Source organism: Tinamus guttatus, unplaced genomic scaffold, assembly GCF_059628265.1.
Source record: "Tinamus guttatus ecotype Peru unplaced genomic scaffold, ASM5962826v1 Tinamus_guttatus_pri_ptg001087l, whole genome shotgun sequence".
In the NCBI taxonomy this organism is placed as follows: domain Eukaryota; kingdom Metazoa; phylum Chordata; class Aves; order Tinamiformes; family Tinamidae; genus Tinamus; species Tinamus guttatus.
Genome location: NW_028289621.1, coordinates 1,893,229 through 1,957,975, shown reverse-complemented (window position 1 = coordinate 1,957,975; position 64,747 = coordinate 1,893,229). Strand labels below are relative to the sequence as shown.

Here is a 64,747-nt window from a genome sequence, read left to right as displayed (position 1 = left end):
CCGTGTGGCTGGACCGCAAGGCCAGGCTCCTGCACCTTGGAGCTGCAGCGTGAGGTTTTGTGCTCTGCCTTTAGGCCAGCCAGAAGAAGATGATGATCCAGAAGGGTCTGCTGGACAAGCACGGGAAGCCCAATGAGAACACGCCGGATTCGTGGAAGAAGGAGTACGTGGATTACAGGTGAGCAGAGGGTGATGGGCTCGGAGCGACGTGTCGAGGGGAGGCTCCATGTGGCAAGTGCTGTCCTGGGTGCTGCTGTTTGTGCTTAGGCCGTGGTGGTCCTGGCAGGGTGTCTGGGCTGCCTGGCCCTGCGGGATGCCCTCGCGTTGGGGCATGGCAGGAGCAGACGGTTATCCCGCGGCAGCCTGTGCCGTGGCTGCAGAGGGAGTCAGTCTGCTAAAGGAAGCAGGGGAGGCCCTGCCCTTGTCCGGCCCGGCCGGGCGCCGGCGCAGGCTGCGGGGCTGCCCTACACGGAGCATCTGCTCCCGACGCTGGACTCTGAGGAGCTGTTGGGAAGGGGAGGAAGCGGCTTTATGTGGCCCTGTGTGAGGCAGCAACAGGCCTGCCCAGTGTGACATTCCTTCCATTTCAGGGATACTGTCAAGAAAGAGGAAGCAGCAGCGCCCCGGTCTATCTCGGAGCCGGAGAGGGTTCCAAAGGTGAGTATCACCAGGGGTGTTTGGGTGTAATCAGGTCTGTTTTAGGCCTGCTGAAGACTTTTGGGAGGTACCTTAGCCTTGGGTGGTTGGTAGCGAGCTCTGAATGTTTTGCAGCTTGATTGGGTTGTAGTCCTGGAGGGCAGGGCTGGAGCTGGGGGGCCCTGGAGCCCATCTTGTGCGCAGGGCTGAGCATTGGGGTGCTCCGTTTAAGGGCCTCAGCCTCTAGGTGTTTTTCTCCTGGCTGTTGGTACTGTACTGTGACTCATATGTAGCACAGTCAGGAGCCATGAGGAGCTCTGGCTTGAGCTGTACTGCTGAAGCATCCAAGGCAGTCTTGGAGCCACAGCAGAGGAATGTTACTTAAGAGGAGCCTCCTGAAGGCCTTGGGCAGTTTTGGAAGTGTCATTTTACAGAGATGCTGCCTCTGACCTTCCCAGGCAGAGCTTCTGCATGGTGTTGGGGGGCACTGCAGCCTTTCAGGCTCTGGATGAAGTGTAGGGAGCATTGGAAACTGTGGGATACAAGCTGAGAGGGGAATGTTATCCAGTGTATGTTGGAAGGGAACTCTGGCTGTTGGTAGCTTGCTTTCCTGTTCAGAATGGGCTGAGGGGTTGGATTGAGTCTGTCAACACATTTGGGCTTGTATCAGCCATCCTGTCTTCCATCCCTTGTCCCCTTTTGGGAGATGTCCTGTCTGATGATGTATTCCCCTAACAGAGGAAACGAGAGTCGGACAGTGAGAGCGAGGAGTGCGCGGCCCCGCCGTCCCCTGCCACCCCCCCGCCAGACGAGACGAGCAAAAAGGAAAAGAAAAAGAAGAAGAAAGACAAGAAGGTCAAAGAGGCTGCTGAGAGTGGAGAAGAGCCAATGGAAGTGGTACGTAGCTGGGGACACTTCTGGTGTCCTGTAACAGGTCCTGGTGGAGGGTGGCACGAGATCTAGTGTGACGCTGCTTGTGCTTGTAGTAAACATGTTGTGTGGTGCTTGACTGGGGGGAATTGTGGCCATGTGCCAGATGCCCCCTCAGAAACGAGCAGTAAGTGATTCTTTTCTTAACTCCTTCCTGCTCTCTCCAACAGGCCTGTGAGAGCAGCACCAAGAAGAAGAAGAAAAAGAAACAAAAAGTAGAAGAGAGCTCTGAATAAGCGACTGGATGTGTCCAAAACAGGCGACCTCGTCAGTGGGGAGGGAGGAGTCTGAGGCCTTGACAAAAAAGGACTGGCCAGCAAGTTCCAAGCTCCTTTCCAACTGTATATATAAGCGAGAGGATGTATTTGTCTGGGGGTGAGCCCTGTTTAGGTACCTCTCCTCATCCTGTTTTAAGGGTAGCCAGAGGAGAGGGCTGCCTGTCTGACTGCCCCGTGAAGCCGGATCCTTGCTGCCAGTAGAAGTGGTTCTGCAGGGAAGTTGCAGCTCCTGGCTCTTGGTGACTCCATTTTCACTTTGAGAGGGAGGAGTTAACGCTTTCCCCTCTCTTGTCCTGCCTCTTTCTTCCTTCTCTTCCAAGCTCAGAGCTGTTACCCGACAGTCGCAGAATGTGTTGATGTCCAGGATCTTGCCCAGTCGTTGCCCATCTGAATGGCTTTGACACAGGGGTGGTTGAATCGGTTATTTTAAGGGCTCTGATTTTAAAGCTCACCATGTGCTTGGCTTGACCCTCAGCTAGCTGAGATCAAATATTCCACCAAAGGATATTCTTTGGTACTTTTTTAAAAATTTATCATAAAAAGATCAGAACATGAATTTCCTGCTTTTTTGCTTTATGGTGCAGGGCCCTGCTTGTTTTGTGGGCTGCCACAGTGAGGTGCCCTGTGCTCGCCTTTCTGCTCTTCTGTGCCCAATTACCAGAACGAGACTACGGTGCTCTCAGCTGCCTTCCATCTTTTTGGTATCCAATGTGCTCCAGAGGCTGGAAGCAGGCACACTGCTGGGAGCAGAGCAAGGCGCCCAGGACACGGTGGACCCGTTGGCTCTTCCATGGGCCTCAGGACTGGAGGCCTTTGGGGCACTAGGTACGAAGCTCCTGTGGTTTCCAAATGACCTTTCCCAGTTCCCTGGAGCTGTGCTGAATCTGATCAACGTGTACAAATACCTGAGGGGAGAATGTAGGGAGGATGGGGACAAACTCTTCTCGGTGGTGGCCAGTGACAGGACAAGGGGTAATGGGTACAAATTGAAACACAGGCAGTTCCACCTCCATGTGAGGAAGAACTTCTTTGCTGTGAGGCTGCCAGAGCCCTGGCACAGGCTGCCCAGAGAGGCTGTGGAGGCTCCTTCTCTGGAGATCTTCAACCCGCCTGGATGCCGCCCTGTGCTCTGGGTGTCCCTGCTGGAGCAGGGATTGGACTAGTGATCGCTAGAGGTCCCTTCCATCCTCAACCCTCTGTGATTCTGTGGTACTGGGAGCTGGTCTTTATCACAGCAATAGGGTTGAGCTGGGATTTTTGGTGGGGAAGGATCTGGGTTGCCTTGTCCTGAGTTTCTATCTTTGCAGAGACTGTAGTGTTGTCTTAGCACTGCTTTTGCCTAATCCTTTTTCCCAAACTTGACTTTTCTCCCTTCTCGTGCTCCTTGAAACATGTGGCCAGTGGGGCCAGCAGCTGGAGGCAGTCAGGAGCTGAGCAGGATTTTTATTTACTCCCTTTTTACATGAAAAATAAAACAGCCTCTGTTTTTCGGTGGGTGGTTCTTGCTCACCTGCCTCCCAGGATCCAGATACACAGCTTGGTGTGGGGGATTGGCAGACCCTTTTTGCCCCTGACCTGTCTTATCCCAGTGTCCCCAGCTTGGGGAGGTGGGAGCAGAGCTGCCCCTGGGCTGCAAACCACGAGCCACGGCCACGTTTCAGCACACGTTTATTGCTGCTCAGGGATTCCCTGCTGTGGATCCGAACAAAGGTCCCTATTGCACATGAACGGATTTTATTTTTGGCATCCTTAAAAACCTGCACGACTCGTCCCAGCGCCCTTTCCCCTCTCCCATAGCTGAACACGTGGGCGAGATCCTCTCTCCAACACGATGGCCATGGTTTGCCAGGAGCTGCAGTGAAGCCTGGGCAGCGTCACTGTTGGGTCACTCCTGCATCCCAAGGAGTCCCCTTGTGTGGGTGGTTTATGGTCGCATACAGTGTATGAGACACCCTAGATTCTGGAAAACATGCCCGGATGATCATTGTAGAGACACTGTTTCTACTGCATGCAAGGGGTAACTTACTGGCTCTAATTTACTTAATGAACTGTCCCTCCAGGGTTCGGTCTGTGAGACTTAACTCAGCTGCTGCTGAATTTTTCTGTCCAGCCTGTAGCAATTGGAGTTGCACAGTGAGAATTTAAATAGAGGGAATTTTTACAAGTTACAGTTGCACAGGGTGAGTCACAGCCCCAAACTCCTGGGCCCAGGGGGAGCCCTGCCAGGGGACAGTGCACTCCGAGCCTCCCGTGTCGCATCCCGGTCACATCCCCTGCTTTCCGGGCTCGGAGGAGAAGCCCTTGTGCTTGGGAGCGCACAGCCAGGATGTCTTCCAGGGAGCCCCTTGGGCTACAGCTTCCCTAGGGACTGATGCAAAGTCCGGGTTGACAGGAGGTCGCTGCAGGGTTGTGCTTTTTCTGTGCCTGGTGAGGCAGGAGCTGCCCTGGCACCGGCTCTGTGCTGCGCTTCCCAAGGAGAGGAGACCCCAACCCCTGTGCGTGGCAGCCCAAGGAGCCCGTGTCCATGAAATGGAGGCAGGGAGATGTGTGGGGCGCTATGGACGGGGGAGCCGAGGAGGAGGAGGCTGCTCTTCCCCTCGTTCCTGCAGGTTGGCCGGGGGGAAGCGGCTGAGCGCGGGCGCACTCAGTACACCCAGGACACGGGCACCCACTGCGGGGAGCTGCACGCCTGCTCGAAGGCGTCCTGCAGCAGCCGCAGGCTCTCGTCCACGCCGTTGTTGACCAGCGACAGGTCGAAGTAGTGCGCGTAGCGGCTGCGGATGCTCTCCGAGTCCTTGCGGAGCTGCTGCAGGGCCTCCGACTGCAAGGAAGGGGACAGGGCTCAGGACGGCGGCTGTCGCGGGGACGGCAGCAATAAGCAGGTCCCCTGGTCCCTCTTTGGCCCTGTGTTGTCCCCTCGAGTAAGCCGATACCCGAGCCGCGCCGGGCGGCTAAACATAGCACGTCCACCAGCCCTTCCTGCTGCAGCAGGAGCCCATTCCCCTCCCTGGGGCTGCAAGCAGCGCTTGGGCATGGGGCTCTTTGCAACCTCCCAGGGTGGCACCAGCAGTGACAACAGACGGGGCTCCCAGGGACAGGGCTAGGGGTGCCAGCCCCTCACCATGAGCCCCATGTCAGGGCTGGCCGTGTCCCAGGGACAAGGATTGGGTGGGAGCAGGAACTGCGGGGTGCTACAAGCTGCTGGTACCTCCCCTGCCTATTTCTGTCTCCTGAAGGTGCTCTGTTCCCCAAACCAGCGCAGCGGAGGAGGATGCTGAGCCCAGCCCTGGAGCAGGGAGAGCCCAGGGCTGCTGCTCGGGCTTCTCTCCCTGGCTTTAAAACACAGGGACAGGTTGAGGCTGGCAGAGGGGGACACTCACCTGCTCCGCCTTGTCCGTGGGGGCAATGAAGACGATGAACGGGGAGAGCTCGGCCGTGCGCACGATCTTGAGGGTCTGCGGAGAGAGCGGGTGGTGATGCTGGAGTGAGGCCCCTTCGCGGGGCAGGGACGAGCAGGGCCCGCGGGGGACAGCAGCTCGGCCAGGGCCTTCGAGCTTTGCTGGCACTCCACCAAGGACCCCCACCTACCTGGGGCTCGATGTCCAGAATGGCAACTTTGTCCTGCTGGTGGATCTTGTGCACGGTCTCGAACTTGGTGCCAAACATGTTGCCTTGGTAGCTTCCGAACTCCAGGAACTCGTTGGCCGAGATGTCCCGGGTCATCTCCTCCGTGGAGACAAAGTAGTAGTCCTTCCCGTCCACCTCGTTCTTCTTCTGCGGACGCGTGGTGTCTGGGGAGGCAGGGAAAAGCCCAGAGCTCTCAGGGGCTGCTGGTCCCCAGGGGGAACTGGGATTGGGACCGGGACAAGGACCCGCACGGGGGCATCTTTCCCACCTCCCGCCGCATCCGCTGGCCTGTACTTACACGGCGCCGGGTACATGAACTTCTCGGGGTTGTTGCTGAGCAGGGCGTTCTTAATGTGGCTGCGTCCCACGCCGCTGGCCCCTGTGGGGAAGGGGACGGATGGAGGTCCACGGCCCCTCTGCGGCCCCCACGAGCGGCAGAGCCATTTGGCTCTAGCAGAGAGTCACCCCAAGATATTTAGGAGCCAGGGACCCTCCTGACTGGCCACCCATGTGGTCGGTGCTGGCAGGACCTACCTATGAGCACCAGCGTCTTCCTCTTGAAGGCGGGCAGCCTCACCACCTCCTCGTAGGACACCACATCCAGCTGGTCAAAAACTGGCGCCGAGGACAGAGAAGGGGGTCAGAGGACACATGGAGCACGTGTGCACGTGTGTGCACATGTACCAACTGGCAAAACCCAAGGAGAAGCCAGGGCTGGGAGCACGGAGCCAGCTGGCAACCCAGGAGCAGGACCCGGCCTCAGCAAGTGGCTTGCGGAGGAGCAGCCGCGTTGCTGGTCCGAAGGCCGGCGCTTTTCTCCCCCTTATTCCACTGTACAGCCCACAGCGGCGGAGGAGCTCGATTTATCTTGCTGATTTACAGCCTTGTTTGTCAGAGCCTGGAGCTCGGGCTCGGAGCCAGCACGTCCTGAGGCCACCGTCTTGGCTGACCCGGCGCTGGCCCGGGCGGGAACGTCAACACGGGCGCTCACCGCAAGGCCAGGACTTGTCCCGGAGCTCAGCGGGCAGGATGAGCCCTCTGGAGAAGGGACCCTCGCCCGAAAAAAAGGCTCCAGCCCTGGGGTCCCACTGCCAGCGCGGCCGCTCGGGCTAAACCTTCGGGGCAGCCCAGACGCCAGGGTGAGGGCCACCACCCTGCTCACGCTTACTTGAGCTGTGCTTGGCCAGGTATTTATCTTTGCACTTCTTTTTCTTCCCGAAGGGGCTGCAGCTCTGGGCTTCGCTCTGGCTCGACTGGGTGACACTCGCCACGCGCCTGCCGAGAGAGGAGGAACCGGCCATGGGGAGCCCTGCGCATCGCCGGGAGCGGGATTCCCGGCCCGGAACCTACCATTCCTGCAGCTCCGGAGAGGGGATGAGGCCGGCCGCCTCGGTACAGGACCCCTCCACGCGGCCCTGCCACCAGTTGCTGTCGTCCTTGTTGATGATCTGGATGACGTCGCCCGTCTGGAACTTGAGCCCTGCCTCCTTGCAGGGGATCAGGGTGTCCTTCTTGGGGTCGTAGTCGAACTGGGCCCTCATGAACATCTGCAAGAGAAATAGAGACGGGGCCAGGTCAGAGGCACGGGCTCTCCGAGGCCCCAGCAGCGTGTTCGGCCTCTCCACAATCAGCTGCGCTCATGGAGCCAAATGCATTGCATTGTCTGCAAATGCATCGTGGTTTTAGCTGCAAATGCACTGCGGTTTTTGTCTGCAAATGCATCGCCGTTTTGTCTGCAAATGCATTGCGGTTTTAGCCATAAACACATTGCAGTTTTGTCTGCAAATGCATCGCAGGTTTACAAGGGCTGCCCAGGGCTCGCACATGCAGACCTTGTTTTCCAGGAAGGCCGTTCAGGAAGAACCGAGCAGCAGGATGGCCGGGGATCACCTCACCCTGGCTGGGGGACAGGCTGTTTTCTGCACTGCTGCTTGCTTGCGGAACCCAGAGCAGCAGCTTTTTGGCTGAAATGCAGCCGCAGTTACCTCTGGCCTAAGTGCTGGGCAGGATGGGGCCAGAGCAGCAGGACAGGCCAGCTCAGGCCACCAGACCCTGCCAAGAGAGGCAGCCTCAGCAGGGCCACGGGAATGGGGGCCTCCCTTGAGCACCTCCATGGCAAGCTGGTCATCCCGAATTGCAGCACGTCGCAACGCTGCCAGCCCAGCCCGCACAGCCCCTGCTCTCTGCTCTGGGACGGATGACCTGGGTGAGCTTCAGCATCCCCATCCTGGTGCTGAGGTAGCTTTGCCCCTGGTGCCGATCGTAGCTGGGACAAGGACGGGCAGCAGGGAAGGGCAGCCGCAAACCAGTGCTTAATAAACCCAAGCGAGGTGGCAGGAGGTGGCTGAGGGACAGCCTGGTGCGAGGGGGAGGCAGGGGCAGCACTTGGGGACTTAGTGATGGCTGAGAGAAGGAAGGGGAACCGTGGGCTGGCGCATTCCAAGTGCTCTCCCACCGCCCCGGTCCTCATGGAGGGGCTGTGCCTGGGCAGGACAGTGTCCCAGCCCCATAGGGAGACAGGCAAGTCCTCCCCACTGCCCCGAGCCGAGCTCAGGGCAGCTTCTTTGCCCAGAGGAGGGAGCAGCAGCAGGTCCCCGTGCTGCAAACGCAGGCACCCGCCGCGGCAGCGGGTTGGAGGAGCCGCTTCCTCCTCCGCGGCGCCTCCTTCCTCCCCCTCGCGCTGCTCATGCACGGCAGCAGCCACGTCACCGCGACGGCGCAGGAGCCGCGGCCACCGCCGAGCCGGGATGCGGCCTCGGGGCTCTGCGAGGGCAGCAGGACAGTCCCCAAAAGCGGGGGGACCGCAGGGTGTCCCCATGCACGTGGGCTGGACGCAGCCATGGCCAAGCAGTGCACTTAGTTGCAAGGACAAGTCTCTGCAGCAACCCCATGTCCCTCCCTCGTCACAAGGCAGCTCTGGTCCCGCTCCTGGCTCTGCTCCCACGTCACGGCCTGGCCAGCACGCTTGGGCCCTGCACTTACCTGGAGAGCAGGAAGGCGGCTTTGCTGGTTGGGAATGACTTTTATTGAGACCGTCCCCTTGGTTTCTTTCTAGCAAAGAAAGGAAGGGGAGAGAAAGATGTGTTGGAGGAGAGGGACTGCAGCCACCCCACCTGCAGCAACCTGCTCCGGGGAGCCGGTGTCCGCAGGGCTCCCGGTGCTCCCGGCTGTGCCAGGCTGCTGCGGGCACCGGGAGCCCAGGCAGACACGGCTCTGCCGGAGCTGCATTAAATGCAATGTGGCTTAGCTGTCCTGCACTGGTGCCTGTCCCCAGGGGTGACACCAGCCCCCCCAGGTGGGGACCCTGGAACTGCCCCCTAGCAGGGTCAGGCAGCACCCCCATGACCCGAGCGGCAGGGACACGGCACGAGCGGGACCTGCAGGAGGTCTCTGCACCCACACGGTCCCTTCCAGCCCTTCTGGCGCTGGCCCAGGCGGTACCTGCGGCCCCTTCTGCCTTGGTGAGCAGAGATGGTTGCCGAGCAGCCACGCGCGTGGGGACACGGCGCAGCGGGGACCCGGGTGACGCCGCTCTGCAAACAGCCGTGGCTGCTGCTCTCGGGAGGCCCAAAGCAAGCGCCACCCTCGGCACCGCGGCCGGGCGCCCGCAGCGCGCACAACGGCGAGAGGAAAACGGTCCTTCCTCAAGAACGGCCCCGTCACAACCAAATACCTACCAGCATCTTCTGCAGCTGGTCAACCGAGTGGTTGCTCACACTCTGCCCATTGATTTCTATGATTTCATCGCCCACGTGAAGGGAGCCTGTCAGTGATGGGAGAAACAAGCCCGTGAAATGCGGGAGCAGGCACCAAACCCAAGCCCACAGGGTTTAGCAGGGATAAGCTCAAATTTCCCACTTAGACCCAAGGCTGGAAAAGGGCCTCGCACTGTAAGTACAGAGCACCTCATTTCCACACCCCCTTTGCACATATCCACACCAGGAAATGGCACCTAATTATTTCTTTTGGCACCTCCCTTGGGTTTTCAGAGCCATTGCAAGCCTGGCCCATCTAGGCACATTAGGGAGGGAAGAGCTTCCCGCCCAGTCTTGGGGACACAACCCATTTGTACAGAGACCCCAGCATGGGGCAGACAACAGGACGTCTCCGGTCCCATTTTTGGAAGTCCCTTCCCTCATCCCCTCATTTCTCCCTAGAAGCCTTCAAAGCATCAACACGACACCCATGCAGAGAGATCCGGGAGTCCTGGGTTCCTGCAGTATTCCCAATGTAGGAACGGGGCTGACCATGCGATAGGGAAAAGCCGGCAGTGCCGCGGAGCTGCCTTGTCTCTGTGCGGGAGGAAGCCGGGGTGCACCCGGGACCCTGTCCCTTGCCGTTACCTTGCCGGTGGATCATGCCCCCGTGGAAGATCCTGGCCACTGTGCAGCTCTGCTTGTCGTTCAGCTTCAGCGTGATTCCCTGGAAGACAGGAGAATCCCTGACCGCCCGCGCTCCCGGCAAAGTCCTCTTGGCACGAGCACCACCCGCTGACGAGGCTCCCTCCAGATCCCCGGGGAGGAAGCAGCATCCAGGACGCTCTTCCCACGTGCAAGTTCTCCAGGGATCTCCAGGCCCCTGAGCCAACACGGCTGTGCCTGCCCTTCCGTCCCCGTTCAGGGGGTCCTGGGGACCTCGGCAGCCCTCACCATGGGCTCCTCCGTGACCTTCTCGAACTGGACGAGCCGAATCTTCCGCACCTCGCGGCCGTTGGCGTGGGAGGGACTGCCCAGCATGGCCGAACCGTTGGTGTAAATGTCCTCGGTCATGGCGTTGAGGGACTGAGTGACCACGGCCTGTGAGGGCAGAACAGAGACCGGCAGTTAAGGGCCCATCGGGCCGGGCAGACGGAGCTCCCAGGTCCCCGCTGTGGTGCTGAGCTACTCCCGTGCTGGTGTCCCTAGAGCTCCAGCGGGGCACAGAGGGCACTAGAAGAGCAGGCAGACAGAGGAAGAAAAGGAAAAACGAACTTCACCCATGGACACGTGGGCTTCATCAGCAGTTTTCCAGCTTGGGAAGTTGTGGGAGGTACAAAGGCTTTGGAAAAGTAGAGGAACCTGAAGTCAAAAGAGTTCACGGCTGGTTGTTTTCTGCAGCAACGCGTCCCAAGCAGGATTTAGGAGCCACAGCAGCCCTTGGCCCCAGGGTGGCTCGCTGCAGAGCACGAAGCCCAGGACGGCTTCACCGCATGAACGGAGCAGCTCGGGACTCGCCCGGCGGGAACGGGAGCAGCGCGGGGGCCACGCTCCACTCGGGATCGCTTTGCAAGTTCAGCTTTTCCTTATCTAGGCCAACGGGTGAAGTGACTCGGTCCAGAGCCACGTCCACATCTGGAGACATCCAGGAAGCACCAAGCCAGGAATTCCTTCCACAGGCATCTTTCAAGGAGCATTAGCCAAAGCAGATGGAGATCAGACCCCAAAGCCCCTCGCCAGCTGAGGCCACCAGGAGCCCGCGTGGGGACAGCCACCAAGGTTCCCCTCAGCCACAGTCCTGCCCGGGCGGCCTGGCAGCACCTCCTCCAATCCCAGTCTCCCATCGCATCCCTTGTCCTCTCCCGACTCGGCTGCGAGGGCCGGGAGCCGCACACCGGGGCCGTGGGCCAAGGCAGCACGTGCCGTTTATTTATTTCTAAGCGACCCGTTTCCGAAAGAGCCAAACTCCATCCTCCGCAGAGCAAGACGGCAGCGCTCCGGCTGCCAGCGGCTCCAGAGGAGGCGGCTGAACTGCGGCCTGGAGCGATGCCCAGGCCAAGGACGGGGTGGAAGGAGGGGGGACACGCGGACTCCCCCGGACCCGCTCGTCACCCCAGCGGAGGGACCCATCGTGCCGCGCTGGTGCCTGCAGCCACCCCGGCTCTGCTGAGCAAGCAGGAGAGGAGCAGCAGCAGCAGCAGCAGTAGGAGGAGGAGGAGAAGGAGGAGGAGGAGGAGGAAGTCCCGCAGCCTTGCCCTGAGGCCAAAGGGCCCCTGAGGTGACTTGAGTCAGCAGAGCTCCCTTATCGCGCCCTGGGAAGGCACCGCGTGGCCCTGGGCTCAGCAAAGCTCGGCGACCCGGCACGCGGCACCGCCGGCTCCGGCGGCTCCCGCTCGGCCCCGACCTTTGCGTTTTGCTGAGGAACGGACAAAACATGCGGCCCTGCGTGCTGACACAGCAGCGGTGCCACTGGTGCCGTGGGCACAGGGTGCTGGAGGTGGCACGGCACCCATGGCCTGTGCATCTCTGCAGTGGCAACCACTTGCGTCCCAGGGCCAGCTCGAGGGCACCGCGCTCCTCCCGGACACGCCAGCTCTGCCATGTCCACAGGGAGCTCCGGGTGGCTGGAGAGATCCTGATCCGAGACCCCGGCATCCTGTCCCCACAGCGAGGTCAGCACCACCACAGCCCCTCTGGGCTGCAGTCAAACATTAACTGGGCAGCTCATTTACAAGGAGCCGGAGCAGCACTCGGAGAAAGCGGCACCCTGAGCAAAGGGCACACGGGGCAGTTTGGGAGCGCCTGGCTCCGCTCGCTGCTCCGGCCAAGCAAGAGCGGCCTCGATGATGAGCCGGGCACGTGGGCGAAGGAACAGGCAGCGCCGCTCATGCTGAGCCAGGCCCCGACACGCTGCAGGGTTGAGGGATGCCGGGATCCCTCTTGGAATTGCCCCGGATCAGGCGTACAGTGCGGCAGGGAGATGTGCTCCACTGCCCGATGAACCCCGGCGGCCTCCGGAAAGCATCCACAGCACCCACCTGGGGTGCTGCTTCGCTCCCAACAAACAGATTAAATTAGGATAAGGAAGAGCTACGTGGGCAGGCTGGGGGAGAGGGGAGGGTGAAATAGGCTGGGACTCTGCACATCCTTCGCTGGCTCCAGCTGTGGAGGCTGGTGCTGAGACACGGCAGGTTTGCAAGGGAGCTCAGCTACGTTGTGCTGAGGTCCCGTTTTCCTGCCCAGAGGGATCAATGCAGCCAGCCAGGGGTGTCCATGAAAACCGCGGCCTCCACGGGAAAGTCACCGAAACCCAAGGAGGAAACCTGAGGTGCCCCCGTTGCACCATCCCCAATCTTCCAGTGCCACAAAGGGCCTTTCCCCAGCACTATTACAGCCTGCAACTGCAGGAACCAGCCCTATCCACTTCATTTCGGGCCAAAACCACACGTTTTGCTCAATGCCTAACTACTAGTCTTGCCTGCAGTCACGTCGGGACATGCGGACTCCGGGCTCTGCTCCAGAGCAGGAAACGGATCGAAGGGTCAGGAGCATTCCTGCCCGCTCACTCTCCCAATGTCCTCCCAACACTCTCCCAATGCTCTCCCAACACTTTTCCTCCCCGGCTCTCCCCAGGGCAGACCTGATGCCCGCAGTTCAATGGGGTGACTGAGTCACCGCAGATAAGGCAGCTGCCCAAGGTCACACCATCAGCTGGAGCGGAGCAGGGAATAAAGCCCACATCTCGCTGCAAGGCTCTATTTGCAGCCGGGAGATAAGAGGAAGACACCGGTCACGGGTTGGGGCTCAGGAGAAGGGGACAGGCGCCTTTCGAGCAAAGCCACCATGGGAGGGCGCGGGACGGCGCTTCCCAGCGTGGCTCTGCTGGGCAAAAGGGGAAGAGGAACCTCCCATTGGCCCCATTGGAGCCGAGCGGCACGGCAGGCTGGAGCCAGGAGCCTCTCCCCAGAGTGGAGCCCTACGGAGCCACAGCAATTCCAGAAACCTGTTTTTTTTCTTTTAAGAGAACTGTGTAAGGTTGAGCCATAAAAGTGCCTGAAGCACCGGTGGGGTCAGGTCTGAGGGAGCCTCTTTGGGACACTTGGCTGTTCAGCAGGATAGGCCAGGTCCAGTGCTGGGGGAAAATTCCCTCCCCACTCCCAGGGGCACCCGGTAGCAGCAAGGACAGCTCAGCACAAGGCAGGAGGAAAGCTCAGCGCGGTGCAAGGGGGAAGCTCAGCGCAGGGCAAGCGGGAAGGTCAGTAGCCAGCAGGCCTGCTCAGACCACGGCTCATGCAGGGGCTTCTATTCAGAATCAAATGTCTCCCCTGGGAGAAAACCCTGCTCAGCACAGGGAACTGGGGACCCGACCGGCGCGGCAGGGACAGCTGCAGCTCTCCCTCCACCGGCCACAGTGCGTGCCCGGCCCCCGGACCACCCCGGGGACATGAGACAGGCTGGTGACACCCGTGCTGGGACCTGGAGCCTGCTCTGCCGCCCCTGAGCCGCCGCGGGCCTGCGGGTTGCTCAAGGGCCGGCGCAGCTCATGTGACGGCAGTTCCAGCTCAGACCAGCTGCACAACTTTGCAGCAAAAACAAGCGCGCGCTCGTCTCGGCGGCAGGATGCTGCAGCCGTCGCCGCCTGCCACGCTGCCCCCAGGGAGCCCCGCGGCCCCGGGAAAGGGACCTGCTCCCAGGGGGCACGTAGGGAGTGGGGATCAGCGGCGTCACGGATGGGGGACGTACCCAGGCACCCGCTCCTGCTGCCACGGGGGACCTGCCTTCGTGGCCTTGGTGGGTGCAGGAGGGATGGGGTGCAATGGGTGGCTCTGGGCCACTCGGTGTTGGATGTTGGGCGAGGGGCACCGCAGGGCCCAATATGGGCAGGGAGTGCCTGAGGGGTTGGGGGTACCTGGGGGCTGGGGGTGCTGGGGGTGCTGGGGGTCTGGGGAATGGGGCAGGCTGGGGTGCCTGGGGGGCAGGGGGTGCCGGGACCCCCGGGGCTCCGCACCGGGGAAGGGAACCGAGTGTGCAGAGCTGTGACCTCAACCCCCACTCCCGACGGCTCCCCGAGGGCAAGGCCCCCCGGGCCGGGCCATATCGGGCCCGGCCGGGTCCGGCCCGGGCTCACCTCGGGCTTGGGCCGGCTCTGCAGCAGATGCTCCAGGTAGAGGTCGGAGAGCGCCGTCCTCATGCTGCTCACGCTGTCGCTGCGGCCCGACTTGAGGGTCATGTCGCCGTCACCGCGCGGCCACCGCGCCGCCAGCAGCTGCAGCCGAACCCGCTGGCTCCAGCAAAGCGGCCCGGCCCCGCCGCCCGCCTCCGTCCCGGTCCCAGCCCCGGTTCCGGTGGCGGCGCCGGTCCCGCTCCCGGCTCCGGCTCCGGCTGCAGCAGCACCGCGGGCGGCCGCTCGCTCCGCCCGTCGCGCAGCGGGGGAGGCGGCGCCGGCAGGCGGAGCTGCGGACGGGCCCCCCCCGGCCCGGCCCCGCTGCCCGGGTCTTTCCGGGTTCCCCCGCGGCTCCCCCCGGCTCGGGGTGCCCCGTTCTCTGCCGGCGGAGCCGCCCCCATCCTCCGCTCCCGGCCGCGGTGACCGGCGGGGGGACACAGGCCCTTTTGGTCGCATCTGCAGGAGATGGGGGTGTCCCCTCCCCAGGACCCGTCTGGCTCCCGCATTGGCGTCACCCCAAGCATCGGGCTGCTTTGAGAGCCAAGCGGTGGGAGCAGGGGAGGGAATCTCCCCCGCTCCATTCCTCACACCCCATCCAACCCCTTCCCTCCTTGCCAGGGGCTCTGCATCCCTCTTTGGCCTGCAATTTCTGTCTTGAGCCAGTTTCTCTCCCAAAAAAAAATGGATGGAAGAGCTGGACACCGGGGCTCGGTGGCCAGAAGCCTGATCCAGGGCTGCCACCGTCACTGCCTGGCGGCTCCCAGCAGCTCCCTGTGCTCGAGGGTGGTAGCTGAGGCTGGAAAACTCATGACAGAACCTGACTCCCCTCTGCAAGGACCCCCCCGCATGGGCCTGCTGGGGTCCCTCCACAGAGGAGAGGTGTCCAAGGGTTCTGGGCTCCAGCACCCATCAGGAGGGGCACTGCACAACAGGGTGTTAACATCGGCAGCTGATGGAGGGTGCTAATTAATTTAGAGGCCTGACCAGAGCCACACGAGTGCTGAGTGAGCGGCTGCAGGAGGGACATCTGTGCTCTGCAAGCGCTGGCCGTGTGGCCTGTTCCAGGCTTTTCCATCCCACAGGACATCGGGCATCGTGTCGTGCCCATGCGTTTCTTGTGGTCATGGGTGGGCTGGTGAGTGCCCGCATCCCTGTGTGCCAAAGAGGGGCTGCTTTAGGATCTCGGCATGAGTCATATTGACACCAGATGCATCTTATTTGGGGATGGGAATATTCATTCAGGGTGGGGGGATATTTGCTTCTTTGGAACAGGAAAAGATCAGTGCTTTGGCTTTTGGTCTCTCCAGCACCTCTGGGCACCGAGTGCTTCTGAGGAGGCCTCAGGGCACTGGCCCTGAGGAGGAGGCTGGCCTTTCCCGCATGTCTGTCCTTCCTCTCCTTGTTCCTGGGGCTTCTCAGTCTAAAGCCACTCTGAGAAACAAGGAGAAGGAGGATACAAGTCCTTGGAAATGGAAGATACGGAAGCGGGGAGCAAGGAGGGTGCTGGGGAAAATCCTCCTATAAACTCTGTGCTTGGGGACCCTGATATTTCCCCCCCGCCACCTCCATTTACTCTCTCTACGACTTACAGACCCAGGACAGCCTCCTACCCTGCCCTGTCTCACGCAGCTGGTGACATGGTGGGTGCAGAGGGCCAACGCAGAGGCCCCGGAGCCCGTCCCCCAGGAGAGAGGGACGTACGTGATGCAGCAGAGCAGCAGCAGGACGAGCAGGGTGATGGGGAGGACGTAGAGCACGGCCTTCGGGAAGTTCTCGCGGAGGTGCCACCACATGTCATCCAGGTAGTCGGACGGCCAGGAGCGGCGGACGCCTGCGGAGCGCACGGTGACGGGGGCTGGTGACCCGGCAGCAGTGCCGTGCCAGGCCCTTGCGGTGGGATCCCGCCGGGGACTCACGCCGGATGGGCTGGCTGGAGCCTCCTCTCTCCCCCGGGCCGCGGGGGGACTCGGGCGCTGTGTCCGTGCGATGCAGGGGTGTCCCGGGGGCTGCTTCCCGCCTGGCCCTCGGTCTCCCCCGGCCCAGCTCGGGGGTGGCCGCAGGGTCACCGGGGCCCTGTGAGGCCAGGGCGGTCAGGAGGAGCAGCAGGGCGGCTCTGGGGACCATGGCTCCGGTGCCCCGGTTGGCTCCTTGTCCACCGGGATCCCTGGAAAGTTGGATCATAGTGAGGAGCAATGAACTAGGCTTCGGATCGCCCTTCCCCAGCGGTGAGGCTGCCTGAGAGCCCTGCCATGCCCAGCTGGGCATCCTGGAGAGACGGGGAGATGGGTGGGAGTCTGAGTCCTTGGCAGGGCTCAGAAATGCCCTCTGCTGAGGCCAACCTCCTCCAGCAGGAAGCCTTGGCTGCCCGCTGCTTGGGTGCTGCAAAAGCGGTGCAGGAGAGCAGAAATCTGGAGAGCAAGCGGAAGCCCTGCCGCTAACCTCAGCATGAATCGTGGGAGGAAACATGCACAAAAAGACATCTGGCAGACAAAAGGAGGGAGTCTGTTCATTCCCGCCTGGGAATACAGGGAAACCGAGGTGGGCTGCTTGGAGAACCTGGCCCTTCTGCTGCCCCAGCTGGCTCTGGCTCGGGGAGGGAGCCGTGGTGCATCTGCGAGGGGTGTCACACCGGGAGGAAGCAGCGCCTGGTCTCCATTTCTCAAAAGACAAATGTCAGGAGACACTGGCGGTCATGGATGCCGGGGCTCAGCGGGTGCTGGCACGTGCACCCGCCTGCCCGCAGCCTCTTCCAAGCGCTCTCCGGGGCTCAGCACAGCCCTTTCGCTGGGATGCATCCGTGTTTCCAGCTCTGGCACGGGAGAGCATCCCGCAGCGCTCACTGGTGCTGAGCTCTTCCTCCAATCCCATCCTGGGCCTGGGTCTTTGGCTTTCCTTTCCTGAGCCTTTCCTCAGCTCAGCAGAGCAGCTTGTTCTGGAGCAGGAGGAGCCTCGTCCTCCCAGCTGGAGATGAGACCTTTCCCCTGGCTCCAGGACGCTCCGATGGCAGCATCCGCCCTGCCCCAGGCGGGGAAAGGCCCCGGCTCCCTCCGCTCTCAGCTGCTCCTGGTTATTGTCAGAACGCAATTAAGCCCAAGGCTAATTGCATCTGCTGCTTGGGGCTGTAATGTAATTGTCACCAGGGCGGCTGCAAAGGCTCCTTGTACAGCAATGTGGAGCCAGGCGGTGGCTTCTCAGCCCTGCATCGTCATTGGAAGCACCAGTTACTGCCGTCTGCTGCGTGCCCTTCCCGGGGGCTCTGCACTTCCTCCGGATGGAGCTGCAGACAGAGCATCCGTGCGCGCTGCCGAGAGCAGCCGAGGGTCCCCGAGGACACGGCGCGTCCCCTGCGCTGCTGCCGCGAGCCTGGCAGCTGGGCCAGGAGCAGGAAAGTCCCGTTCTCCAGCAGGGTGGAGAACATAGGGACACCCTGGCAAGACAGTGTCCCCCAGAGAGCTGATTAACATCACCCTCCCGCTGTCCCCCAGGACTCACGGTACAGGGGAGACAGGACTGTGGAGCCTCAGGGACAGCGACGCGGCCACCCCAGAGGAGACACTGGGGCTCTCTCCCTGACACGGGTCCTTGGGAACGGCCTGGTTCTGGAGCCTGCAGGGAGCTCCGGGGCTTTCTGAGGTCGCAGTCACTTTGGGAGGTCCCTATGACCAGGAGGGCAGAGGAGGCTGCTGATGCCAGCCCAAGGGTCCTTCAGAGAGGGGCTCTGCCACCACAGTGTCCAGTGGCCATCACTGGACAAAGGGCCACCTGCCAGCCCTGCTGGGGCTTCGGTGGCCCTTTGGGGTCCTCCCGCCTTGAGAAAGTGCTGAAAAGGTGTGTGTGTGGTGGGGGGCAATCAAAGAGGTGCTGTCCCCCTCACTGTTTACAGGGATGGGAACATGGAAGGGCTGAATGCAGAGCTGGCAAAATCCCCCTGGAGCCCCAGGAGGCACCAGGAGCAACACAGGTGAATGAGCAGGGAGGGCTTGGCTGGAGACAGCCGGGAAAAGCCGAGCGGTGACATGAGGCAAGAGCAGGAGGGCACGGAGATGAAAGGGAAGTGGGGCCAGAGCCCAGTGCTGACTCAGGCCCAGATCCCCACGATTGCAAAATGTGCCTGGGGGGATGGCAGGGCCGCCCGCCCTGGCCCTTATCGCTGCTACGGCTCCTCCAGGGCTCTGCCAGGCACCGGGAAATACTGCGGAGCCTCTGGGGCTAATTAATTATTAGCTGCTGGTAATGCTGACTTGGAGCCCCCAGAGACTTCAAAGCTGGAGGTGTGCAGGGGGGAAAGCAGAGAGTGCGAGAGACACTGGAAAATTACAGTTTAATTCTTCAGCATCGTGTCTGATTACATGGCAGGTTGTGTGTGACAGACTGGTGACACCCTGCTGCCCACCTCACAGCTCTGCAGACCCTCTCCTTGCTGGCAGCGTGGCCAGAGCCAGGCACAGGGAGGAACTGGTGGTGATGGCACCAGAGCCACATGGTGTGGGGTCCTTGTGGGGCTGCTCGTGGCAGTGGGCCCGGTCCCAGGAGCGTAGTTTGTGGCCAGGTGGAGGACATCAGGCTGGCGGTGCCCGTGCCCACAGCCTCAGTACTCCTGCTGTGTGTCGCAGCCGAGGAACTCTGTCCGCAGGGCGATGTGGTTGTGCCACTGGCGGGGGTGGATCCTCACGTAGCGGGCGAAAAGCGGGGGCTCCAGGGTGTTCATCATCGTGCCTGTGTGATCTCTGTTTGCCTGAAAAATCTGGAAAGAGCAGAGAATTTGGTTCCCTTTTGCAAGAGCTCCATGCTCTTGCAAAAACCTGTCCCATGCTTGCTGCAAAGGCGGGTGCCCAGGGGCTGCAGTGGGACCTGGGGCTGCCTCTGACCTTCTCTTTGCCATCCTGCAGGAGCGGGGTCCAGCGCACGCCGTCCTGGCTGCTGGAGACAGCGAACTCCTTCACAAACATGTTGGTGAAGATGGCCCTGGCGCCCTGGGTTATGATGGCTGTCACCTTCTTGGTCACTTCAAAGTCCACCTGCAGCCACTCGCTGGGGCTGTTGGCCTGGTGGGGACACACAGCGCTTGGCAACATTGCCAGGAGCCAGAAGATGGGAATGCTCCATGCTTGGAGCCAAGCTGACCCTGCAGACCATGCTGGGCTTCCCTGCCCCGTCCTGTGTCTGCGCTGACTTGCTACCCCATAACTCCCCTCCCATGTTCCCGCTATAGCCCAGGACCACCTTGTCCCCCGGGAACAGCCCTGGCCCATATTATCCATGTCTCAGTCCTGCCAGGGTGCGAATGATGGCCCAGAGCCCAACACCACAGATGTCCTCTAGACAGGTTCCCCCCTTGTCTGCTGGACAACTGCTGACCCAGGAGAGGCTGGGGGTGCCCAGCCTGCCCATGGGGACCCTGCCTGGGCTACCTTGGGCCTCCAGGCATTGGTCCTGCCCTGGCGGTTCAGGCGGGCCTGGGAGGGCGACCAGCTGGAGAGGACACTGGTGCTGTAGGAAGACGCTGAGATGCGCTGGTCAGGGATGCCACCATTCTCCATCCCAAGGGGCATGGAGCAGCCTGGAAGAGAGGGAACGATGCTTGTCAGGGAGGACCATGGACCATATCCATCGAGAAGATGCATCCTGGTGGCCCATGAGCCAGTTGCCCTGTATGCACTTTCCCTGCGAGCAGCATCTCCTGTGCCTTGCTGGTCTCATGGTCCCTGTGTTGTTCAGGGCTCTTGTATCTGACATGGGTCTGCCTAGGGCATCCCCAGCTCCGCCTGCCACTGGTCCCAGGTTCTTTTCTCCTTGGGGTTTTTATCTTAGAGCAATTTGAAGAAGTTGTGCATCTGCCAGGATATATGGAGAACCTGGATGCCACAGGCATGAGGAGTCATTCTAAGCTCTCAGCCATGCAAAGCTGGGATGGTGATATCTCCAAGCCCATAATGAGATTTTCCAGCATTTCCTACATCTCATTCCTATCTCCAGCTTCCTCCTTGCCCCTATCTCCAGCCCATCTTGTGCTGAGGGGTGACAAAAGACATGGATCAGGTGTTGGCTTGGACTCCTGGTATCACAAAGTGCCTCTGGGGGGGGGACGTACTGTTCAGGTCGCAGCCCATGAGCTCCATGCGCAGCGTGGCCCGGATGTTGTAGTGAGTGGGGCTGATGCGAATGTACCGGGCTATGATGGGAGGGCTGAAGCGATTTTCTTTCACTCCAGTAGCATCCACGTTTGCAAAGAAGAACTGCAGGAAAAGGGAGAGAAGGGACCGTGGTATCAGTGGAAAGAGACCTGAACAGGACAAGGGCTAGCAGGGACAAAGACACTTTAGTTGGACACTTTTAACATTTGCTGCCATCTTTACAGGAGAGCAACAGCTCTCGGAAGTCACCTCAGTGGTAACTGAGTGAAATGTGTGGGGCCCAATCAGTGTGAGCCACTAAGAAACAGGAAGGGGAGAAACTTAAGAGTCCACCCAAATTAACGTTTTTTTTTTTTTTTAAATCACCAAGCTAAAAATAAAATGGTATCCATCTGAGGCCTTTCGAACCCGAGAAATGTTTTGACCACCGTTGTTGGAGGCTTCTTAGACTTTTATAGATACTTTTCCTGCTGAAATGATCAGTTTATGAATATTCAGGTTATGTTTTGTTTTGTTTTCTGCAAAATCTATTCTCTAGCTCTAAATAATTATGCATTGTATTGTTAAGTGGTGGATCTCATAGCCACAGGTGATCATGGAAAGAAAGCAGTCAGTTCATGTAAAATGAGACAGACAGACACAGAGAAAAAGCTCCTTGCAGATCTGAGCTACAACTTGGTCCTCCCAGCAGTGACACTTTCTACTCTACTTCAGCATCCGCAGGGCTCAAGGAAATCTAAATCCCATGTATGGAGCTTCCCAGAACTTGTCACCCCCAGAGACTCTGTTTTGGGAAGATACCATCTTTCTCAAGGCCTGTTCATCTCACCATCTGGGTGTTGGAAGTGTTCCCCTTGTACTTCTTCCACCTCTGCCCATCAAGGCTGTAGAAGACCACAAACTGGGAGACGTAGAGACTGGAGAATTTTTGTCGGGCCCCTTGGGTTTTTATGCCATGAATGATCATGGGATGTAAAAGATCCACCTGGGAACCAAACACAGGGAATAATGATTCACTAGGCAGTTCATTGTAAACCCACAAAACTTACTTCCTTATGATGTAACTGAGTACAGGCAATGAAACTAGTTAAAATGGTAGTTTACAAGGGCACAAGTCAACTGATAGTTGAGAGAGAACAGGGGAGAGCTCTTTCTTAGAGTTGAGCTGTTCTCACTTGTCCTTTGGGGCATCATTTCCCACTCCTCTGCAGCACCTGGACCATTGGGGTAGCTCCTTTGCTGCACTCAGGATGGGTAGGGTGGTCGGGCTGGCTGGCAACGGCCAGGTTGACAATCATGAGGATCTTTATTATTAACTGCTATTCCCCAAAGGGCGAGTAGGACTTTGCTGGGGAGGCTTTGCATGGCACTAGCCCTGTGTCCGGTCTTCCTGCCCATCTCGTTGGCTCCTGCCAGGGCAGCAGCTCTTACCTGGATCGAGGCGTTGGTGCGGTCGCTGCTCCACGCATTGATGGCGCCGGTGTTATCCAGCCTGGCCAAGTGAGGGGCCCACTGCCCTGCAAGGAGAGCACACGGGAGGTAAGAGGGTGCTGCTGGCCCCGGCTCATTCTTGGTGCTGGTTGGCCCAAGGTGGTGGGAAGTTCATCCATGGAGGAGCGAGAGGCAAGGCAGGCACAGCCAACAACACGGCCTGAGCATCTCTGCTCACCTGGAGGTTAGTCATGTACTGGACAAGATGGACCAGACAGGACATCTCCAGGTCCCAGTGGGGATCCTGACATGGGTGTGGATTGGAGAATGACCCTCCCGGGGAGCCCCGTGTACTAGGGAAATCACCGGAGCTGTGTTGGCAGAACCTGCCCCAAGCTCAGCCTTGGTCCTGCCGCAGCGCCCCATGCTCACCGTACTGCCCCGACGCCGTCACCTGCGAGTCTGCAATGTGGCCGGAGGCCAGGCCAAGGGCACTGCAGCAGTCTGCAACCAAGCGGGAGAGGCATGGGGAAAATCAGGGAGAGTTTGTTACATAAGGAAGCTGTCAGAAGGAAAGGTCAGCTGTCTCAGGCCCCCCAGAAGTCCCCCAGGCCTTTTGGTCTTGCACCATGCATTGGGTTTGGGATGCCTCCCCATCCATCCTTGCATTTTAGGGCTGTTGCACATCCCGGCTCATGTGCCCAGTGCCAGCAGCCTCTGGCCAGGCTGGTGCTATGTCCTCCTGTCCCCATGACCCTGATCTCCCACCCCCATGTCCTCATCTCCCAGCTATGTTGACAAGTGTCTCCCATTCCCACCTCTTGCTTCGGGCCTGTTTGTTGCTAGGCAGCTCTTTTTAAACAAATATCATGTTAGAGGGAAGCCTGCCTGACACCCCTGTCCTTCAATGCTTCTTTTCGGATCTCCTGAGCACTGGACTGTTTCTCTCTTATAGTGACTATTATTTTCAGAGATCCCATGTCTTGGCATCATTGCCATATGGCAAACATTTCTGGGAAAATTGTGGATTTGAAATTTTAAGCAGTTTTTTTAACTTCTGGAAATATTTTCTGGCTGACATTTCAAGCTCCTTTAGGAAGAAGAGAGAGTCTGTCTCCTCTTGAGAGTTGAGTGAGATAAAATGTCAGTCTCACAAACTGTTTCCTCCCATGTTTACTTCAAGTGAGGGACAAATGTGTTGAGTAAAAGGTTTCCCAGGGAGAACTGAGAGTCCTGAGGGCAGGGGAGTCTGGGTGTCCCTTGAAAATATGTGGTGTTGTGGGGCTCTAGCCACTCTGTCCCCACTCCCTGGGCAAGGTCGAGCACGAACAGGGTCACTCACTCAGGTTGTACACGAGGAACAGGGCGCTCATCCCGGCTTGCTGGTGCTCTCCCACTTTGCATTCCACCCGCCAGATCCCGGCATGCGTGGGCCACATCTCCACAGTCCCGAAGACACCTGGCCGAGACAGGAGAGCAGAGCAAGGGGCAGTTACCGGCCATAACAAGACGTCATGGTGCAAATGCAGAGCTAGGCTCTTCCAGGTCCATTTCCCCATCCTAGCTCTGCACCCCCAGGCTTGGCACACTCTAATGGGCACGGAGCCATGGTGTGTACAGTGGCTGCCCACTTCCCATGGGATAGAGGTTCCCAGTTCCCAGTTCTCACCAGGATAGAGGTTGTAGACTCCCATACGATACTCCTGGTTGGTCCTGACGCTGAAGAGCTGCCCGTGGAAATGGACGGAGTGGATGTCCTCTGTGCTGCCCATGTTCAGGAGGTGCCACCGGACCCGCTGCTGCTGAGCCATGACCAGTCCGGGCAGCGAGTCCCTCACGTAGCCGTTGATGGCTAGAGGGAAGGCAGCGGTCAGGAACAAGCGGCTCATGGGACAGCTTGGTGACCCTGAGCACCCGCTTTCCCAGCATAGACCCTGGAATGGGAGAGAAAGGGGAAAGGATCCTCACCGTGGAAGGAATGGTTTCTCCTGAAGTCAAGGTTGTCCTGTTGGACGCGGCACGGTGGGCGGCAGTTCCTCTCCATGTTCTCCTGGAAGTACCAGCTCTTGGTCTCGTCGAAGATGGTGAAGAGCAGTGAGAACTCCTGCACCGCCAGCTGCCGCCTGAACAGGGAGCTCAGCACCCCATGGCGGCAGATGATCAGGGGCCCGATGAGGCCAGAGTGAAGATCCTTCTCCTGCCGGGAAGCCAGGGAGAGAGATTTGACTCAGAGGTGGGGACAGTGGGGGTCTCCTGTGTGTCCCAGCTCCCACCATAACTGCCCTGTGTACAGAGCCTGGCCTGAGCAAGCTGACAGGGACATGTTGGGCTTCACTGGGGGATGTCCTCTCTGTCCCAGCTAAAAAGGGCTGCACAGGGAGTGTTTTCACCTGCTTTTGGAGGAAATGCCACCCGCGCATCCATCCAACTGCCCAACAGTGCCTGAGCTACTAATATTGGATCCCAAAGGCCAAATTCAACCAGATTTGACAGAGGGGAAAAGGACCCAAGAATGTTCATTTGCTACAAGTCTCACAAAGATTGGGAACTAGGGAAAGGGAAGAAACACAAACAGGGGAAGGGAAGGCATCACCATATTAGACACCTGAGAATCCACATGGCCAAGAGCTGTTTTGGGCACACCGCTATAGGAAAAGCCCCAAAGCCAGACTGTCCAGTCTCCCCAGCAGTGCCCCATGGCACAAGTTCCCACCCACCAGGTCCATGTTGGAGAAATAAGCCCAGGCCTTGCAGTCGAACTCCTGGGTGGTGGGGGCCATCTGGGGCAGCACTTTCCAGGAATACTGCCGGAGCTCGCCGGGCTGCACTGCCTCCTGGCCCGGCACCGCGCCGTGCGTCTCCTCGTAGGCCTGCAGCGTGGAGTGGAAGGAGAAGGGCCGCGAGGCCAGATTCTTGAACGTAACCTGTGCCAAAGTGAAAATGAAGCTGGAGGAACGTGGACAGGCCTAGGCACAGCTCTTAGAGAGCCCTGGTCCACAGGGCAGGGCTTGGATCCAGTCCCAGAGAGTTGGTGGGAAGAAGGTAGAGGTGTCTTTGGTGCCCAGATCCACAGCTGGACCCCATGCCTCGGCCAGCTGCTGCTGAACCCCAACCTGTGTCTGTGCAGTGTGATCCTGAGACATGGCAGCAGAAAGAGGCTCTGCTTTGGCTCAATGGGAGCTCACCAGAGCTGAGCCAAGGTCAGCTGAGGTGCTGAACCCATCCTGGGCAAAATATTGGTGAAACCCGGGCAACTTCCCCAGGTATACAAGTCCTAAGCCGAATCAGGAGCCCTTCACATGGTCCTAGGGTTGATCCTGAAGGACCGTTGGTGGTAAGTGAAGCCAGATTCTGCTCTCACACAGGGCCCCTGAAGGAACTGTGCTCAGCCCTGCTTGGCTCAGTCCCCATTTCACAATCTTTTTACCCAAAAGGTGGCAGAGCCCAGGAGCTGTCTGGGCTGCGCTGGTGCAGAGGATGGGTCTGTCTCAAACACAGGGCTTTGCAGCTGCCTTTGCCAAACACCCTGTTGGCCTGTTCTACAGCTGCTGAGGTCCCTCAGGATGGTGACCCTCCTTCTGACCTGGTGCAGCTCCCACCCCTCAAGCCCTTGGGATGAATTCCCAGGAACCAGAGGGCCCACAGGCTAGCAGAGGTGGGAGGGAAAGGGAAGACACATCAGGGTTTATAGGGAATGAGGATTTTCAACTCACCATGATGACATCTTCAACTTCTGCTCTGATGTACGGCCCCAGGATGCCCAAGTGCTCATCCAGCTCCCCACGCATCAGCGGCTGGGTGAAGTAGTTGTCCAAGTACTCTCGGAAAACCACCTTGCGGTACTGCCGGAAAGGCTTCCTCCTGCCATGCGAGGGTTCCCTGTGGGGATGAGGGAGGTGATGCAGGCTGAGATGCTCCAGTTGAGGGAGGACAGTATGGCAGGGCTGGGCTGGGACCCCATGGTAAAGCCACGTGCCCCTGTACAAAGCCTGCACCCCCCTGTCCAGCACAGCTCCAGGCTTGCTTCCTCCTCCAGGAGCACTTTGGACAGTAATCCATGATGGCCCAAACATGGACCTGAACATGGGGGTTCCTGCAAAGCCTGGGCTGCATGGTGCAGGCAGGAGCAACTGGACCGTTCTCACGGGTGCCCAGGGACAGCCCTTGAACTGGCTGGAAAGCTGAGCGGTTTCTGGGAGTGATTGGGGCAGATCTGATCAACCAGCAAAGTGGGACTGCTGGCCAGACCCTAGAGGATCTCTGGTCCATTTGCAAGGAAGTCCAGGGTTACAAGATAGAAAAACCTCTGTGTGGAGAGATGGCTCTGGGAGCATCCTTCCACCAGTCGCATGGCCCAGAGCTGTGATCCCACCGGCCAGGAGCCCTCGTCTCACACATCAAGCCATGCAATCCAGTGCTAGGGAAATGCACAGGGGCCAGGGGCACTTACGAGGCTTTCAGGAAGTGCTGCGGTCTCTGATTCTCATATTCCCACATCACCTCGACTGCTGCAATGAAATACTGCCTGATCTCTCCCTGGAAGGAACGTGGGTCGTGCTCCTCTTCCTCGTAGATGTCAAAGTCCTCCATGGTCTGCTCGGTGTCACCGTACTCGTCATAGTCTGACTTGGTAGTCTTCGGCCTTGAGGTGCTGGAAGGAGTCCTGCTGTTTAGAGCAGGGCTCTCCAGGTGGTCTGGGGCATGGCTCCTCTTCTCAGCCATGCTGCTGCTCTCCCCATCCTCCTCAGGGCCTTCCAGGCCCTGGCCCTTTCCCTTCCCAGCTTGTCCAAGGACATTGTCTCCTCCAAGCACCTGCCATGCATCCGAACTGCCTTGTGTAGGAGGATTGTGTAGTTTCCCATTAGCAGGACGGTTGGGAGTGGGGTCAGCTGGGGACAGGGAATGGTTCTTGCTGGAGGTCAGGTTTGCAGGGTTTTCTGCTGGGCTTTGCCCAGATGTGCTCCCAGGCACATAGCCCTGCTCAGCACTGGCCTCATCTAGCCGAGGCCGGGCGCTCAACCAGCTTCTTTCCTGACCTTGCTGCTCCACGGAATTTGTCTCCTCCTCTATTAGGCTCCTGTTCTGAGTCTGCTCCCTCCAAGGAGCCCTCTGGACCTCACCCCTGCCCCGCTGCCACTCAGGTAACGTGGGGCTCTCCTTGCCTTGCACTGTCCCAGGAGGGACTGGGTCCCAGTTTGAGGCCGGGTCTCTAGTCTTCATTTCTGAGCTGCTGCCAGCAGTCGCCCTCTCGGTCGCTGGTGTTCCCAGCACGAGGAAGGAGCTCGCGTGGGGCTGAGCCCCATCGCTGCTGCTCAGGGTGCCCCTACCTGGGTTTAACCACCCCTTAGAATGCAGCATCTCAGATGTCTGGCCAGACAGATCCTGCTCCACTTTGTCACCTTCTCTGCTGCCAGGTGATCCGGCCTCTGGAGCAGGCATCAACTCTGTCGCCTCCGGCCACGGCAGTGTCCCTGGGGCAGGAATCTCCTCCTTGCTCTCCGCTGACCTGGCTTCTCGGTGCCTTGGAGCAGGGTCACCCAAGCTCAGCACTGGAGCTCGGTGCCTAAACCTTTCCTGGCTTTGTAAGAAAGCATTTTGTGAGTGGCCTGTCTCATTGGACGCGACATTTGACTTGGGGAAGGCACGATCGTCTATCTCTGGCAACTCCTTGGCCTCTATAGCATCCTGAAAAACTGCATCCAGAATTAATTCATCTGTCTCTTCTGTCATGACACGACCAGAAGGCTCGAGGTCATTACTTTGCACAAAGGCAGCCTGCAGCAGGCTTGAGCTTCTGGCAGATTTACTGGCTTCTACTTCAGTGGCACTTTTTGCAGGCAAGGAGTTACTCTCCTCTGGGAAGATTTGACCTTGTACAGATTTGCTGGGTCCCACAGTTGACAAAGAACCATTGGTCACTTTAAAAGCTTGAGAAAAGACTTGTGAAACCACTTCAGGAGGTCTTTTTTCTAGCCTAGCATCTACCTCCTTTGAAGAATGATTGCTTCCTTCAGTGCTACTCTGGCCTACAGCTTGAGAAGTCCTGTTATCTTCTCTTTTGTCAGAAGATACTGAAGGATTAGCCAGTGTGAGAGAAGAATTACTATCAGTACTTAAGGTCAGTTCTCCATTGATTGTTTCCCTTGAATTGAATAGATTTAAGGATATTTTATCTGCCCCTTTCAGTGACCCATCTTCAGCACTCTGTGAAGACATGCCTTGAAATGCTGGGTTGTGCTCCAGGTCACTTGGATGGATTGAGCTCCTGTCCTCTATAAGAAGATCTCTGCTGGCAGCAGCAGATATCATTTCTGACGAGCCTACTGCATGTGACACCTTCTGCTCTCCCAGCTGAAGAGTTGGTGGAGTCTCTGCTTCCAGGAGCTGTAATGTACTAGCAGTCTGGATCATCATCCCTTTTGCTGGATCCTGTATTTCTGAGCTTTTCGTCACTTTCTCTCCCGCTAGAGCATTTTCTGGAGTCCGTGTGGCTTGGTGCAGCCATTGCTGACCTGTTTCTGAGCTCACAGCACTGACACTCGCTGAGCTTTCTCCAGGTGGGACAGTCCCAAATCCTTGAACCTGGCTGTTGGCTTTTGATAAGTCTTCATCTTCCAGGAAGGATTCATAAGACACTGGGTCATAGTTTGCCTCTGGCAAAGAGGACATAGAGATATCACCTGGGGCTGTTCCTGAAAATATTGATGTGCCATTTGAAGCGTGGTCAGAATTACTTCCATCACTCATCAGGGCTCCATGGATGGGTTCTGCTGAGCACAGTCTTGGTTTCTCTGTCTCACTGCTTGAAGAAGTGATGTTTGGTTGCTTATTCACACATGGCCTGTGCTGCCTTTTTCTTTTAGAGAAGCCCCTGGGTTGTAATATGACGGTGTCCTCTTCCTCATAATCTGGGTAATCCTCCCCATCAGGATACTGTTCAGTCCGGCACTGAGTGACTGTAAACTTGGCATGCATCCCTCGGTCTCTGAAATCCGGGTTCAGGCAGCCCAGCATCCAGACACCTGTCTCGGGGAAGGACAAGAGGACATCATGAGCCCGTTGTGCTGGGAAATCGGGAGAGCTACCACTCCCACGGCATTCCCTTGCTAGTGCATCCTGCCCTCTACAGCAGCCTTTGATTCGTGCTAGTGATTTCCTGTTCTCATAATCCATAAAATATCTTCCATCCAGGCTCACAAACCATCAGGGTTGCTGGCAACATTAGAAATGATCCTGACAAGAAATGCTAGCAGGGTCAGCAGAGAGCTATGTGCACCTGCAAGGCCACCACAACAGCTTGGCAAGAGACAGTCAATACACTGAGACCCAGCAGTGCCTCCAGGCTCATTCCCAGCAGCAGCGTAATCACTATCATCCAAATATATCCTGGGCTGCCAAATATACTCCTCTCTCAGACCCAGTCATCACATCTTTCCTACTCGGGGAAAATGAAAGGAATATCCAGCCTCTTGCTCACATCCTCAGTCAACACCCAGAGCCTCTTCCGCAGGCGACGAGAGAGGATGAGGAGGGATGTAATGACCAGGCTCTGACGCTGGAGTGAGCTGTCATCTCCTGCTAGCAGAGCTGCTTGTTTTGCCTTTATCAGAGAGCAAAACCAGAGTGCAAGTGGATGAAATGTTTGGCTGGGATTCGGAAAAGCACCTAGTCTGTCTAGAAACCATGTCAGCTGGTCCCGCAACTGTGGGGCAGAGAAGGCTTAGACTTGAATAGACACATGGCCAGCACACTGGCATCTGAAATCCAGGCACAAGCCGTGCTGAACCCACGTGAGGACAGTGCTGCTGCTCCGCTCCGTCTCCAAGCCAAGGACACACAGGCACGAGGTCCATGGGGCTCAGGTTACTACAGCAAGGTTATCAGCTTCCCACTGCCTGGTCCTTAAGACACCCTAATTATGAGTTAATTTAAGTAATTTAAGACATTTCCTCAGTTTAAACCTTGTGGGGATTTTAAGCATTGCCTTTCAATTTCCCATTTCACCATCACACTCATCATTGTTCCTTTGCTAACAGAAAGATGATCGGCTGCTAGAGCCCAGCATCACCATGACCAAAGATGCCACTTATCCATCCTATGATCCCCAGCCTGTAGATTTGCAGAACAGTCACTGTTACTAACCTGGCTTTTCCAAACTCATGAAGACCGTTTCTCCAGAAAATGGGAAAAGGGTAAGCACATCCTCAAAGACCATGTTGCGTTTGAATGTGTTCCCAGTGAAGAAGACAGAGAGGAAGTCTGTCTGGGCGCCGACACTTAGGACATACCAGTACACAACTTCATTCAGGCAGAGGTTCAGTTGGAGGTTGTCAAAAACAAAGCCATTAATAGCTGGAAAAGAGGAGCAGGGTGAGACACTTCAACAGGACTCAGCTCTCCCATGATTGCTGCATTGCTGCGTGTTCCCTGCTGGTTCACTGTGCGTGAGGGGTGGCTTGGGCAAGTGTGTGGGGCTTTGGGTCATCACCCGCCCTCCGAAGGAAGAGATGCCTGTGCCCTGGAGCGGAGATGGAGGTTTTGGTGGGGACCATCTGGCTCGGGCACTCACTGTGCATCACATTGGAGGCGTAGAACTGAGGGTCCTGAGTGTCCACGTGGGCTGGGTCCGTGCAGAACCGCTGGATGTTCTCCGACAGGTACCAGCTGCGATTCTCATCAAAAATCGAAAACAGCACCAACCTCGTCTCATCTGACATGATCTAGGAGGCAGAGAGGAAAGGAGTAATGAGAGAGGCCCACAGGTCCCAGCAGAAGTGCTTTACTGCTCTCTCAGAGGGGCTAGATCCATATTTGGAGAGAAGGGACCATGGAAAGAAAGATGGGGAAGGCAAAGGAGTTGGGAATTAAGATGGGGCTGAAGAAGGCAGGAAAAGACAGATTCAGTTTAGCCAAAAAATTCCACCCACCACAGTTATCTCAGCCTGGCAGTTGAGATGCCAGAGCACCCACATCTCAGAGGAAACGAGATGCTCTGTCTGCCACACCTGGAAGGACCCACCTGATTTCCCCTTTGATCCATGGATTTCTTAGAGCAGATCAAGAGGGGCCCGATGAGGCCTGAGGCCATGTCGCGAGTCGGGTTGATGGAGCTGTAGTAGAAACGTGTGAGGCAGCGAGGATCTGCCTGTGTTGGTCCATCCTCAGTTGTGACCCTCCAGCTGTAGGTGAACGACTGGCCAGGGAGAACAGGAATGTCCTTCACATCCCTAGCTGGTAACACCGGACAAAGGGCAGACAGGTAAGGCCTGGGCTGCTCCTGCAAGGGGTGAAGCCCACTCTAGAAAGCAGTCCAGGCAGGAGTTTTCCCAACCACACGAGTCACAAGGAAAATCACCCAAACTCAAGCACAAGCGCGTTGTGGTGGCACAAAAGGGACTTTGTATTGGATGCTCCTGAAGTCACTTGAGTTCCAAGGTGGAGCCTGAGCAGGAGGGATACCTGATGCAGACTTTTGCTGCACATCCAGGGTGGATCTGCAGAAGCAGTATCCTTGGGAGCATGCCAGAGGGATGTGGGATGGCCTTGTGCAAGGAATGTCCCTGGGAGCTTCTGAGCAGGCCACAAACGCAGTGCTGGGAAGGGGAGGTGGTAACTCAGCAACCCCAAAGCCACCGTGTACCATGAGAGGTAGAGTCTGAATCACCACGACAACCCCCCTTTAAAGAGAGCAGGAGGGAGCTCAGGGGAGGAAGAGTGTGAGGATGGACCAGCCAGGGTGGTTACAGCCCACATGTTGAGGGCTTGAGAGGGCTACAGAGCACTAAAATTGCAGTAACCAAGAGCCAGTGTTATCTCCAGAAATAGCAGGTCTTAAGCAGTCACAATGGGCGAGTTAACTAGTCTCATCACAGGCTGAAGGATGCTCTCCTGTTGGCCAACTGACCTCCCAAACTCATGAGACCTCCCCAAGGCCTTACCTTCAGAGGGCCTCATGGCGTGGTATGGCCCTACATGGGTGAGGCCATGAGGGTAGATGTTGTAAGGCCGGCTTGCCAGATTCTTGAACACGATCTGAAAGGAGGAAGACAAGAGAAACATTTAACACTTCCTGAGTGTCATGAACCATTGAAGCTTCCCTCGGGACCCTTGCAGGGAGGAAAGTGCTGGGCAGATGCCTCTGCAAGCAGCTGCTTGGCAGTGACCAGGGAGGAATGAACCTGGATGTGTCCAGGACCAAGGGGAAAGGGGCAGAAGAGATGACATGACTCTGTATTTCTCTACAAGTCTTTCCTGGAGGTGCCAGTTCCAGACACATTTGAGGAGTGCATATTTATTAAAGGCTAGACTGCTGTATTTAGTCTCACTTTCTGTATGAGACAGAAGAGGTCTTTCATCCGAAAAAGTCTCAGAGGACTCAGACATTGAGCATACACAGCAGTCAAGAGCATCAAAGAGCTCTCCACTTTGCCATGTGTTTCCCCTTATTTACTTCCCCAAATAGCTCTGTCAGGGCCTCACCACAGACACTACCTTCAGCTCCAAGCCCACAGCCACATAGAGAACTCTGGGCAGAGAGCAGAAAGGCAAAGCTGCTGGAAAACATCCCGTTTATCCAAGCAGCAAACAAGTCAAGTGGTCAATAAGGGGACACAGGAAGATACGAGCAACAGTCTCCAATACCACATGGCAACGACACACAATGCGGGAAAAGTGGAGGATAAAGCATGCTAGTATTTTAGAAGAAGGTGCTGAATAGCCTGGTGCATGGATGAATGCATACATTTCTTAAGATGCCTCCAATGAAGTCAAATCAAGGGCAATGGACCAAATTCTGTGCATCTCTGATGAATTCAACATGAGTTAGAAGAACAGCACCCAGCTCTGAAGCTCCCCCTTCCAGGATGTCTTTTCACAAAATAATGTCTCCCTTACCGTAAGCTGGTCACCAACCTCTCCCTTAAGGACAGGCCCCAGAATTCCCTTGTCTGATTGGGCTGACATTTTGCGCTTGAAGGTTGCATCCTCATACTCCACAAACATGACTTTCTTATACTTTGAACCGATCCTTTGAGGGCTGGCCTCCAGAAAGAGACTTGTGGTGTTTCTGTAGGGAAGATAGAGAGAAAAAACAAGTGGCCACATGTGGGATGCTGTGACACTGGTGCAATAAGCAGCATGATGACATTCATATCAAGAGCAAGAACCTCCATCTTCTGAGAGCTGACACAACCTATCTGGGGACTGCAGAGACAGGAGCACCCATCTACATGATCACAATACGGATTCTGGTCAATAACACTACGTCACACTCACTGGGCTTGCAGAAGCTGAGGGAAGACAAGCTATGGGTCAGTCAGCTGCTGTATGGAGACAAAATATAAATCTATTCCCTTCTCAGCAGGACATCTCAGCCCCTTGAAACATGAATGCTTCTTTAGGGGAGGAACCTCAACTACGCTGTATACTAGCAGCCTTGGGCTCACGGTCTTCTGTCCTGGAGAGAAATGATGACTGTGATAGCTGAGAGCCTGGCAGGTTGTCCCTGTGTCAGGGAACACCCCAGGTGTGCACAGGTTGCTCAACAGAGCAGATGTTTTCGCTTGATCAAGCCAACTCCTCCCAAGGCCTGGCAAGGCCACCCCAATCTGCAGAGGACATCTCTTCTGGCTACCCACCTTGCCTTCCCTTACCCTGAGCGTGGATGCAAGCTGTAACTTGTGCAAAGCACAGCCCAGTCCAGCTGAAATCTCCATCTGGCAAAGAACCCTATGACCTGCTCCCAGGCCAGCCCCAAACCACAGAGCCTGTATTAGCAGAGTTACATCGGGACTGGTGACAAGTATCCTTGCCACGCAGGGCTGGCTAGGGTTCTTCTGCTGAGATATCACTTTAATGCTTTAGCATTAATGAGAAGGGACCAAACTGTCCAGGGCAGGTGAAAGGAAAGCAGATTTCTGGGAAAAACGGGGAGGGATGGCAGAGTTGCCTCAAGGAGCTGCATGAACTCACTCTCACCTATCTAGAGACGCTGGCTTCACTGGGGCATAGTCCCAGTCCATTTCCTCAGCTGCAATGTAATGAGTCCAGGTCACAGGATCCTTCTTGGCAAAAGAGCGTACTTGGATCACATGATAAGAAAATTCCTCATCTTCTTCAGGATAATCCATGTCCTCTGTGTCATCTGGCTCCCCCATCTTCAACAGGCGCTCCTCTGGGCACTCTGCCACCTTCACAAAGGCCTCCATGCCAGCTGGGCGAGACAGAAAGGGTTGCAATGACTTATCTGCACTCCCCCCAGGCTTTCTGCTTGGGATATGTCCTGCTCCCCATCAAATGTACCATCAAGTGTTCTCAACAGGGCCACCTCAGTCCAGGTTCCATGTGGTGGTAACTCTGCCAAAAAGACTGGCCTTGGAGTGGCATCACTGCACAGAGCCCTGGGCCCAGGCCATCTCCTGAACATTTTCCCCCCAGTCTCTTGCAGAATAAAGTTACCTTGCTGATGGGATGGTATCTGGCAGAACATCCGAAACCAGCCCGTTGTTCCTGGCATGGTCTGGGCTGTGAGATAGGTGGCAGGGGAGATTTCCAGGCTGCTGAGACGGTGGTTCCTCACCAAGAATGAGTGGCCTTCGAGGAAGATGGAGTGCACTTCTGGTCCGGTGCCCAGCCCAATCACATGCCAGTAGACCTGCTTCTTCAGGCACAGTGTGAGACCTGCCAGCAGAGGAGAGCACCCCGAATCAGCCCTGCATCCATCCCATGTCACAGCTCTCAGTGGCACAAGGACTAAGGTCCTGAAACCTGCCCTGGTCCCTGGCAGGGGATCACTGCATCTGCATCTGGTGCTGTGCATGCACCTCAAGAGACATAGGTGATCCCAGGTATCCAGCTTCTCTGCCTTTAAGACAGAGGTTTCCCTAGGGAGGACCTAACCTCATGCTTTTCCAGCTCTAGCAGTCATCTGGGAGCAAAGACAAAATCAACGACTGCTAAAATTTGGGCAGACCCACTGACAGGCACCGTCACATGTAAACAGGGACTGTTTGACCAAGAGAGAGAGCCAAGGGCCCCCTCATCCTGCTGGAATAAGGCCAAATTTGCAGAATGAGGGACCTGGACCCTGGGCAGGGACTGAGGGAAGCAGGATGGTGTGAACTCACTGCAAGATGTAGTGGCAAAAGGGGTAAATATGGTCCTTGGCTCTATAAATAAGGGAATAGGGAACTGGGAAAGGGAAATATTTGTCTGGTCACAGCACTGGCAAGCCTGATATTAAAGCACTGAATCCAGGGCAGGGTTCCAGTATTTATTCAGTAGAAATATCCAAAAAAGGGCACAGAGAGGTCAATAGATTTATTTCAAGGCTGGAGAAAATTCCTTCCTTGGAGAGATTCAAAGAGCTCAGTCTACTTAGCAAGTGGGAGACAACTTGACCATGATGTGAAAGCATTTTCCCAGGAAGAAGCTAATGTGTGCCAAAGGGCTCTGTAATCTCGTGAGAAAGAGAATAACAAGTTCCTGGAAGCTGAAGTGGGACAAAATCAGATACAGACGTCCACTTGCTTGCAGCACCAAGCACCATAGGTGGGTGGAATAAACCTCAAAACCCCAGGAGGAGACAGGGTGGAGGCCCCGCTCCTGGGGCCATCAGTCAGCTCCTCATTCAGCACCTTTCAAAACAGGTCTCAGAGCCAGATGGGAGTTGCTGGAGGGAGGTGGGATGCCTTGGTGAGGGATATCTCAGAGCCAGAGTGGCTGACCAAGAGGTCTGCTCAGCTTTTAAGCTCCATGGATCCACCAGGCTCGGAATTCAGGGGCGTTTTGCTTTTCCTATTATTGGAGAAAGGTCAGACCCAGGTGGGAGGGTTCAGGGCGTGCTCCATCAGGGCTGCTGATGGTAATGAGTCTCCTGACAATATTTCCCAGTTTCCCCTGGAGATTCTTCACTCCCAGGCAACCCTGGACCTTCTCCCATAAGAATACCAGAAACCTTGCCAGAGGTGTCAATGAGAGCATGACTGGCCTTTTCTTTTGCTCCGTGGCAGCTCTCCAACCCCCATGGAGGTGTGCTGTCAGAGCCAGGGGGTTGGTGCTGGATCTTCCCCTCTCCCCTCTACCTCCAGTCTAGCTCATAGGACCACAAAGGAGGAAGCTCTTTGCTATCCCTGCAGCTTCTGGACACCTTGGAGGAGGGTGGTATCCACCACACCTGGCAAGACAGACAGGAGGAAACGGATCCTGTCTCAGAGAGCTTCATTCTCAGTGGGCAAGGCAGATAAATGATATTGCCTCTAGAGGTGAGCACAGTCTAACGCATCCATCACCTGGAAAGCCTTCCTGATGTCCCTTCTCACATACTTTCACAAGCCACCTGATCCCCTGAGCTTACAGACCTCACTGCATCCCTGTTCCCAGCTCCTTTCACTGGTGCACGGGTCCTTACCAGGCAGGGAGCTGTTGATGTAGCCGTTGATGGTGTGCAGCTCCGTCCTGTTATGTGCCAGGGGCCGGGTGGCTGCTGGGGAGCTGGGCTCCGAGTACCAGCTTTTCCCTGCGGAGAGAGGAGAATGCAACCAGCTTTCACTTAGGAACATTGCAGAGAATTACAAAACCTTCCTCCCAGGGTAAGAAAACTAAAATCCCAGGAGGGCAGCGATGCAAGGTGTTTACTAGAAATCTGCATGGCCATGGGTATACGTGGCCGCAACCACCCCACGCAGTGGGGCATTACCCCCCACCAGCTCCCACTTGTGCAATGGGGATGAGGCCAGAGAGGGAAGCAGGGATGGGCTGTGAGCTCCCTGCACCGGGGACACTTGGGAGGCAGCTTGGGAGCAGAACAGCCGTGCTCACGCCTTGGGGCCTTGGGGCCTTGGGGCTTGGACCAGGATGAATCCAGGGGTTGACACAGGGTGACAGCCCTCGGGGTAGTTACCTTCATCAAACACCGCGAAGAGCATCACAAACTCCTGCAGTGCATTCTGAGTCCCGTCACTCGCCAGGGTCCCTGCAAGACGCAAGGGGATCACTTTGAAGGTCAGCACGTGCTGTGCCCATCTCCCCAGGGAACCTCCTTCCCCAAGAACAGGTAAATCGAGGCCAGGCTTTGCCTTCTCCTTTTGTCCCTTCTCCCAGTGTCATTGACTGTCACCGCGCCTGCACACTCCAAACGCCCACGGCTGAGGGGCAGCTGCCCCAGAAGGCACCAAAAGGTCATTTTGTCCTGCCTTTGCCCCCACAGGCTGCCAGGACATGGTTAGTCACCTGGAGCAGCCCAGGGTCCTAGCTCCCTTGTCAGCACCATCATCTGCATCTGCATCAGCTGTCTAGACTTTCTCCACTCAGAGGGGAAACTGCTCGTGGCGAGTCACCCGGGCCAGGGCAGACGGCCACCTTGGGAGGAGGTGACTCATGCCCTAGATGTGACCACAAAGAGGGTCTGGACAAGCTTCTAGAGGAGACAGCTCAGGTAGGTGTGACTGATCGCACCCCAGGTCCATGTCTTGCTCCATTGCACCGCAGGAAGTACTAAAAAGCTTCCTCTCCACACTGGCCAAAGGAGAGGACTTAGGAGGAGGTGGCCCAGGTACTGTGGTCTGGACAATGTGTTGTGCATGCCAGTGCAAACTGTCCTTTGATTCCTTCAAAAAACTCGTTTTGGCAAAATGCCCCAGCTGGCATTGAATGATCCCACCTGGGGAAGTTCTGAAGGAAAGATAGACAGATACCCGTGTGTCCATACCAATTCATCTAATGGGAAGATTCCAATGCAAGACGGAAGACATTAACCAAAATCTTGTAAAGGGAAGAAGAATCAAGGCTGTCTCCAGCAGTGAAATCCAAAGGCCATTTTGCTCAGGGGCAGGGAAGGGACTCTCTGGGGGAAAGAGATGCTCCCCAAACGTGCTGCTGTTGACCACAGCTTACTGATCCCTCTGCCATGTCCAGCCTCCAGAAGGGGTCTTAATTTTCCCTGTTTTCAGTCATGATCATGCTTGACCTGCCACTCACCAGGCCGGCACACAAGCAGGGCTCCGATGAGACCAGAGTTGGTGTCCTTTACGCTGTCGGTGTTGGAGGAGTACGAGTGTGTCAAGCACGGGGAGTCACCATCCGTGGGGCCCTGGTTTTGTTGGATTTCCCAGATGTACGTGTGCGTCTTGCCCGGATCCACCCTGTCCCCTTCCTTCTCCAGCTGGCTGGTCTCATCCTCATACCCTGCCCCTAAAGGCAAAGGAACAACCCAGTTTTACTGAAACTTCATCCCCTGGTGTGGTGTGTCTTGCCACAGCAACACAGCCTCCATGTCCCCTCCCCAGGGACCACCGCACTTCCATGTCACCAGCCCTGCTTCCTGGGGCCACATGCCTGCTGCTCAGTGCTCCTCCTGGACCTAAGCATCCAAGCTGAGCTTTAACCTGCTCGCTCGTGATGCTGTTCCTTGTCACGTTGGAGAATGTTCCCCACTGCCCTGGGGACACGGAGCTCCCCTTCCCTCCTCACATCCTTGTTGTGGACACCCACATGGCCCTACTCACCCTCCGACACCTTCCAGTAGGACACACCGACGGCGTGGAGGTTGTAGGGGCGGGAGGCCAGGTTCTTGAAAGTGATCACCACCGTGTCGTAGACCTCAGCGCGGATGGTGGGGCCCAGGAGACCTGCAGGGCAGACACAGTGGGGTCGGACCGTGGGGACCCACCACGGGCCTGTGAACCTGCCCCACGGGGGAGCACTGCAGCCCTGATGATGCCCACTGCGCTCCCAGGTTTTCCCAGCTCTCCTATTCCCAGCCAAGGAGCTGCTAGTTTTCCAACCCCGGACACCTCCGGCCACTGCGGAGCGGGAGCGGGGCTCACTGTGCGGCGGGGGCTCCTTACCCATCCATGCCGGCTTGCGCTTGGGCTCCAAGAAGGAGGCGTCGGAGTATTCCACAAACACGGCTTTCCGGTACCGCGGGAGTGCGGCGGGCGAGCGGGGCCGCAGGCCCGTGGGCCCCGATTCCCTGCAGGGGGAAGGAAAAGTGGGTGATGACCGCGTGGCCGTGTCCACCCATGGCTGCCAGCATCCTCTTCCTCCCCTCCCTGGCACTTCGGGCCATCGTGTGGCATTTTCCACATTTCCTGACAACAGCCAGGTGTGCTGGAGAACATCTGGTTCGCGCTAATGCAGCGGTGATTAACACCATGCATTAGTCATCTTGGGATAAGAGGTGATGCCAGGAGGCACCGCGCAGGAAGTGGGCACCATCACGGGCGCCCACGTCACAACCAGCCGGGAGACGGGGCTGCCCAGCACCTTGCTCTGCCATTACAGCAACGTCCCTGGCTCCATTTCCTTTCTGACCTGCTTGGGATTTACAGCCAGTCCCTAAGAAACCACTTCTTGGAGGGGAAAGAGAAGGGAGGCTCCAATGTCTTTCACACCCCACCTATCTCCGCTGGCTGCTTTCTATCTGTGAGCAGCTCAACAAACTCGTTTTCCAGCAGGAATCTGGGCCTCAGTTTATCAGGATAACAAAGCTATTAATTCCTCCGGGGATTTTACAGCCTGCCTTATCAGTGCTGGCCCCGGGACAGACCGTTTCCAGTAAACCAGGCTCCCAGTCTTGTTTTGTTTGGAGCAAAAGCCAGGTGCTATTTTCTTCTCCAAAACAGCAAGGCTCGCTTGCCCTGTGACTAAGGCTTTGCTCGAGGAGCAGCTCCCCGCTTGACTCTTCCTCAAGTGGAAGAGGAAGGAGCTGGGCTGACTCAGAACATGGGCTCAAGTCCCAGGGTGCAGCCAGGATGCCCGCTGGCCAAAGCGGGCTTAGAGCTTGCAGAGCCCCAGCTGCGCTCGTGCCTTTTCCCGGGGCATTCCCAGCTCCCGGCGCCTGCTGAACTATGATCTTTGCTCCAAAAAAAACCCCGCTTTGGAAGTACATTAGTGCTGCTAATTTGGAAGTAAACAAGCCCGAAGGGGTTCGGGTGGGATTTCCCTAGCACTAAAGCTGCTGCATCCGCTGCGATGCTGCCAGACTGGGAGCGAGTCCTGGGGACAGCCCCGAGGAGCCCGGCTGGGGACAGCGACGTGACCCCGCGGGTCCCCGCGGACAGCGCGGCGGGACGCGAGTTCCTGGCGCCCCGGCCCGCATTGTTAGCGGGACTATCTGCTCATCTGGCGGCGCCGGGGGCCCGCCAAGGTAAACAGCCCCTGCGGCGCTCCGGGCCCGGCCTGCGGCCTCCCGGGACACGCTGTTCCCGGCACCTGCTGCGGCCGCAAGTGCCCGGGTGGCCTGCGAGGAAGAGGAGGGACTGAGAGCCGGGGGACACGCAGGTGGCTCCGGTGCATTGCAGCATGTTCATTCATCAGGATGCCGGTAGAAGCACATAGAGGGGTTTGGGAGGACCTCCGAGGAGGTGCATCCTTGTGGGTACCCTCCGCCACCCATCCGTGTCCGCGGTGGCTGCTACAGGGCAAGGAGGGAGCATCCACACTGCTCGACTCCCTCTCAAACGCCCTCTGCTCCGAGCTCGGGTGTTTCCCTGCGTCCTTCCCAAGCAGGAGGCAATGGGATGAGTCTGCAGGGGCTGCTAAAAGCCGTCCCTGTCCTGCAGCCGCTCAAAGCCACCGAGCGCAGGGCAGTTTCCCACTGCAGTTCTCCTGGGAGTGGCCGTTCCTGATCCAGTGGGAGGATAAAAAAGGTATGGAGGGAACCACGAGGTTGCAACCAGCAAGGGGAGGGGATGACCATAAAAACCGCTGTTAAAAGCAAGAGCACAACGACGGCTGTGGAGCTGTGGGCAGACCCAGGTCCCTGTGTCTGGACAGATTCAGGAATGCTGCAATGTGGGTCATCAGAGCTGGTAGCAAAGCACAAAGCCAAGGTGCCAAATTAGCAGTCTGGGTAACCTCAGCTCCACCGTGTCCTACTATATTTGAGTGCAACATTGGGAATACAGTTTAGGACACATTTTTTCTGCTGGCTCCAGCACCCAGGTCACCGCAGCCCCTGGATCCCAGGTGCTCTGCACAGCCCCTCGCTGCTCCAGAGCTGTGGGCTGGGGCGGCGCTGCCGCCTGGACCCATCCCCACAACTCGCCCAGGATGGCACATCCGAGCCTTTCCAAACAGCAGCATCCCATGGCGAGCAATGCCCTGGCATGCGCTCCCTCCTGCACGGCTCCTGAGGGTGGGCACCCTCCTCCTCAAGATGGGCAGACACCTTGTACTCTGTTTGCCAAAACACTGGAAACTAGATTCATTCTCTAATGGGAAAACATCAGCTCAGGAGACGCAAGTGGGTGAAGAAGACACGGAGATCTGGGTCTCCCGCACAGATGCTACCTCCCACCAGCATCCCATAAGCAGCCCGGGCGCAGAGCGGGGACCTGGACCACCAACTCTTGACCCTGGAGACAGCATTTGGCAGCCGGGCACCCACCGCCCCCAGACACCATCCGAATTGCGAGGGGCAGAGCAGAGCATTACCCGGCCGGCGCCTGCAGCGTGGGGAGCAGCTCGCTGTGCACGTAGTCCCAAGCGGTCTCGGTCGCGGCGATGTAGTATCTGCGGACGCTGCCGACGCTCTCCTCGAGCAGACAGAGGAGCACGAGGCAGCCCAGGGCTCCGGCCGGCATCGCGCCCGCCACCTGGGCACCTCTGATGCTTCCAAAGCGGAAAAATGCAGAGAGGGGAGGAAGGAGCGGCGAGAAGAGAAGCAGCTTTATCCCCGCATCCTGCTGTCGTAATCGGCAGGAGAAGATGATTTACAGCCAGCGCCCAGCGGCTCCGTCAGCACCCTGGAAAGTTTCCCACGGGCAGCGGGAGCAGATTCGCCGGTGCGGGTTCCCAGCGGGACGGACGGATGGGCTCTGCTCTCGCCTGCAGTGACAGCGGTGACAAGGACAGGAGGAGAGGAAAAAACAAAGGGAAAGGGAGGGCGAAGGCAGCGTGGAGCTCGGCCGCAGCACAGGGGCTGGCTCCGTGTCCTGGCCTGCCGCCGCCGGCAGCGAGGTGAGGAAAGGGAGGGATTCAAAGGAAGGGGAATTTAGGTGCGGTCTCTGCCCGGTCTCTCCGGCTTCACAGGGGGAAAGGACGAGAGTGGGGAGGGTCTCATGCCTTATGGAGCCACCTGCACTTGTTCCCACTGGAACAGATCCCATCCTTATGATTCTGTCCCCTTGCATCCCATGGGAAGGCCAGTTTGGGGGAACATCTGCCCGCCTGGTCCCAAGCGGGATTGCCCAGGTGCAGCCGGGAGGCGCAGGTGAGGGGCTGCCCCAGGCAGGGAAGGCTCCCCGCTCTGCAAGGAAGGGGCTGCAGCCCCGTGTCCCATGTTCCCCGTGTCATCTCCCACTCCAATGAGGCACCCCAACCTTTTTTCTTTCATTCTTTCATTTTTTTTTTGGCAAATTGTCCCTGTTTGCAAATTCACACATTTGGGGCCTTTTGTTTTTGGTGTCCCGAACGCTTAGGAAACCCCCCTCCGGCCACCGCCACGCGCACGTGGGCTCGCGCACGGCGCGCTGCCCTCGCCGAGCGCTCCCGGGGCAGGAAGGTGAGGAGGAAGGCCCTGCCCCGTCCTGGCGCCTGCCGCGGGAAGCGGCCCATCGGTCACGCAGCGAGCGGAGCCGTGACCCCGCGCGCGTGCGACGCGCTCTGCATCCTCCCGCCCGCTTGCTGAGGTTGTCCGGGGGAAAACACGTCCATGGGCAGCTCCATCTCCCCGGGGCTCCCCCACGGGCCCTGCAAAACCCCCCGCGGCCAGGGGCTGCCCACCCTTCCTGCCGAGGGCGCTCCGACGGCATCGGAAAAGCCGCCCCCTTCTCGCGGCACGCTGCCAGCCAGGAAGCCCTTTCCTCGAGCGCGGGCCCCACGGCACCGCGGCGAGGACGAGCGCCCCGCGGTTTCCGGCAGAGCCGCGCAAAGGAAAACCATCTGTTTTGGTGCATGGCAGCAGAGAGGCAGCTGCAGCTCCCCCAAGGCGGCCACCGGCTGCCCTTGTAGCAGTGGTTTAATCCGGACATGCCCAGAGGGAATGTCCTGGTGATGTGGGATGGTCCTCATTCGGAAAGGCTGGAAAAGGTGGTGGTTTTGTTTTTTTTCCCCCAGAAATGACACCAGGCGGGAAAGGAAAAAACAGCCTGTGACAATAAGACGTGCGGCTCTGCCCGGGGAAGGGCAACCCACGGTGAGCGTGCCAGGACGCCGGGACAGGAGCCACGTGCCGGCCGGAACTGCCGGCGGTTTCCCTGAACTGTGTGGGGCTCTGCTCAGCGTGGGGAAAAGTGACTCAGAGAGAAGTGAGCGGCGGCTCATCCCTCCTGGGACTTTCTGTGTGTCTGTCTGCGAGGAGAGTGACGCACGGACGCTCCTCAGGAATGGGAGCGTCGCCCACGGGTGCCCGCAGCGCCCACGTGGGGCAGGGATGCCCAGTTCCTCTGTGTAGCATCTTCCCCTGCATCCCGGCCGGGCATCCTGCGGAGCAGGGATGATGCCTGCTGTTTTATCAGCTTCCCTTGTGGCCTGGGGACTCATGCAAAGGGATGGAGCAGTTGCAGGTGCTGCAGGGCAGGTTATGGTGCAGTCAGTCGGGACATGAGGCTATTGCAACACAGCAGCTGCTCTGTGCCCACGCATCCTTGCAAGGTGGCATTCCTCGATGCTGCCCTTGCAGCAGACGAATGTGCAGCAGGAATCAGGGCCGCCACTAAGCAGGGTGGCCCAGGGAGGGTCCCCACTTGCATGAGCCAAAAGGTGGCACGGGCAGAAAGCCCCTTACCTGGGGTGGAGAGGCTGCGAAAGAGCTGCGCGGGGTGGTGAAGTCCCCAGGGCAGAAGCACTGTCGCCCCCACGGAAAGTCCAGGCGCCTCCGGTTCCCAGAAAACGAGGAGGGCGAGAGAAACCCCCCGGAAAGCCCCGCGCTCTCGCTCTGACGGGGCCGCGCCGCACGCTTCCTCCCGGCGGCCCCGCGCCGGCCACCGACGGCCCCCCGGGGGCAGGGGACCCGCTCGGGCTAAAAGCGGCGGTGCCGGCGCAGCCGCCCCAGAGCAGCAGCCGGAGCAGCCGCGTGCCCGGACCGCGGCACCGACATGGATTTGGTGGCACCGGGGGACACCCGCCAGGTAGGGCCTCCATGTCGTGCTCGTGGGTCCCGCCGCTCGGCACCGACCTGGCGCCCGTGGCCGCTCAGTAGTCGGTGTAGAATCTGTCCCGCTCTGCAACAGCTACATCTGATTACTGGGTCACCACGGGCGCCGCTGCCCCGTCCCGAGCCCCGAGCAAACGCAGGAGCTTCCCCGACGTGGGAGCAAACGCTCCCCGCGCAGCGCCCACTCGCTTTTATTTTATTTTTTTAATTTCTTTTTGCCGCTTGCGGCTTCAGCGTTTCCTGGCGCAGCTGCTCCCCGGCCCCCGGCGGGGCGGACGGGGCTTTGCCGCCCTCCGCAGGAACTCGGGCTCAAAGTTGTCCCTCGCGAGGGGTGTCCGCGCTGCCCCAGCGAGGCAGGCGGCGGCATCGCGTGGAACGCGGTGGCGGGTGTCCCGGCTCCACCACGTGTCCCCCCGGCAGCACAAGGGACGTGTGTTTCGGAGGGAGTCTTTAGATGTCCTTGAAGCCCCATTCCACCCCTCGTGGGAGGCTGCTCCTGGGCAGGGCTGCTCCGCGCCCACGCGAGCGACCTGTGCGTGGCTCCTCCGTGCCACGCGCGTGGCCGTGGGGGGCTGCTCTGTGCATGGCCCGTGTGTGGCCAGCCCATGCCCAGCTGCGCGGCCCGTGCAGGGCTGCTCCATGCCCACGTGCGACCCGCGCGTATTTGCTCCGGGCCCACGCGGGACCCCGGCCCTTCCCGCCTCCCCGCTCCCGCGCGCGCGCCGCGCGACCACGTGACGCTCCCGCCCGCGGGGACTTTTCTCATCAATGAACGGGCCCCACGTGACGCGCCTGGGCGTGGCCGCGGGGGCGGCGCCTCTGCGCCTGCGCGCGGGGCAGTCACGTGGCCGCGGCGGAGCGGAGCGGAGCGGCCGTCATGGCGGTGCCGAGCGGAGGTGGGGGCGGCACCGGGGCCCGAACCGGGACCCCCCCCGTTCCGGGCTCCGCGCGGCCTCGTTACCGTCGGCTGCTGTGGCCGGAGCCCGGGCTCGAGCTGCCTCTGCCGGGAGACACGAGGCCCTGAGGGGAGCGGGGCTGGGAGGGGAGTCTTGAGGGCCCTGCGGGGTCCCTGGGCCTTGGGGGGGGATCCGGGGAGCTCTGGGGGGTCCCAGCGCTCCGGGGACAGGAGGGGACTGAGCGGGCAGGGGGTCCGTGTGGCCCCTGTGCTTAGGGATGGGGGTTAGGCCTTGGGGACATCCACGGGGCTCTGGAGGCCCCTGGGGACAGGGAGGGAGGGGGTCCCTGTGCTGCAGAGCTGAGGGCAGGAGGCCTTGGGGGCGTCCAAGGGGTTTTGGGGGGTCTCTAGGCCCTGCAAGGGGGGGTCTTGAGGACACCAGGCCCCGCATCCCCGCGCTGAGCCGCCCTGGGCGCCCGCAGGGAGGAAGGAAGACGCGTGCGGCCTGCTGGACCTGGCGGAGTACACCAAGAACCGGCCCTGGTGGCGCAAGGTCTTCGCGCCCAGCTCGGGGTCGAGCGCTGAGAAGTACAACGTGGCCACGCAGCTGGTGATCGGAGGCGTCACGGGATGGTGAGAGGCGCTGCCGCCGGCGGCACCGCGCGGCGTTTTGGGGAGCGCCTGGCAGAAACAGGGCGGTTGTTTAATGTGGACCTGGAGACCGAGGGCGTCTCCTGAGGGAGGAGGGTAAAGCAGCAGCAGGCTTGGATTTCGGAGGGCAAATGGGTCGTTCTTCCCAACTTCTGGTGTGACGTGGAGGTCTGAGGGAGTTCTGAGGCCTCTTGGAGAAGAGGTTTTTCCATCCCTGGGACATGGCTGTGCTCTTGGGATCTGAGCACAGAGTGATCCCGCAGAGGTGGATTTCGGGATCGAGCCACCGGAGGAAGCGCTGGCTGCGGCCGCCTTGCAACTTCATTCCCACAGTAACACGGATTGACTCGAAAACTTAGTGTGTTGACGCTGCTCTGCTGGCACATCCCTGCTTCTTGCCGTGCTTGCCCTCTCCCCATGCAGGAGCAACCATTTGAAATAACACACCCTGTTAACCTTCGAGTACAAATACACACTGGTCACATCTCTCTGGTTTCGGCCAAGTGCATCTACTCAGGAACGGGCAAGGGAGAAGGTTCCTGTGTTGTTTTGCAATGTTGTTAAGGAAGCTGTGGTCGAAGCAAAGTCTGTCTGAGGTGACAGAATGTGTCACCCCTGCACTGCAAGATGGAGCAATGGGGTGACACTTCCTGGAGCTCTGGAGGCTACAGGGATGTTCTGCAGGTTCAAGTGCATCTCGCTGCTGGAGGCAGCAGTAGCTCCCGGGCTCTGCTGTCTTATTACAGCCCCCAAATAAATGAAACTGGAAAGCGAGCAGATGTTTGAGGTTGCTCAGGCTTTGCCCTGTGGTCCACGGTCAGTGCTCTGCCAGGGAGCAGAGGCTGATGTGCTGCCTTGAACTCCTATTAGAGATGATGCCAGTTTAAAAAAGAAAAAAAAAAGTTAATTCCAGTGAAATCACATGTTTCTGGAGATGCTTCTTGGAGGCCCAAAAGGGCTTTTGAAGGGAAAAGAATCACATCTGTTAAATGCTGAGCTGTGGTGGTGAGAAGTAAAAGGTTATGGAGCGTTTGTGCATTTGGCTGGGCACAATTCTCCTTTGCTCTGAGCTCTTCTGGCTTCTACCGCTGGTCAGGCTGTCTCAGAGCCCTGCACAGTTAATGTCACACACTGTCCTGTGGCTGGAGCATGGGGGGTATGCACTTGGGGCCCCCTTCTCCTCACCGCATCCTGGTTTATTTGCAGGTGCACTGGATTCATCTTCCAGAAAGTCGGGAAGCTGGCGGCAACGGCCGTGGGAGGCGGCTTTTTCCTGCTTCAGGTACGTGCGAGCGCCGGAGCCTTCCTCTGTGTCTGAGGAGGAAGACTCAGCTAGTGATTATCATAATTAACAACTGTGCGACTCAACAGGTGATCCTAGTCGACCATAATCAACATGTCCCAGCAACTTCCCTGTTGTTTGGACACATGGGATCAGATTCCTACTCTGCCAGGGATGTCATGTGTTACCTGTGACATAGATTCCCATTCCCATGGGTAGTATAAAGCATATTAAAAACAGATGAAAGCAAGTTCCTCTTGTGGAGTTACATAAGGACATTTTAGAAACACATTACATCACCTTGGTGGTGCTTCTAACTTGTATTAGCCAGAGATGAGTCAAATCTGTAAAGACTTGGAAGCTGTTTTGGCATGGTGGCTCTGGGCTCCTGATGTGCTGAAGGGGCAAGGCCTTTGCTCGGATCTCTGAATAAATTCCTTGCCCTCTGTAGCAGCAGCAAAGCAGGAACAGTGTGCACAGGATTGCCAAGAGGCCCTTTTTGCTTAGGGACTGCTAACAAAAGCTGGACAAAGGCGTGTGGGGCTGTCACTGCAGGGGACTTGAGCACAGTGGCTGGAGCAGGAGCCAGGCTAGTCCAGGAGCAGTTCTGCACTGTTGCTGCGGACCTGGGGTCAGAGCTGGCTACTGGCCTCAGTTCTGTGCTGGGGAGATGGGAGTCCCTGGAGAAACAGCCCTCAACGTCCAGGGGCTGGTGTCTGGTCTGTGATGTGCGTCTCCAAGCTGCCTTCCACAGGAGCTGAGCTAGATCAGAGGAGGATCTTTATAATGTGCTGGGAAAGAGGAAACAGAGATTTCTGTCTCCTCTGACTATTTTTCTTCTGATTTCTAAGAAAACTTGCTCTGGACTTGAGCATCTTGGACGCTGTAATGTAACCTGTGCATCCTGCAGGGCGCAGAGCAGGTCATAGGCTCCCGCCGCCATCCTGTTTGGTTTCCAGTGTTGTCTCTCATGTGTTTTGTTCTCCCTGCCCTTCTGGTTCCACTTGTTGTGCTGACGGCCCAGAGCTCGCCCCGAGCGGGGAGAGTCTCCCCGTTGAATCACCCTGACCAAATGAAATGCTTAGGGAGGAACAGCCTATTAATAACAGCAGCAGGAGAGTGAGGGCCAGCGACACACGTGGTCGTTGCGAGGGGGAGGGATGGCAGCTTTGTGTTAGGAGAGGCTGAGAGGCAGGGACGTGCCCGTCTGCTCGGGGATTACCGCGGCTGGCAGATGTTGCAGGGAGGTTAATGTAACGGGACGGTGCTTTTTCCAACCCTTAAGCTCGTGTGCTCAATCTCCTTCCTCCCAGCCTACTGAACTAGCCTGTGGGCTGGCTTGGGTTTGGGGTGACAAGGGGTTTAGCCGTAGGTTGGGCAGGATTTCACTCCAGGAATATTCTTTCTGTCCCTCCGAACCGTAGGTCGCGAACCACACGGGATACATCAAGGTGGACTGGAAGCTGGTAGAACGGGACGTGAACAAAGCCAAGCAGCAGCTGAAATTTCACGGCAGTGGTAACAAAATGTCTCCAGAAGTGAAAAGCAAAGTGGATGAGGTGAGACAGCTCTCCCAGGGTGTGTGCGGGCACCCAACTGGATGAAACAGGATCAACTTGGGGGTTTTAGGGATCTTCCCCCACTAGGGGCTTGCGTAACAACGGGAGAGATGGCAAAGCCACCCAGGTGAATTTGAGAGAGCCAAGGTGGCTTCTAGGCACGATGCCAGCTCCCCATGTAGCGAATTCCTTGGTGCTGGAAGAAAATTCCCTGGCATTGTGGGGAGCTCAAGAGGAATCTCTTCAGTGTGACGAGCACAGCTGAGCACATCTGGAGGCCGCGTGGTCTGTGCGCCCCGGGCTCTGCTGTGTCCCTGTGTGGCACACACGTTCGTTTGTCCTGCCCTCGTGACAGTGACATGTCCTGTGGCTGTAGCCGAGCCCGGGTGTGTGATGCAGGCCTGGATACAGCCTGTGGCTGCTCTGGGATGCTCGTTGTGCAGGATCCATATGTGGGAATGGGAGCAGAGAGGTCATTAGGGAGGCTCCTTTCCTATTGCTGAGCAGTGGCTGCTCTCCCAGCTCAGGGATGAGCCCGAGAGGTTCCTTATTGTGGGGAGGGCAGTTGAGTTACCAGCTGTTGCTGAACCCTGTTGGCTCTGCTCTCTCCTCTTAGGTGATCACGTTCCTGAAGAAGAATGTTATCCTGACTGGAGGCTTTGCTGGAGGATTTCTGCTTGGAATGGCGTCGTAGGAACTGCACTCGGCCCTCGTTTCTTGCCCGGCCTCTGTGTCCTCTCCTTCGTGTTCCCTCTCACTTAGAAATCAGTGGCTGTTGCCAGCAGGCTCAATCGCTTCTGCTCCCAGGTTCCAACCTGTACTTTTTACAATGCTGCTCTGATTTCCAGCTTACTCCTCTGGGCTGTTTGGGTGCTGGGGTTGGTCTGAAGCTCAAGACCCCCAGGATATCAGTTTGATTCCTGTCCCCACCCAATATGCCCAGATTTTGGTAAGTTGCAGCCTGATAGATATATAGGGGCAGAGAACTCTCTAAACAAGCTTCTTCACGGGTGCCCAGGAGCGTTACATTTGTTTGTCTGCCAGTATGTATGTACAACAGCTATGGGTTGTTCACTGCTGCTTGGCTTTCTCTTCCGTGGTACCCGTAAAGCCTGAGCTTCCCTCTGCACTGGGTGCTCTGTGAAATCCACATCTGCCCAACTGGCCTCAGGTGGAGGCAGAAGCATCAGGGGGCAGTTTGGGCTCTGTGCCAGAATGGGCTTCTGGGCTGGTGGTTAGGGAGCCGGTTCCAGCTCTGCGTGAGCCTGGGGCGTTCTCCTGCGCCCCCGTGCCCTTGCACTACCCGTAGTGGCCATTTGGGCTTCTCCTCTGCTGTTATTTATAGCCTTTACTGGAAGTGCGGCGCTGGCACTGCTGATGGAAACTCAGCCCCGCGTGTGGCTCTCCAGGCCCTCTCCTTGTGTTATCTGAAAGTCACGGAGCTCCCGCGCTGCAGGGGACAGTCGGCTTCGTGCTCGGTGGCTGCCCGGCCCCTGTGCTGTCCGCGGGGCCGCTCGGGCAGCGCCTGGTTCAGCTCTTGCTGTAAATCATTACCCTGGCACTAGGTCTAGCGTGGCCGTCCCAGTGTCCAGCTGGTGGTGCCCGTAAGGATGTGACTGTGTGGGACAGGATGATAGATAGGAGATGCATCCTGCTTTAAGGTATGTTGTGCTGGTCCAGGATCCCTGTTGCCAGCTTAGTTGGAATGGGGGAAAAGATACGAAATCTGGCTCGATCTGCTTTGCATGCAGCCTTATCTGCTTCTGCAGAGTACAAATCCCATCTCCCTGGTCTCTGCAAACTCAATTGTTTAATCTCTTCAGCATCTGCATCCTGGGGGCTGCTGTTGTCAGAATGGTCGGGCTGCCTTTCTGTTGTGTCCCTTGGAAATGACAAGTTCCTTTGGATGTGTTCAGCAGTAACTCCCACTTCTATCCCTTCCCTAACCTGAGACTGGTTACAGAGATGCTGCTTGGAGCAGCTAAGGCAGCTAAACTTCTGCTTCCCTTCCTGCCTGCTGAGGAAAACAGAGTTCTTAGGCCTAAATGTCCAAGGTAGGAAAATCAAGGAGTATTCCTGTGGCAGGAGCAACTTCTAGCTTTCTGCTTCAGTGATGTTCCTTCTCTCTTCGAGCCTATTGGCTTTTCCCCCTTTCCACAAAAAGAGCTATCCACCTGCTTCCTTAACTCTGGTATCTGCAGCCCTTTCCCTGCAGAGAACAAGGCAGTCAAGATGCAGAGGCTGTTGGTTTGGGCCCAGCACAGCTGTGTGCAGAGCAGAACTCTAACCTACAAGAGAAAAGGAAAAAAAATACAAAAAAAAAAATTCCCTTAGAGCTGTTCTGCATTGCTGGTGCTGGGTTGACGTTGCCTCCTCCGTAGTCCAGGGGTTTTGCAGCAGGGTGGCAATGCCCTCCAGCAGGTTCCATGGATCTGCTCTTGCTGAGAACAGGTTTTGCTGCTGGAATTTGACCCATCCGACTTCAGGAAGGGGCTGGAGGATGGTGAAGCAGAAGTGGGTGTCTTTGCTCCTGTCCTGCCACACGTGTGAGCAGGCAGGCTCGCATGCTTTTAATTATGGTTGTCTTAAAGGTCATCAAGGGCTGGAGGAATTTTGTGAGGCAGCAGATAGGTCCTTGGTAAATCACTGCTTGGGAATGGAGTGTCAAAAGACTGCTTGTTTGGTTGGATTTTTTTTTTGAGGGGGGTGGCAGGAAATGCAGCGTAATGTGGGAGAATTAATATATATGTATTGCAGGATCTCCCTTGTTCTTGTAGGGGAAAATAATGTTACTTGATCTCTGCCTGGCGTGTTACCTAACACAGTTTTCAGCTTAGGCCCTTTTGAAAGACAAAGCTCAAAGTAAATAATTAACAGACCTTAGGGCTCAAATCCATGTTATTTCTGCTCCAGCCTAGGGAAGGGTGTCTGGGTCCTGTTCCTCAGGTCTGGAATTGCTGCTATGGAGAGAAAATGCCCAGACGTGGCCCTAGTCAGGCTAAAATGTCTTGTTTCCTACTGCAGGGGGGAACAAGTGGTTGAGACAAATTCATCGTGAGTTTGGGGCAAACACAAGCTGGGAGTGGGCAAGGATATCAAAATCCAGCCAATCTTCCTGCTCTTCCAGCGCTGGCCTCGTGGCCGGCACCGTCCGAGCGCTGTGCGGCTGCGCTGGCGGTTTCACACAGCACCAACAGTCTCCACGGGATGCACTTGTGTTGCTGCGGGTGCCAAAACGAACGTCCTGGCCCCTGTCACACGTGCGTGCGCACACACAAACCTGGACTGGTTTCAGCAGCTTCTGGCGCCCATTCCAGTATGGGAAGGTTTAAAACACACTAGGCTTGTAAAGTCTTTTTATATATGGTATGTAAATGCTTGTTGAAGTGATATTTTATTAAACAGTTTTGCTCTAGTTGCTTCCCCGTGTGCGGTTTCTTCGCGTCTCGGGAGCCGGCCCCTCCTCACCCCGCCAGAACAGGGCAGGATCCCTCATCCTGCGGGTGGGATGAGCTGCCCGCGTCCCTCTCCCATGATCCTGGCACCCCTCGGAGCTCCCTGCACCCGCTGGGCAGGGGGATGAGGCCTCTCCTTCCTCGCGGGTGCCAGAGCAGCCCAAGGAGCCGCTTTGATCGCGTCTCACGACTGTCTCTGCAGGAAACACGAGCTGCTCGTCGGGTGTCTGAGCCGCCTCATTGCCTTGTTGCTGTTTCCCCTGATCTTCAAGAATATTAAAAACCCTGTTTTCTGTTTTTCCCTGTGCAGAAAGGGAAGGCTAGCTCTGAATGAATTCTCCTCCCAAGCCCTGGATATAAAATTAGCAAGCAGTTTCTATTTAAACGCGCTGTTGTCACACGCAGCTCCGGACGGCGGCCAAGCTGCCTGGCCCTGTGCAGCTGCGTTGCATTCTCGACAAGCAACCAACCCCAGACTGCAATTTGTTCCAGTCATTTATTTGTATCATGGTATTTCAGAGCAGTGAATACAGATGGTTTTGCTCTTCTAGGCTTCAATACACTCATCTATTGTGCCTAGACTACAGTGGTCTGTTTATAGAAGCTGTATTTAATAAATCGTACTTGATCACAGCACAAAAGTCCTTTACGGCTAGATCTAATGACAGAGTTAGGAGCCTAGTGGGTTCGAAGTCTGTTGTGGAGGTGTCTGGGCCCTGTAATGGACTTGGCACCCACTGAGGTGCCTGGACTCCTGCTACAGTGGACGGAGAGACTTGGGCAGCTCTGAAGGGTGATGCAGGAACCTGTCTACCAAGCTCTGCCTACAGGTCACAGGAAATTCTGCTGCACGGCAGGGAGCGTCTGAAAAGCCCCCTCGCCTGGGGCCCAGACACGGAGTGCCTGCAAGGGGGAGTCTGGAGCGCTCTGGAAAGCGAGTGCCGGTACCTTGTTCTGTGAGGGCACCTAAACCCGTTCTTGGATCTAGCCCAGGGCTCTGGGTACCAGAGCATTGAATTATGCTGGGCTCACAGCATATTGCTTAAAGGTGCTCAGTTACACGTAACAAATTTATAAATCTGTTTTTATATCAACAGTCAGATTTTCCAAATGGATATTGCTCTTTTAAAAATCCTATTCCTGTAGCAATCCCTGAAATAATGTTCCTGTAACATCTTTATTATCATGCAAATAGCAGCGTCTAGGCAATCCCAATATAAAGTAATCGGAACTCTATCCAGTGGGAAGGAGAGGCACTTAGGCAAAGTGACTTGTAGTCACTCAGGATCTGTGTCAGAACTAGGGACAAACCCCAGATCTGATTCCCATTCTTGAGCTTGAACCAGTGGACAGCTGAATGTTGTCTGGAACTACTGCAGGATGGCAGCGTTCCCTTTGCTATGTCAAGATGATCATTTCATGTGTCACATTCCAACACTCTTTTAAGCGTATTTCCTGTACCTCCCACTCCAGAAGTCAGAAAGAACCTGGTTCCAGCCCTGCACGTTGACATTGAGGACGGATTAGAGGAGGGTAAGCGTTCTAAAAACACCACGTTGACTTTTCACAGACACAGGTGCAATGCTAAGAGAAGGTAGATAATGTTTTGGTAGAGCAAATAAAGTCCGTTAACCAGGCCAGCTGTTGGTTCTGCATTTTTACTTTTTGGTGCACGGGATGGTGTGTTCTAGGAGCGATCTGGCTTTCCTGAAAGTCTACAGAAGGACCGAAAACCAAAAGCAAATAGGAGCCCTGCAGGTGAGTCCGTGCCCTGGCACCTGCCGGAGCTGCCGTGTGTTACTGCCGTGGGGGGGGAATTCCTTCTGAAGCGGCCTTAGGCTTTTCTCTCTCCCTCTCTTCTTTCTCAAACCCCGAGCAGCAGATGGACCTGCCCCTGGGGTAGCGGGCACAGCACCTCCGCATCTCCTGCAGCACCGCTGCGCACTTGGACTCCACGTAGTTGTTGGCTGGAAAATCAGAAAGAGGAGAGTGAGGCCGAGCCGGCGCCGCTGAGCTCGCCCGAGGGGACACAGCGAGCCCGGCCCTGCCCCGGGCATCGTTTCCCTGCCTGGCAAAACCCCCCTTTAGGTCACTTGTCTAAAGCTGCTCCGAGCCGGCCTCGCTCTGTCGCTACATGAAGAAGGGAGCTGCCCTTGTTCCTGCCCTCGCTCCCTGCTCTCCTTGTCCTTTTAAGCTGAACCCCGTGATCCCATGTGCCACGTTAGTGCCAGGGCTACAACGGACACCAGAGCACCCGGAGAGGCCGTGGTGCCAGCCCAGCCGTGCGCGTCGCTGCGGGGCTTGCGGGAGGAAGGAGGGGAGCAGCTGAAATCACCGCTCTGGCACCCTGTAACCTGCACTGGGGAGCAGGGCTGCAGCTCTGCAGCACGATCCAGGTTCCCGTCGCCGCACGGCAGGCGAGCGGGAAGCTCATCCAGGTGCTGAACGGGAGCTGCACGGCCACCTTCCCGTGAGAATGCTCCAAATTTCGAGCGCAAGAGCAAAGCAGACACTATTTCCTCAGACTCTGGGGGCATGAAGAGCGATTTGTTTGAGCCCTTGCCTCAAGCAGATCACAGCTGCCAAAAAATAAAAGAATCCTGGGAAAGACAGACAGCTCCCAGAACGTGCCTGGGGCTTTTCCCTCGTTTCTTCCACCTGCTTTTCCTCCCAGGCTCTTCCCCGGGTGCAGCCGGCGGCAGCAGAACCGGCTCTCGCCTTCCCCCGCGGAGCCTCCCCCCCACGTCACGTTGTCACCAACCCACGCGCGGGCTGCGCGGAAGCGCAAAGCGGACACGAATTTCTGCAGAAACGGCCTCTGGAGAACGCGCTTCCAACCTGCCTTCTCAAAATCCCTTTTCCAAGAAGCAACAAATTTTTGCAATTATTTTTCCTCTGTAACAAGGCAGCTCTTCCCAACTCAGGCCACTGCAAGCCCTCTCCCAAACACCAGCATCACATAATCTCCCTCTCCCTTATAAATGCTCAGCTAAGCAAACACGAAAGAGCTGATAATGTTCTCCAGAAGACACCAAACTCTATCAGCTCAGCTCACACAAACCTAATCCTCAAACTGACACACAGCCAAGTCTGACCTGCCCCTAAGACACCCCTAGAGCTGCCATCTTCCCATAAAAATCCACTCAACACCACCCTATCCATGCTGTATCCATGTTATAATGTTTAACGCTACCTACCTACCGCTTAGTCCCAACACCCAGGCATTGACCAGAGCATGGAGAAGACTGTTTGAAACCACACATCGCTGTTAGGAACGCTTTTGTGTTGTGCTAACGGTGTCTTGTTATTCCAAAACACAGGAAAAGCTGTTAAATTAAGCTACTGTTTGCTTGGCAAGCAGGTCCCGCTAACGGCCTTGCTTGAGGTGAAAGAACAGGGTTAATTTAAAAGAAAAAAGCTCCATCAAAGATCAAGACAATGAAAAGACAAAATGATGCTTGGTACCTTGCAAGCATTTCTGTATTTCACAGGCTTGTTTCTGGCAGGGATCCTTCTGGGGCATGGTCAGAGAACTAAAATGATAGGAAAATGTTACTGTAGAAACAATGGGCTTTTTCTTTCTTTTTTTTCCTTCCTTTTTTTTTTTTTTTTTTCTTTCTGGGGGAGGGCAAGACATTCCCTTAAAACCAAGACTTCTACGGAGCTCCCAACTTCCCTGTCTAGCACAGGATCTTGGGCCACCTACTGCAGCTCGCACACGATGCCAACGTGCACAGACAGCAGCTTGGCAGGTGCCTCCGTTCTGAAACAGCTCTGCATCTGGCTAGAGGGTGGGAACGTGGAGATACAGGGGAGTTCCAAGGCCTTTTTGCTTTTTTTAACCTTTTTCCCTGGTCCAAATGTGTGCTTTTCCACTTGGAAACACAGAATTCCCTCCTCCGAACAGACAGGTAAATGAACATAGATGGTTCTATAAATACAGTTCTGTATCTTCAAACCTTATACTGAAACAAGTATTTGTGTAAAGGCCTTCCCTGCGAGCTCTATATAACCAGCGTTTGGTGTCTGTCTTACAACTGCACCTGGAGGAGCAATTTAAAGAACAGTTGTATAAGTCCTGTTAAAATTATGACGGTTTGGACTTTTTTTTCTGCTTTGTTTTGGTTTTAGAAAAACCTCTTGAAATCTCCCCAAAGAAACAGATTGGAGCGGAGCTGCATCCCATTCGAATCACTGCAGGTCCTCAGGAGGACCTTCTGCAGCTGTGACACCTGTGACCTCTCACGAGAGCCAAAGACGAGCAAAAGCTGCTGGGACCAGCGGTTGGATGGGAGACCTCGATGGAAAGTGCTGCTGCTCCAGAAAGGGGTGCTGGGCCCCGACACCCTCCTCAGCCCCTGCCCCACGCGAGGGAGCTGCTGCCCTTCCAGCCTCCGTCTGGGACCTGCCCTGTCCCACAGCCCTTCTCCATAGAGCTAAGGACTCATCTCCAGCATCCTGGCCAAAGTCCGCCTGGGGTGATGAGATTCTGCCTACCTAGAACTCCCCCTGATGCTTCCCTTGGACACGATACTCTTCTTCACTGCCTGTTCTAAACTCTCGTGTGATGGTGCTGTGTGTTGTTAAACTGCTTCCACCTCAGAGGTGGCTGCATTTCAGTGGAGAGAGAATCATAGATTGTACAAAACATACAAGGACCTCTTCCTAGAGCCACTGCTCCTGCAAGACAAAAAGTCACATTAAAGAACGACCAGGAATAAACAGAGCACAGTACAAAAGCAGGGTAACGGCCACACGTACCAGATTAATCACCAGGCACGAGTTTAAGCAGCAGTTCTTCAACACCACCGAGCTGTAAGCGACAAGGAAAAGTTCAATACGTCTACAGTTACCCTGGCTGAGCTAACGGACTTCAGTAAAATAACAGTCCTTTGCCGTCCCTCAGGGAGCTCAAACGACTTCACAAACAGGAATGACTATGGTCTAACGTCGCCACCATCCTTACCATGAGATGGTGCTCTATCTCCCAAACGCGAGAGTTACTATCCCTGTACTGCTCACCCTGGGACAGCTGCCACATATGAGGCAGCCGGGATGGGGGGAGCTGGCTGGGTCGCAGCGCCTCACCCAGGGGCACCTGAACTCTTTGGATCCGGGCCCTCAGCATACCTTCCTCCTGGGGGAGAGCAACAGAGAGAGCACGCGGTTAGCGGCGGCGCAGCGGGGGCACCCGCGTGGCCTCGGCGCCGCGCCGGGGGGACACTTGCCTCTTCCGCAGCCACGAGCCACGTTTTGCGGTGCTCATCGCAGTAAACCCCCACGCGTCGCACCCACAGCCGCACGGGGGGAGCGCCGGCCGGCCCGGCCTCGGCCATGCCCTCCGCTCCCGTCAGGCGCCGGGCATCAGCGCGCGCGGCGGCTCCGGGGACATCCGCCGGGAAAGCTCGCGGCTCCGGAAGGCACCTTGGGGGCGGCGGTGACGGGATGAGGTGCTTTTTTTTTGCTGGAACGTCCCTAACAGTCAGATCTGGGGGGCTAAGGGGGTGCCGGAGGGAATCTCATGACAGGGCGCACGCTGGGACGCGCGTGCTGGGTTATGGCATCTGTAAGGCATTTTGGGACACGAGGTGCTCCAGGTGCGTGGTTAAACCCTGGGAATATTGGCTTTGCTTACTCCACTGCTAGTTCTGGTAACAGTCTTGGCGTAAAACTCAGAGGAGGGAAGGAGAAAAAAAAACGTGATTTAAGCAAGACTTCCGTGGCTAGTGATGGTCTAAATCGCAAAAACAAAACTTGTGACAACGGGTGAAATGAGCCTAGCAGGAACGAAGGTCACTCTGGAGACAAAGCACAAGACTCCACACGCACGGGCTGCTCATGCTTGGAGCCTGCAGAGCCGTCATCGTGGAGGGTCCTTCATCTCCCCTCTGCTAAGAGGATGGTAGAATCGTCCATTCCCGCACGAGCTTCTTGGGAACAGCTCTCGTTCCTCTGCGGAGTTCAGATCTTAGCTGCTTACCATGAGCCACTGATAGCAGCAGGGGCCAAGAGATCTTAAACATTGAGACACTTCTTCCTATTAGAATTTTTGCCTACCAGCACATTTAGCTGTTTACTGGTTAGACCAAGCTGAGCCATCAGCAAGTGAAGGTCAGGGGAGAGGATTCTCTCTGAACCCTAGAAGAGGTAATCAAAACGGGACTGACAGTCTTCATTCTTTATCTGGGTTTAAAGTAGAGTGGAATTAGGCTGTAACGTGTATAGCATCTTCCTGCCATGAAGCAGCTGGGGCTCTCCTATCCCAGGGAAACACAGTGATCTTCTCCTGAAAACTTGTGAAGTTAAGGCAGATTTCAGACAGAAGAAAGAAAATCTGGGTACAAAATAAAGCAGGGAAGGTCAGGGAGAAAAACACTGTTAAACATCAGGGATACATACATAACAGGAAACACACTTCCATGTAGCCTTCTATGTCGTATATCAGATTTTCTCTACTTTTTTTCCAATCAAAAGATCACTCCGTTTTTGAAAACTAAACACCAACAACGGATCAGCCTGAGCAGCACAGTCACAGTATTTTAATTTATAAACCCAGCAAATTTTGAACGTTCTTTTATTACTTCTTTTTCTCCCATTCTGTTTGTTCCCTTGCTCGATGTAGGGAATGTGTATGTGCGTTATACGAAAGAAGAACTGTTCTGAAGACATCCTGTGATCCCCTATGAACTGCAACGCTGCAGAGCGCCGGACTGGGAAACGCTGCCACGGCCCTCCCAGCACTTGGATCACTGGCATTAAAGGAATGCAACAACACAGGGACTAGCCCAGAGGGCCTTCAGGAGGGAGTTGTGAAGCTTAAAGCGACATTTGGACACTTGTCTAAGTCCCATTTGTTCTAATGCATCCCAAGTTGCTTCCTAAATTTAAGCCCACGTGCGACCATTTTGCCCAGCAGTGAAATGCAGCACAAGCCACTGCTCACTTGCAGCCAGCAGAATGTAATCACCCAGCTTGGAATTTGGCCAGGATACTCTCCTACTTGGTGGCAAAATGCCAAAAGCCCCCTCGTGACCAAAAACGCCCCAGAACTTGCTTGCCTACCCTCTTTGAAGCCAGAATTGCCATGGCTCAGCATCCCCAGGACCAGGAGGCACTGTCAGCCTAATGCTGACTTTGGTACTTGGAAAACTACCACTCAGTGAGCAAATTCCACTACTTCCTACAGCAACTAACTTTCCGGAAAGGTCTCCTATCCAAGTGCTAACCTTGCTCAGCCTTGCTGAGATTGGACGATTAAACCATAAAACAGATATTTGAATTTATTGCGTGTGATCATGGTAGAAATGCAGGGTAGTGGTCTGACAGCAAAGGTCTCACGCAGAGGACACTGTGCAGAATGGGCAGCAGTTGTTAACATGTGTTTTTGCTCTTTGTCCAACTAATTTGTCCCAAACTTTCTCCAAACTCCCCAGCCCGGGGTTCATTTGCCAAAGTTCAAAGGCCCAGTCTGGCCTCTCTTTCCTGCAGTCTCTGAGACTACCACAAAAATATCCAGTTAGTGCCGTGAATAAAAGCTCGAGGTCAGGCAAAACCGTCCATTGGGTTTGAAGGGAGACAGGTTTGTCTTTAGCACTCAGAACATACAAGCAGGGAGGATTTCAAAAAGCAGGCGCTTAGACATTTGCAACTAAAGCCTTGAAAAGGGCAAGACATATGCAATGCCCATTTCTGCTGGCTTTATAAGGAAAACAAACAAGAGCCTGGAGGAAGAAATGGTTGAAAGGAAAAGTCAGCTTACTTATATTTAAAGCAAACAGTAAAAAGAGCGCCTTCTATTAAGTCTGTGCCACAGCCTATACCAAAAGATCCAAGCCAACAAAAACCACTCCAGCTTAAATTTGCAGGATTGCAGTGTCATCCTGTGACACTGGTTTCAATGCTCTCATCAATACAACTGCAGAAGATGCAGCTGTTTAGGGTCCTGCTGAGGGGATTCAAAGCTCAGACCCCACTGACAGCAAGGAGACGTGGAGTTTTTGTGTCTATCTCAGCACCAGAACTCAGATGTTTATCTCTGTTCTGGGGCACGGGGGGTTTCTGAGCCATAAGGTATGTGAGAAGCATGAGGATGGCCGGGAAGAGGACTGCGCCTTGTAAGGAAAACAATTGATTTGCTTTTAAAGCAATGGACATTACATGAATATACCCCACCAAAACGACGAGGGGAGGTGCTCCAGCTGCAACCTGGGCCCTTCCCAGAGCTGCAGCTGGCCAAAAACTCGCATTATTAGGGGTTATTTTAAACGGGGACCAGCTGGGATTGTTAGAAGAGTTGAGCTGCCAGCTAGGTACCGAAAAAAGGCGGTGCTGAAGGGGGGCACAGCACTGTGCTAACCCGGCTGCGAGGCTTCTGCGCCAAAGCCGGCTCCAAGCTGGGCGCTTCGGCCTGGGGTGGAGCGAGGGGGCTGCTGCCCGCGCGCAGCAAACGGGGCGCTCGGCGTTCCCGAAAGCGGCGGGGAGCAGCGGGACGGCAGCGCGCGCCCTCGCCCGCTACAGCGTCTCCTCCGCGCTCGGGGCTCTGCTCTGCCCGGGGCGCTCGCCCCCCGCGAGCCTCCGCTCTGCCCGCCCGGCTGATGCTCCCTCGGCAGCCGCGGCCGGGAGGGAGGCTCGGGCTGTGCCGGGATCTAGAGAAACAGGAAAAGACACAGGAAAAAAAAAAAAAAAAAAAAAAAGAGGAGCCGGGGGGGTGGGAGCGCAGGAGGAGGGAGGGAGCAGAGGGCGGCGGGAGCCTCCGCGGGGCAGAGCCCGGAGGGGCCCCGGGGCCGGGCCCGGGCGGGGGGCGCCGCGCGTCTCCATGGCAACCGCCTCCCCCCGGCGCGGCCCAGTGCAGCCCCGGTCCGGTCCGACTCGGCCGCGGTCCGGTCCGGCCCGGCCGCGGCCCCCGCGGTGCCGCACGGCACCGGGAAGGGCCGGAGCGGGCCGGGCCGGGCCCGCGGCCGCCGCCCCGTGACCTACCTGCAGCCCCTACGCAGGTGACAGCCACCGCCGTGTGCACCGGCCAAAGCCGTCCCCCCGCCCGCCCGGCCTCCCGCTCCCCGCCCCGCCGGCTCCCCCCGCCGGCTCGCAGGCCCCAATGGCCGTGGCGCCGCGGGGCCCCTCCCCGCCCCGGCCCGCCCCGCTCCGCCGCCCGGGCCGCCCCCGCCCGCCCTCCCTCCCGCCGCGCGGGGAACCGGCTCCCGCCCGCGGAACCAACGCGCCGCCACCCGCGTGGGCGACACGGCGCTTCCCCCTAGCGGGACCACCCGCCTCTCCGGAAGCCGGCCTGCCCCTCGGGCGGGGAAGCAGGCGGTTGGCTGGCGGCGCGGCGCCGCCGCGCGCCATTGGCTGTCCCCACAGGGGGGCGGGGCGCTGTGGCCCGGAGCCCCGCCCCTCTCCGTCGCGGGAAGAAGGGCGGGCGGCGCCAAGATGGCGGTGCAGGCGGCGCACCTGGAGGCCGACGCCTTCCTCGTGTGCCTCAACCACGCGCTGAGCACCGAGAAGGAGGAGGTCATGGGGCTCTGCATTGGCGAGGTGCCGCCCGCCGCCGCCCCCGGGCCCGTCCGCAACCCGTCCCCTCGCTCTAACGGTTTTCTCCTTCACCTTCTTTTTCCTCCTCTCTTTCTCGTTAGGTCGATACCAGCAGGATCGTCCACATCCACTCCGTGATCATCCTGCGCCGCTCCGATAAGAGGAAGGACCGCGTGGAGATCTCTCCCGAGCAGCTCTCGGCCGCTTCCACGGAAGCGGAGATATCCTTTCCCTGCCCGTGGGATTTGGGCTTATTCCAGGTTGTCCAAGGCTGCCGGCTCCCATTGGAAGGCCGGACTGGCAGTTCCCGTTCTCTGAAATCAAAGTTGGTTTCAGTGTTTGTGGTGGAGTTGTGAAATAACTGTTTATTGTAATTGACTTTTTATTTAATTATAAATCTCTAAATTACGCTTTTAGAAGAGTAGCAGTTCAGCTCGCAGGTGCAAGTTCTCTTGCATTTCCAGTTAACAACTAGTAAATATAGCAAAGAAATTTATTAGCAAGTAAAAAGCCAGCAAGTCTGTGTTTCCAATATAAGCTTAAGGATGCCGTGTTGAGCAGGTTGCTTACGTGTAAGTAAGTGCTTACATCCTCCCATGGGCAGACAAAATCCATTTTGCTTCTGCCCAACGACAGAAGAATTCCCTGACAGAAACAGGGGCCATCGGCCTCGGGGACAGAGGCTCCCACCAGTTTCCTGCTGGGTGCCATCCTACTAATCCACGCTGAGTCTTGGGAAAGGTTTTTTTAACCTCTGTCCTGTTCTGCCTGCACAAAGAACTTCTTCCCTCTGCTCTGTTAGTCTCGGAAGGACCTTGACCAACACACAGGTTGGCTGAAATGACGGGGCGTCCCATGCGAGTCGTGGGCTGGTATCACTCTCATCCCCATATCACGGTCTGGCCGTCGCACGTGGGTAAGAGAATCTCGGACGAGGCTCCATGTGCAAACTCGCAGCTCCCTGCCTTGCTCCAAAGCTGCTGGATTTGACCGTGCACTTCCCAGCTGTCAGAGCTGCCCTGTTCCCTGGCTCGTGGCACTGATCCTGCCACTAGGACAGGGCTGCTTGGCCCTCTTGGCTCTGCTTGTCCTGAGCTCTCAGGAACCACCACCCAAGTGCCCAATAGGCCTGAAGGGCAGCAGAATTCCTGGAGAATTCCTGCACAGGCAGGAGAGGTGGTTTTTCCAAAGCCTCAGTAGGATGAGATTGTCTCCATGGGCTTTGGGAAATAGCCAAGCTCCTGTTTGTTAGCCCAGCGCAGGAGCTTCAGGCACTCACACTGCACCTGACTGCACGGACACAGAGGAGCCGTGTGATTCCTGCCGTTCGTCCTGGCAAATAGAGCTGTAAAGGGGAGCACAGGGGATGCCAAAAGAGCCCTGGGAATGGTAATTGTGCTCTGTTGCTGTCTGACAGCTGTGTTGATGCAGAAATTTCTTTTAAAGTCTCACGCAAGTAAATCACATGCACTGGATGCACATGGCCATATGGCTGGTCTGTGGCTGCAGGCTGATGTTAGGAGGCTCAGATTTTTTCCCCCTTCCCTCCATTTTCTCCTATTTTAAAGATTAGCTGTTTAGTTCCATTTTTAACTTGGATCAAGAGGTTTCCATGTTCCTTTAAAGCTGCATGCCTTTTGTTTTTCTTTAAAATAAAGAACTTTGGGACAGTACATTAAAAGATAAATCCTGTGCTTGTTACCAAATTCAGAGCCCTTCTTTAAAAGGTAGCAAGGCTTTTGCTCAGTCTTTCAGTTGATCAGTGATTTTTTTTTTCTCTGTCTGCAGATGTCCGCACTCAAGCCATGTATCAGATGATGGACCAGGGTTTCGTAGGGCTTATTTTCTCCTGTTTCATTGAGGACAAAAACACAAAGGTAGGCAACTTAAAAAGTAGGTTAAGTCTTTCAGGTATGAAAGTCAGCACCTCAGCAAAACTGAGATTCTGTGTGTGTCCTTGGATACACCCTGCAGTGAGGGCTGTTTGCTGCAAGGTCGAAGTGTGGCTAAAATGTAGGTGCTTGGGGCATGATCCAGATTCATAGAAAAGTGAATTATTCTCTCCTGAGCTCCCAGACAGGTTTGATAGTAGAACTATGTGGGTATCAGGTTCCAGGACTGGATCAGATGCCTGACTTAGTTTTCCATAGCTAACAGTCTCTCGGTATCTTCTTAGTAATGTTACCAATCAGAGCAGAAGTTGCATGTCTTTACAACTTGTTAAAATACTATTTGAAAGCATATTGTGTTTCCTGAAGGAATTCTAGGTTTTAAATGGTACTTTTTGTCCTCAATACTTGGAATCTGACGTTCTGCTGATGCTCTCAGACAGGCAGGATTCTCTACACCTGTTTCCAGTCCATTCAAGCCCAGAAGAGCTCAGAGTAAGTAGAAATGTCTAGCTTCGGGTTTGATTTCATCTCTCATTTTAATGATCAGGCTTGTGGCTTGTCTCAGTTGAGTGGATTCAGGTTCAAAGTAATGAACAAATATTGTATAGAGATGTCTAAACAAGATGTCATTACTTCTGCTAATGAAACTTGCTTGAAGAGAACCTGAGCAGTAGAGCTGATTTAACCTAGGTAATTTAGACACTTAAGACCTAGTGTAAAATGTGGTAGTTTGGGTCTGAATTTGAGTTCTCTCTTTAGGCCACGCCTGAATCTGCAATAATCTGTTGTGCAGAAGGGCTTGGCTCTTGCTTTTAACTCCAGAATCTTCACTACTGGTATATTCCAGTGGGGCAACATCCCTGTGCTGGACACGGGCTCCGTGTCACACTGACCCTGCTGACGATCTAGGCACTGTGTGGGTTGTATCATTAAACTTTGAGACTATAAAAGGCTTCTTTTTGCCTGTCAACATAGTCACGTGTCCCCAAAGTCAGACCTGTGGTCATGCCATACATTGGACAGACTGCTGCACACTTATTGAAGGCTTTTTTGCTCTGCTGCTTGGAAGTTAATTGCATCTGATATCTTTTTAGATATGAAAGGATTGAAATTCCTATTCATGTTGTCCCCCATGAAACCATTGGGAAAGTGTGCCTGGAATCAGCTGTGGAGCTGCCCAAGATCCTGTGCCAGGAGGAGCAAGATGCCTACAGGAGGATTCACAGGTAACCAAGTCTGTCTTTGCTAACAGGGTCTACACTGACAGTAGTCTTAACATGAGTATAAAAATTGAGAAGCATTCATAGCACCTTGTGTGCCTTGGGGGGAGAGCTGTTTGGATACCTTCGTGTCAGGGAGTTCAAGCTCTCTCTGCCATGTGACTTGCACCCTATTCACGTAGCACAAGAGTGAAGTGTAACTGCCCTTCTGCTGCAACAGAGAAGAGCTGTGAGAACAGTCTTGAAAACTGCGATTAGATGTCAGCCGGGTGGC

General features: G+C 56.7%; 7 protein-coding genes across 9 annotated transcripts in view; 3 read left to right on the top strand and 4 right to left on the bottom strand.

Annotated features, from left to right (window-relative positions):
* Positions 1 to 1,934, top strand: part of DKC1 (dyskerin pseudouridine synthase 1) — an 8,460-nt gene extending 6,526 nt beyond the window's left edge. Inside the window, exons 12-15 of the mRNA XM_088538437.1 lie at positions 75 to 178; positions 591 to 657; positions 1,375 to 1,533; positions 1,737 to 1,934. Coding sequence (XP_088394563.1) covers positions 75 to 178; positions 591 to 657; positions 1,375 to 1,533; positions 1,737 to 1,802 — 396 coding nt within the window. The 3' untranslated portion in view covers positions 1,803 to 1,934. The remainder of the gene's footprint in view (positions 1 to 74; positions 179 to 590; positions 658 to 1,374; positions 1,534 to 1,736) is intronic.
* A 2,461-nt stretch (positions 1,935 to 4,395) lies between these two features.
* Positions 4,396 to 14,518, bottom strand: MPP1 (MAGUK p55 scaffold protein 1). Its single transcript, XM_088538442.1, has 12 exons — positions 14,295 to 14,518; positions 10,121 to 10,267; positions 9,815 to 9,893; positions 9,149 to 9,234; positions 8,454 to 8,522; positions 6,822 to 7,018; positions 6,640 to 6,746; positions 6,006 to 6,086; positions 5,770 to 5,850; positions 5,433 to 5,635; positions 5,225 to 5,299; positions 4,396 to 4,665 (listed from the first exon to the last, which is right to left on the bottom strand). Exons 1-12 carry the CDS (start codon positions 14,394 to 14,396, stop codon positions 4,489 to 4,491), a joined length of 1,404 nt encoding a protein of 467 aa, XP_088394568.1. The 5' UTR covers positions 14,397 to 14,518; the 3' UTR covers positions 4,396 to 4,488.
* Positions 14,519 to 18,913: 4,395 nt separating this feature from the next.
* Positions 18,914 to 41,692, bottom strand: F8 (coagulation factor VIII). 3 transcript variants are annotated; one of them, XM_088538518.1, is made up of 26 exons: positions 41,330 to 41,678; positions 38,740 to 38,864; positions 38,398 to 38,520; positions 37,871 to 38,083; positions 36,795 to 36,866; positions 36,303 to 36,410; positions 34,352 to 34,573; positions 33,872 to 34,106; positions 32,789 to 32,960; positions 31,834 to 31,927; positions 30,915 to 31,126; positions 30,465 to 30,615; positions 30,038 to 30,247; positions 26,346 to 28,917; positions 25,609 to 25,774; positions 24,613 to 24,819; positions 23,864 to 24,092; positions 23,565 to 23,747; positions 23,238 to 23,354; positions 22,328 to 22,399; positions 21,896 to 21,981; positions 21,294 to 21,449; positions 20,422 to 20,566; positions 19,742 to 19,890; positions 19,199 to 19,375; positions 18,914 to 19,074 (listed from the first exon to the last, which is right to left on the bottom strand). In XM_088538518.1, the coding sequence occupies exons 1-26, from the start codon at positions 41,476 to 41,478 to the stop codon at positions 18,919 to 18,921; spliced, it is 6,501 nt and encodes a 2,166-aa protein (XP_088394644.1). In that variant the 5' UTR covers positions 41,479 to 41,678; the 3' UTR covers positions 18,914 to 18,918. The 3 variants fall into 3 exon arrangements, 2 of the variants coding, with proteins under 2 accessions (XP_088394644.1, XP_088394645.1); XM_088538519.1 differs by lacking the exon at positions 22,328 to 22,399; XR_015914241.1 differs by lacking the exons at positions 18,914 to 19,074; positions 19,199 to 19,375; positions 19,742 to 19,890; positions 20,422 to 20,566; positions 22,328 to 22,399 and having other exon boundaries at positions 21,364 to 21,449; positions 23,234 to 23,354; positions 41,330 to 41,692.
* Positions 41,693 to 44,855: 3,163 nt separating this feature from the next.
* On the top strand, positions 44,856 to 49,368 carry FUNDC2 (FUN14 domain containing 2). Its single transcript, XM_088538520.1, has 5 exons — positions 44,856 to 44,887; positions 45,369 to 45,519; positions 46,744 to 46,819; positions 48,244 to 48,378; positions 48,995 to 49,368. The coding sequence occupies exons 1-5, from the start codon at positions 44,869 to 44,871 to the stop codon at positions 49,070 to 49,072; spliced, it is 459 nt and encodes a 152-aa protein (XP_088394646.1). The 5' UTR covers positions 44,856 to 44,868; the 3' UTR covers positions 49,073 to 49,368.
* Positions 49,369 to 52,315: 2,947 nt separating this feature from the next.
* Positions 52,316 to 56,468, bottom strand: CMC4 (C-X9-C motif containing 4). The gene is made up of 3 exons (XM_010224300.2): positions 56,331 to 56,468; positions 55,299 to 55,366; positions 52,316 to 53,800 (listed from the first exon to the last, which is right to left on the bottom strand). The coding sequence occupies exons 2-3, from the start codon at positions 55,354 to 55,356 to the stop codon at positions 53,631 to 53,633; spliced, it is 228 nt and encodes a 75-aa protein (XP_010222602.1). The 5' UTR covers positions 55,357 to 55,366; positions 56,331 to 56,468; the 3' UTR covers positions 52,316 to 53,630.
* Positions 56,392 to 57,185, bottom strand: MTCP1 (mature T cell proliferation 1). Its single transcript, XM_088538521.1, has 4 exons — positions 57,062 to 57,185; positions 56,800 to 56,970; positions 56,595 to 56,646; positions 56,392 to 56,513 (listed from the first exon to the last, which is right to left on the bottom strand). Exons 1-3 carry the CDS (start codon positions 57,167 to 57,169, stop codon positions 56,599 to 56,601), a joined length of 327 nt encoding a protein of 108 aa, XP_088394647.1. The 5' UTR covers positions 57,170 to 57,185; the 3' UTR covers positions 56,392 to 56,513; positions 56,595 to 56,598.
* A 4,055-nt stretch (positions 57,186 to 61,240) lies between these two features.
* BRCC3 (BRCA1/BRCA2-containing complex subunit 3) overlaps positions 61,241 to 64,747 on the top strand; it is a 4,919-nt gene continuing 1,412 nt past the window's right edge. The window contains exons 1-6 of the mRNA XM_010224527.2: positions 61,241 to 61,364; positions 61,463 to 61,582; positions 62,190 to 62,277; positions 63,150 to 63,238; positions 63,690 to 63,745; positions 64,348 to 64,479. Of these exons, the coding sequence (XP_010222829.1) occupies positions 61,260 to 61,364; positions 61,463 to 61,582; positions 62,190 to 62,277; positions 63,150 to 63,238; positions 63,690 to 63,745; positions 64,348 to 64,479 (590 nt within the window). The 5' untranslated portion in view covers positions 61,241 to 61,259. The remainder of the gene's footprint in view (positions 61,365 to 61,462; positions 61,583 to 62,189; positions 62,278 to 63,149; positions 63,239 to 63,689; positions 63,746 to 64,347; positions 64,480 to 64,747) is intronic.

What these genes read in the sequence shown, in the direction of transcription:
- MPP1 (XM_088538442.1), bottom strand. Translation starts at nt 14,396, where the DNA reads ATGACCCTCAAGTCGGGCCGCAGCGACAGCGTGAGCAGCATGAGGACG. An exon ending in TCTCCGGAGCTGCAGGAATG is followed by an intron (nt 6,747 to 6,821) that starts GTAGGTTCCGGG and finishes CTCTCTCGGCAG; the next exon opens with GCGCGTGGCGAGTGTCACCC. An exon ending in CCTGGCCAAGCACAGCTCAA is followed by an intron (nt 6,087 to 6,639) that starts GTAAGCGTGAGC and finishes CCTCGGCGCCAG; the next exon opens with TTTTTGACCAGCTGGATGTG.
- F8 (XM_088538518.1), bottom strand. Translation starts at nt 41,478, where the DNA reads ATGCCGGCCGGAGCCCTGGGCTGCCTCGTGCTCCTCTGTCTGCTCGAG. An exon ending in CAGCACTTCCTGAAAGCCTC is followed by an intron (nt 25,775 to 26,345) that starts GTAAGTGCCCCT and finishes TCATCCCCACAG; the next exon opens with GGAACCCTCGCATGGCAGGA. An exon ending in CCAATGCCTGGAGGCCCAAG is followed by an intron (nt 19,376 to 19,741) that starts GTAGCCCAGGCA and finishes TGTCCCCACCAG; the next exon opens with GCCAACAGCCCCAGCGAGTG.
- FUNDC2 (XM_088538520.1), top strand. An exon ending in GCGGCTTTTTCCTGCTTCAG is followed by an intron (nt 46,820 to 48,243) that starts GTACGTGCGAGC and finishes TCCGAACCGTAG; the next exon opens with GTCGCGAACCACACGGGATA. An exon ending in TGAAAAGCAAAGTGGATGAG is followed by an intron (nt 48,379 to 48,994) that starts GTGAGACAGCTC and finishes CTCTCCTCTTAG; the next exon opens with GTGATCACGTTCCTGAAGAA.
- CMC4 (XM_010224300.2), bottom strand. Translation starts at nt 55,356, where the DNA reads ATGCCCCAGAAGGATCCCTGCCAGAAACAAGCCTGTGAAATACAGAAA. An exon ending in AATACAGAAATGCTTGCAAG is followed by an intron (nt 53,801 to 55,298) that starts GTACCAAGCATC and finishes CTGATTTTCCAG; the next exon opens with CCAACAACTACGTGGAGTCC.
- MTCP1 (XM_088538521.1), bottom strand. Translation starts at nt 57,169, where the DNA reads ATGGCCGAGGCCGGGCCGGCCGGCGCTCCCCCCGTGCGGCTGTGGGTG. An exon ending in GGCTCGTGGCTGCGGAAGAG is followed by an intron (nt 56,971 to 57,061) that starts GCAAGTGTCCCC and finishes GCTCTCCCCCAG; the next exon opens with GAGGAAGGTATGCTGAGGGC. An exon ending in AGATAGAGCACCATCTCATG is followed by an intron (nt 56,647 to 56,799) that starts GTAAGGATGGTG and finishes TGTCGCTTACAG; the next exon opens with CTCGGTGGTGTTGAAGAACT.